Source organism: Lissotriton vulgaris, chromosome 1_1, assembly GCF_964263255.1.
Source record: "Lissotriton vulgaris chromosome 1_1, aLisVul1.2, whole genome shotgun sequence".
Taxonomy (NCBI): domain Eukaryota; kingdom Metazoa; phylum Chordata; class Amphibia; order Caudata; family Salamandridae; genus Lissotriton; species Lissotriton vulgaris.
Genome location: NC_141685.1, coordinates 1,551,693,500 through 1,551,765,588, shown reverse-complemented (window position 1 = coordinate 1,551,765,588; position 72,089 = coordinate 1,551,693,500).

Here is a 72,089-nt window from a genome sequence, read left to right as displayed (position 1 = left end):
GGTCCGCATTTTTACACTGCTGCTGCGTCGCAAAAAGTGATGCAACAGCGGCTAGAAAATGACACAAGGGGCTTGTAAATCTGCCCCTACGTGATTGTCGTCCTGGGGCCCTGGGCGTCTAGGGAGCTGGCTCTGTGTGTCAACCCATGGAGGCGTGCTTGCGATCAGAATGCAGTAGGAACCAAGGAGCAGATTTACAAGCCCCTTGCACCAACTTTACACCACAGTTGACGCAGCGGTGTCATAAACAATGCACTACGATGCAACATATTTAAACGTGACGCATCTAGGAAGATGTGTCACATTGTAAAGCCCTGCGCTACATTACACCTGCGTCAGGTATAATGTATAAAGGGTGGGCATTCAATCGCAAGAGAGCCTTGTAAAAGTGACTCAGTGAAATCTACAAGATTTTAATGAGTGACTTTTACAACGCCACTGAGTCAAAACCTTGCACCTGCTTGAAGCAGGCTGAAGGAGTGGCGCAGCATGGTCGGAATAGGCATTCCTGACCATTGCTGGAGTTGCGTTGTGCTTACGACACAACTCTAGAAAAGGGTTGCCTTTCCGACAAAAGATGCGTCATTTATCTGTCTGTCCTTGCACCATGGTGCACCGCATTCTAAACGCGGCACATCCATAGTGGTGCAGGGCTATCTTCCTGTCACGCAAATGAACTGACCCATCTCTGCAAATATGCAGAGATGCACCAGTTCTTGTAAATCTGATTTGTCTCGGTATTTGTGAATGGCGGCAATCTAGCAACAAGGAAATGATGCGCTTTAACACAATGCGCTGGATCAAGCTGAAATTAGAACACGTTCAGTAAGTAAGTAGACATGTGAAACTGATGCAGAAGTAGGCAATGGAGCAAGTCCACAGCACATAGAGGTTTCTGCACACTCCACTCAGAACAAACCTCTGATTCTGGCTGAGGTCACAGTCAGCACAGCTAAGTTTGATGAAGACGACCCTGTCTATTCCAAGGAGGCTTTGCCAGTTCTGCCTCTTGGGCAATGAAATTCAATAAAAATCTAGTTGGACAGCTTTTCAGCCCTTTTATCACTCTACCCGGATTCGACAAAGGGGCGAAACCTGATCACAAAGTAACTACATAGGGAAGGTACTGAGAGAGTAGACTGCCACAGTGCCACCCCCCACTTGTGCTATCTGGGTACTGATCTTTGCTTTAATGTTTTTAGATGAAGCATGGTGTGAAACAGTCTGTTTCGTGAGCTTCCCTGCATCTAACATGCCTGTATTCAAAGCTTCCATCAGAGAAGGGTGCTCTTGGTATGATCAGAAGGTGGTCTGAGCAGATTCCCCACTTCATTAATCACTGCTGCTTGAGTCTTTTTTTTTGTTTTTTTCTATCGTTTAATGAAATATACAGCCAAAGTTAAATTGTCCAGAACTCCCAGCATGAAGCTTTGATGAGCGAGCCGCCTGGCCTGTCCTGGCTGAGCCAAGAAGAGAATGAAGATTCATGAATGAATCTCAATCGTTTGTTGATGGCGTGGCGGCCGCGGCCCTTAGTTCAATCACAGTGTTGACGGCCTGGTGGGCGGGACACTGGTTTTGGGCTGGATTTTAGTTCTACGGGGTTGGTGCTGTGCGGAAGAAGGCAGCATGTGCAGATCTGTTCAGATTCCGCGCATTTGCCATGCGGCCATGCCCTAGCATACCCGCGCAGCCGCACCCCACCACGGAGTCCCCAATGGCTTTTCAAGCCATCCAGCGTGACCTCATCCGACCATCCAATGGCGACGTGAGGACTGGCAGCACTGGCAACAGCACCAGGTGAGGCAGGCGGCAGGCTGACAGGCCAGGCCTAATCAGTCATTGTTAATAGACTGAGCAAGGCAGGGTAAATGCAGTCAGTGTGTGTCCCGGCCACCCACTGGGTCCACCATGAACGAACCAGAACCAACGTTTAGCAAGCATAGCTGCAGTACAGTACTGAGGATGTTAAGTAACTGGTAGTAGCGACGTAGCATAGCCGCCATGCCAAGATGCCAAAATTCCCAATAATATGCCGCGGGTGGGTGGCAGTGGCCCATGCCAAAGCAACACTGCTTTTTTATTTTGGGAGCATGGTTGTGGCATGAGTCGACGGTCGTTATTAGGTCATGTCAGAGACTAGTAAGTATCTCTGGCCCAGCGGATCTGCTAAACAAGATTTATTCAAATGATCATGATTGAAAGAATGATCATCATGATGAGAGATGGACTGCCTGGCCGGCGGCCACCTAGTACTAGCTGCCGCTGGTGGTACACTGGCATAGCACACAAATTTTACTGAAAAGTGTGCTGGAGGTGGAACCACAGCTTGCAATGTGCCAAGAGTGATGCTAGTGCTACTGATGATCAGAAATGATAGCTCGCCTGAGTAGCCTCAGTCTATACCAGCTGCGAAGATTGCCTGCATGCTGCATCGCACTTACAATAAATGTAGACATGTAATGGATGGATCTAGTTGCCGTTGATGACCATGTAATGGTTGACGTATATCATTTCTGGTGCCTTATTTAGGAGTAGACCAAAAACCCTGCTTCCGATATCATATCCACTCCTGGGCTCAAACACACAGTGAGCGTAGCTGTGCTCTTTTCAATAACCAATATATAGCTTACTAAATTGTATTTAAAGACTGGCAGACAAGTGCAAACCCTCAGTAGACTATTGTACTGTGTTGGACAGGTCTAATTCTTGTGATCCATAGTTCAAGCAGATAAACACATGCTGGCTGCAGGCCAGGGTTGTTTACTAGAGACACTGGCAGCCTCCCCCCATAGAAGTGACAAGGTACAGACTGACAATAGTCAGTGAAAGCATGGCAAGAATTTGGCAGGCTACAGTAGATGGTGAGGTAATAAGATACAGACTTTCTGTGATTGGTCTCTCTGTAATGGAGCTAGGTAGGTACCAAGACAGTGTCTGGAGTCTCATCATTGCTGCAAGATCTACGGGTCATTGGTTCAGGTCCATGCTGAGAGGACTGCAAGACTGAAACTCCAACATTATATCTAGCACTACGGCTGTAGTGAAGTGTCCCTTTTCAATGCATTAGTGATTGTAGCTAATTTATTCCAAAATTGTGCATTAAATGCACTTTTTTAAAAATATGCGTTTTAAATTTTCGCAGGGGAACTTCCTATCAAAACCTTACAATTAGTAAGGTTTCTTTGCTAAAATTCAGATCAGGTATTACATCAGATTTTTAGCAGTGGCAGTTGAATGTGTGGGTGGAGCTAATAGAATAAGTGGGTGGAGCCAGTGAGGAAAGTGGGTGGGCCAGAGAAAAGCAGGTGTGGCCCCCGACAAAAGCTTGAGCATCTGCACTTCATATTTTACAAATTAAGCACTGCCTGTACCACTACTCCCACCATGCCCCCTGCTCTACAGCCTAGCAAGATGGAGCCCTCCCCCACCCCACTCAGAAGCACTTGGAAGCCATTGCAGTACACCAAACAACCTAACAGGTAAGGAGCCATCTTCCCTGGGAAGGCTGTGTGGGGGTGGGAGGCCTGTACTACTACTCCCACCATGCCCTCTTGCCCAAATCCTAGAAAAATTGAGCCCTCCCCCACCCCACCCAGTAGCACTTGTAAGCTATTGCAGTACCCCCAACAAACTAACAGGTATGTAGCCATCTTCACAGTGAGGGTGTCTGTGGGTGGGAGGACTGCACTACTACTTCCACCATGCCCCCTGGTCCACAGCCCAGCAGGATGGAGCCCTCCCCCACCCCACCCAGAATCACTTGGGAGCCATCGCAGTACACAAAACAACCTAACAGGTAGGCAGCCATATTCCCTGGGAGGGCTGTTTGGGGTGGGAGGCCTGTACCACTATGTCTAACATGTCCGCTGGCCCACAGACTAGCAAGATGGTGCCCTCCCCCCCCCCTCCCTGAAGCACTTGGACGCCATTGCAGTACACCCAACAAACTAACAGGTATGTAGCCATCTTCACAGTGAGGGTGTCTGTGGGTGGGATGCCTGCACTACCACTCCCACCATACCACCAGGCCCACAGCCGAACAGGATGGAGCCCTCCCCAAACCACACCCAGAAGCATTTGGAAGCCATTGCAGTACAGCAAATAACCAAACAGGTAGGTAGCCATCTTGCCATGGAGGGCTGTATGTGGGAGGAGGCCTGCATTACTACTCCCACCATGTACACTTGTCCCCCGAGTACAGCAACATGGAGCACTCCGTACCACATAGACACATGGAGAAGTGTGGCTCACTGGTTAGAGCAGGCAGACCCTGAAGCAGAGGTCAGACCCGGGACCAGGGTTCAATTCCCGACGCGGCAGTGTCTTGAGCTCAAATGTCCATGGACTCAATAATTCTCGCTTCGGTGCCTGACCTAATCATGGGTTCACACTCTGCAACTCTGGGCATTAAGCTTGCTTAATCTCCACAACGGCCCCCCGTGGCGGGAGGCCTGGCTTTCACCTTGGGGACGCCCTGTAGGGGCTATCTCACAGGGAAAAGCCAGGACGGGTTCCCAAGGCAAGCGCGGAGATACCCCTTCGGGGGTCGATTCTGGCGCTATATAAGAAACATAATAATAATAATAATAATAGATGCTTGTGGCATATAATGGACCACTTCAAGCAAATTCCTAGGTAGGTAGACATATTATTCTGTCTCATGACACCACTGAGCTGAATTTAATCCTCGTCCAGACACACACAGATGTGCCACGTTAAAAAGCCAAATGTGAGCACGTAACAAGGAAAGTAGCCAGTACGTGCACCCACACATATGTCACAAAAGAAATGGTATATCATATGGCAACACCAGCCCTCTCATTGCACAAATATGCACACCAGCCCCCCTTGCTGTGCACAGTGTGCGCACAGGTAAGCAAAGGGAACTGTCACAGCTACCAAAGTGTGACACAACAATGCACATGTACAAGAAAAACTGGGCACAATCATGCACAGCACTCACTGATTAGTGCATTGCCATGGGGCCCAGCCAACAAGGGCCATTTCAAAAATGAGAAAGCATGTGTGGGGGTATAAATCAAAATATGCACATGACAGGCCAAAGGTAAGCAGAAGAATACAATGGTCAGTACATGGCCAGATGTGACGTCTGCCAGGTCAGACAAATCAACAAGGAGTCAGCAATGAAAACATGTTGTGCTGGTCCCTACATGGCAACAAGTTCCTGTGAACACGATTTTTGCACGAGTCATATGGTATGCATTGATACCTCGCACCATGGACAAGTAATGCATGTACCACTGCATCATGTCAGGAGGCACAGTAGTGCAAATAGACAAACAATGTAGTGGTAAGTCAATTGTGTACTGTACAATCAGTGGATGACACACAGCTAGCACAAAGCTTGCGGAGTGCACTACAATGACCATTTCCCATCTAATCCACAGGTGACCAAGAACTTACTGCAGATGACCACACCAGCAACCTGCAGAGCCAGTCTCCCCCCTGGTACAAGGACTCTCGGATGAACACTCCCTGGATTCACATGATGATGAGCTTGAGGCGGGCCCATCTGGTGTGCCAGGGAGCAACAGGTCCCAAGACCCCATCTTCCCCACCACCACATCTGCTGCAACATCAACTGCACAGCAGACCCCTGCTGTTTCCGCCTGTGCGCCCACCACCACCACCACTACTACCAGTGCCACCTGCAACACCCTCCCTGTCCCAAAGGATGACCACACCACCAATTGCAGATGGCATGGAAAGTGTGCAGGGACCTACAGTGCCAAAGCGACAGGTCCATGGCAACAGGGTAGGTGGGAGGGCGAGGGTCACCCCCAGGCACCAGGAGGCTGGGACCCCATACCTGGAACACATCACCAGAGTCCTTGGGGCATACGAACAGGCCCAGGGACAAAGTGGCCTGTCGGACTACCTGTTACGCAAGCTCATCCTGCTGATGAGGTCTATCGACACCCGCATTGGTCAAATGGTGGTCCTCATGGGCCAGCAAGTGGGGTTACTGAGGGACAGGCCTGCGCAACAACCAACACCTCTACCTCCCTCTGGTGGGCCGCAGGATGACAGCTCACCATCATTCCCTGCGGCCAGAGAGAGGGATGAGTCCTCAGACGCAAATGGCACCACAGCAGGGCCCACTCCTGCCTAGCGACAAAGGGGCCTCCCTAAGAAGAGCCTGAGAGTATCTGGAGGCAAAGCACCTGTCGAATTCCAGTCACAGAGTCAGCCCTGATATCAACCCTCTTCACCACTTCATTGACTGTTTGGACTGTCCTTCTCCACACTGCCTTGTGAATGGCATCTGTCTGTTGGACTGGGTCACCACATCAATGTGGTAACTACTCTTTCATCACATTTGGCATGACTGCCAACTCACCGCTCCAACACCAACTCACTGTAAATGTACACCCCCTCACATGTCAACATTGTAAATAAAATACCGTACACACATTTTTTTTTATGTCAGCTCTGTCTTTAGTGCAGGATGTACAGTCTCCAACATGTCTATAATGTATCAGAAGTATGTACTGTATGTAGGCAAGGATACGTTTAAGGCACCTATGGAAACACAACAGAACAACAATCAGTGGTGTGAGTGTAGCATCACAGGCATTACACATCTACCATATACATAAGCCAACATGCATACATCACAATGGGTAACAAGTGTCAACATACACATGCCGTATACGTTCACAAATGACATGTCCCAATAACATAGCCACCCACTGCTGAGTTTACAACTGGCTGTTGTTACAATTTGCACGTACCCCTTCATGACAAAAGCAATATCACCAGACAATGGGTATGTTGTACATTGTCACCCACCTTCAAGTGAAGTAGTGGGTGATGAGCTGTTGACGCATGTCACCATCTTCTTCCTCTCCACTGTCCTCATCACTGGACTCAGGTTGGTGTGCAGGCGGGGGCCTTGGGTCATCATCATCATCCAGGATCAGGGGAATCTCCTTGCAAATGGCCAGGTGGTGGAGCATGCAGCATGCCACTACGATCTAACACACCTTCCTGGGCGAGTATGGCGGTACACCTCCGGTTTTGTCCAGGCAGCGGAAACATGACTTCAGCAGACCACAAGTATGCTCTACCACACGACGTGTTCTCCCATGGGCCTCATTGTAGCAGACTTCAGCCGGGGCCCCCGGATTCCGCAGTAGGCTCAGCAGCCGTGGACAGTTGGGATATGCAGAGTCACCTAGGTATGACAAATAGACATTGCAAAGTTGCCCAGGCAGAGGGCAGCAGGTCACACACCCAGCACTCTATACGACTAGGCATACTCACCCACAATCCATGCATGCTCAGGAAGCAGATTAGCCATCAGCCGGGGCACAATGCTGTTCCTCAGGATGTAGGAGTCATGTGCTGAGCTGGGGAATCTGGCACACACATGCAAGATGATCATATCTGCCAGGCACACCACTTGCACATTAATTGTGTGGTAATGTTTGCGATTCCTGAATATGTGCTCACTTGCCTGTGGTGGCACAAGACCGACATGTGTGCAATCAATGGCACCAACAACGTGGGGGATTTGCCCAAGGGGATACAAGTCTTCCTTCATAGCTGGCAATCCAGCACCCTGGGGAAATGGATATATCTGTCCATGTATATCAGCATGACAGACAGAACATCACGCAGCACCATGCTGAACATCGGTTGAGACATCCCACCAGCGCTAGCCACTGCCTCCTGGAATGATCCAGTTGCAAAAAAAATGGAGGGCTACCATCACTTTAAAAGTTGGGGTGAAAGCTGTTGGATATGAGGCAGCATAACATTGCGTATGGCTGGTCAAGTCAAGCGCCAGGATACCCTTTGGGTGACAGTTTTGCGCTATATTAATATGCCATACAATACAATACAATACAATACAATATGTCCAGCGAGGCTGCAGGTGGGGCTCCAACATATCACAAAGTGTTTTCAGGGTGGCTCTAGCAAGACGGAATTTGCGGATGATCGCCACATCCTCCATGTCTTTCAGCACTGTCAAGTGACGAAGCAGATTTGGCCTCCTCCTAGTTGAGATGAAAGTGGACATATGTCAATGCAATCCATCATGAGATGTGCACAGCATATCACGTTCTGGATGACAGAGAAAAAACAAATACTGACTCAATAATTGAGTGACACACCAACTTACATGTGTGTACGTTTGAGCTACATAAAGGGCACACTTCTCTAATTACAATACACAAGTACCTCAAACACCACATTGGTCAATGTGAATGCACATTGTGATGTGGCAACATTTTACATGTGCACGCCTGGGAGCATGGCATCCAGCCAATGTGTAACAAATCCACAACACTGGCTCATACTTAGCTGCTGTACCTGTCACACCTCAATGCATCATTTCAACCTGGCACACATCCACAACACAATGACCACAGTTGGCACTGAAATGACAATTGCATGTACGAGCAGACAGAAGAGGCCATGCAAGTAATCACATTATGCAGTGAAACGAGCATTGCCGTGATTATCACTGCACCTCAACACATTGACATGTGTACACATTGTAGAGTCCACTACAACACTGTCCTGCCTCATCGACCATCTAATTCATAAGTGGCATGTGAGGGAGTACAGACCAATCTACGACACACATACACAGACATGGCATGTGTAGTCACCAGTGGAGTAAATAGGACATTGGCATTGTTTGCACAATGATGTGGTCATGACCATGCGGGCACTGTGCACTGTAGAAGTATGCCAGATGGCCATTGCCATTATATTGCCTCCAAATTGCAGTAGCTACCGCCGGGTCCCGGCGGTGTGTCACCGGCACCCCCAATCACACAGGTGTGGTAGTCATTGGCATGGAGACATGCCCAAATGGCAGTTGGCATGCTCTGCCACACAAATCGCGGTGCCTCATGTCATTGTATGGCCCCCAAATCACGGTAGCTACCGCTGAGCCCCGGCAGTGTGTCACTGGCACCCCCCAATCACACTGGTGCAATAGTCATTGGCAAGGAGACATGCCCAAAATGGAGGTTGGCATGCTCTGCCACACATATCGCGGTGCCTCAAGTCATTGTATGATGACCAAATCGCGGAACTTACCGCTGGGCCATGGCGGTTTGCCCCCAATCACACAGGTGCGATAGGCATTGGCATGAAGACATGCCCAAATGGCGGTTGGCATGCTCCACCACACATGTCACGGGGATATATGATGTTACAATGCGTACTTTTAGCACGCATACCATTACAACAGATTTTTTACAACGCAGGTCATTTTACAACGGATACCATTACAACGCAAAACACTACAACGCACATACTTTTACAACGCATACCATTACAACGTAAGTATAGGTAAGTATAGGTTAATAATATATCATTTTAAAATATGTTGTAAATATTTATTGATGTATTATTTAATTTAATTATTTGTTATATATTATTTTAATAAAATTATTAATTAAATTAATTTTAATTTTTAAATTTGTAAAAATAGGTTAAAAATACCCCTGTACCCCAAAACCCAAACCCAGCCCTAAAACCTAAAAATACCCCTGTACCCCAAAACCCACACCCAGCCCTAAAACCTAAAAATACCCCTGTACCCCAAAACCCAAACCCAACCCTAAAACCTAAAAATACCCCTGTACCCCAAAACCCAAACCCAGCCCTAAAACCTAAAAATACCCCTGTACCCCAAAACCCAAACCCAGCCCTAAAACCTAAAAAATACCCCTGTACCCAAAAACCCAAACCCAGCCCTAAAACCTAAAAATACCCCAAAACCCAAACCCAGCCCTAAAACCTAAAAATACCCCTGTACCCCAAAACCCAAACCCAGCCCTAAAACCTAAAAATACCCCTGTACCCCAAAACCCAAACCCAGCCCTAAAACCTAAAAATACCCCTGTACCCCAAAACCCAAACCCAGCCCTAATACCTCAAAATACCTCTGTACCCCAAAACCCAAACCCAGCCCTAAAACCTAAAAATACCCCTGTACCCCAAAACCCAAACCCAGCCCTAAAACCTAAAAATACCCCTGTACCCCAAAACCCAAACCCAGCCCTAAAAACTAAAAATACCCCTGTACCCCAAAACCCAAACCCAGCCCTAAAACCTAAAAATACCCCTGTACCCCAAAACCAAATGTTTATAAAAAAAGATAAACTTACCTATAATTATACTTACGATGTAATGGTATGCGTTGTAATAGTATGTGCGTTGTAGTGTAATGCGATGTAAAAGTATCCGTTGTAAAATGACCTGCGTTGTAATAGTATCCGTTGTAATGGCATGCGTTGTAAAAAATCTGTGGTAACAGCTGCATACCATGTCACGGTACCTTATGTCATTGTAATGGCCCCCAAATTGCAGTGCTAGAGCCGGGCCCCGGCTGTGTGTCACTGGCACCCCCCCCCCGCAATCACACAGGTGCGGTAGTCATTGGCATGGAGACATGCCCAAATGGCGGTTGGCATGCTCTGCCAAACATATTGCGGTGCCTCATGTCATTGTATGGCCCCCAAATCGCGGTAGCTACTGCCGGGCCCCTGCGGTGTGTCACTGGCACCACCCAATCACACAGATGCGGTAGTCATTGGCATGGAGGCATGTCCAAATGGCGGTTGGCATGCTTCGCCACATATATCGCGGTGCCTCATGTCATTGTATGGTCCCCAAATCATGGTAGCTACTGCTTGGCCCCGGGGTTGTATCACCACCATGGAGCATGTCCTAGAGCCAATGTAAGCATGGGCGGAAAATCCGTTCCGCTCGCGGATTTTGCGGATTTTCGGGAAATCCGCAATCCGCGAGATTTGCGAATTTCCCGCAAAATCCGCAAATCCGCGAGCAGCGGATTTTGCTCGCACTGCTCGCACTGTTCGCGTGAGTTCGCGCCCCGCGAATAAGTGCAAAATTGCAGAAAGACGATCTTAGCAAAACTGAAAGTAACTACTTACCAGGTTCAAAAGTTCAGGCTCATCATTAGTAGCCATTTCCTGTAGTGCTTCCTGAGGGGCCCCTCCAGAGTTCAGTTGCCAGTTGAAACTATTATGTGACCCTGCTCTGAACCTCAGAATAGTTACACATATGCCACAAAGGTCCTGAATTACAGCTAAGGGAGACAAGCAGGAGCCAGGCTGGAAGTTAAAATCCATTAATCAGCCCCTAATTCATTATTGTCAGTTGGGGCAGGGCAGGTGTTGTAACTAATTTTGCAACAATGAAAGCACTTAGCAAGTGCAAAAGATCACTAATCAGGGCGCACTAAGGAAGCAGGTGCCAGCTAAAAAAATATTCTGTGACACATTAATCAGCCCCAAATTAATTCAGGTCACTTGAGGCAGGGAAGGTGTGCTTTGCTTTGCCGAAAATAATGTACACTGGACAACCAGAGGGTGTGGTGATGAAACAGAGGGTGGCATGGGTGGGCCAGAGGGTGGCATGAGTAGTCAGAGAGTGGCAGTGGTGACAGAGAGTGGCAGTGATGAAGAAGAGTGTCCCAAACAGGCTGGACACGTAGAAACAACAAGTTCGCGAAACTTGCGACCCGACAGGTAAGTTCGCAATTTGCGAAAGTGTACAAAACCCTCGCGAACTGGCAGAAACACGGGCGAACACAAAAAAAAAAAAATCCGCAAATTCGCGGGAATTCGCGGATTTTGCAGATTGCGAATCCGCAAATCCGCAAAATTCGCGAACGCGAGATCCGCAAAATTCGCTCATGCTTAAGCCAATGGGAACAACGATTGCGGTGGCATGATGCAATTTTGAAAATCGCAGTAAGCGTGCTCCGACACCGTGGAGGCGGTCATTGGATGCTTTTGAAAGATGCACCATCGTAGTAGCATACACCAGGCCCCTGCGGTGTATCACTGCCATGGAGCATACCCTAGAGCCAATGGGAACAATGATTGCGGTGGCATGATGCAATTTTGAAAATCACGGTAGGCATGCTCCGCCACCGCGGAGGCGGTCATTGGATGATTTTGAATGAGGCAGACCTGGACCACTAATTGCTGCAGCTCTTGGAACCTTTGAGATATCCCCAGGGGGCTATATATGTGTGGGAGAGGGCCTCACATTTCCACTGCTCACAGACCCTGCTGCTAGAGACCTCTGACCTGCTGCTGATGCCTCCAAGGACTGCTGCCTGAGACCCCTCATCTGCTGCGGCCTCCAAGGACTGCTGCCTAAGACCCCATATCTGCTACTGCCTCCAGGGACTGCTGCCTGAGACCCCTCATCTTATGCTGCCTCCAGGGACTGCTGCCTGGGACCCCTCATCTTATGCTGCCTCCAGGTACTGCTGCCTGAGACCCCTGACTACCCAATCCCACTACAGTTGTTCCATACCCACAGTGATGGCAAGGACTGAGAAGATCCGTGCCAGTCCATTCACAAGCGAGGAGCTGGAGGTGCTGGTGGACGAGTTGCTCACACAGCACCTAAGGCTGTAGGGTACCCCAAATGTCGTGGTAAGTCATGAAAAGTGGAGGTATAGGGCAGGGTGGGCACACATGTACTGATGCAGTATATGCCTGAGGGTGTGGGGTTGTGTCGTGCACTGCATAACATGCAGTCTCCAGGGGAACGTAAGTGTCCTAATGTGACAGTTTGGCCTGACTGCTGTTGTAGGAATAAGTGTACTGAGTTGCGATGTCAGCCATACAGTGAAGCAGCATGTTGGTCATGCAGTAGCCAGGACAGTGATTGTTTGGCAAAATGGCTGTGTGTGCCCCTGTTGTCCATCTCAGCGTGAGCCCAGATGGTCTACACAGTGCCTGCCCACCAAGACAGGGAGACATCACTTCGATTACTGTGTTATTCCCCAGTCTTTTTGCATTGCACTCTAGCTATGCACCATCTCAGCCCATTAGATTGCACACAACCGGACTTGTGTTGAGGTAGTGCTATTTGTGAGCCCATGTCCCTCAGTGCCACACACATGACATACTCATCGGATTGTAGTGAGGGCTGACCCTGGTTGCGCACATTGCTATGTTAGCATAGACTTGTTAGACGTTTAAACACCATTTTACCTTTTGCTGCTTTTGCACATGACACTGCATATAACTGTTGTTATAGGTTAGGCTGCTTGAATTACTTCACATGAGAATGGCTTGTTTTCAGCATCCCTAGACTTACAACGCGACCCTAGTCTGCACAGTGAAGGCTAAAGCCTCCAAGGTTATCATAACAAAGTAGCTGTTGTTCGGGCTGATCGGCTCACATTTTAGCCATAACATACATGCAGCTGTAGCCAACGTGATTCTGGCGCCTTTAATATTGCACTGTAAGCATGATTTCAGGCACTAGGAAGAATTCCATTTCCAGAGAGAAAGAGCTTTTGCAGATCCTGATGTGACACATTCCTGCTGATCATAGAGGTATGGGGTATAAGGTATAAGCCTAAGAGACCTTCTATATTTTATAAAACATAGTTCCTAGCAAGGGAGGGTGTTATACTAGGCCCTATAATACCTGTATTCACCATCATTGCAATATGATTTCTCCTTTTGTGTTTTATGGAGTTGTAACAATGCTGATCATAATATTTCTAATCATATGTCTGCTTATGTTAGCAAAAATACTGCATCTTAGAGCACGTCGTTAAAATAAGTATTTTAATCTTTCCCATGTCTCCTTTTTACTCCTGTTGTGGACTGGTATGAGAGTATAATGAAAGAGTGTTCTTGCTTTCCACCATTCCTGAGTATAACCTAAGTCGCATGTTCTGCGTTGTCTAATCATTGGTTCCTTTGCTATAGGACGAAGAGCTACTGTGACACTGATGCTAGCTGGTTAGGGTTTCTAGGTACTGAGGTTAGTTTTTGGGTCCACCACAATTCACTGAGGTCCTGGGTCTCTGTGCACAGTTCTGCAAAGGAGCAGAATCCCTGCAACATGGCGCACACAACGTAGTTGTCTTATTTTGAGACTCTGAAGTAGTGCTTATATCAGACCACGACCCCCTCACTATTGTTTCCTGTTGACAGCGGTGACGGATGAACCTGCCTATAATTAAATAGGTCTTTTCAAGCTTGATATTTTACAAACTGTTCTTATTGAATTATTACCCAGTTGTGCTACATTAATTTGCATTTTTCTTGTTCTTTACCGTGTCCTTATGGCTGAGGTTGATATCCCACAGCATAGTAGGATGGCAGTCCGCAATCATTTGCAGACTTATAATGTCCCGTTGGAAGGCATGGCAGTTGTTTTTGTGGTGTGTGTGGACGCGGCATACCCATTTGAGCTATTCTACTCATGGGTTACGTTTCCTGCAGTGAATGCAGATACCAATTTATTTCATGTATACACTCCCACTGTCGTGCCTTTGGAATACACTCCATATAGGACAGTGGAGATTCCGATTATAGCTTGGCATCACTGCATTTGGTTTAATGGCGCCCACCCCACTCGTTAACGGCGGTGAGATTAGGTGATTTGTCCATTCCAGGCGCTTCTTGGCCTGTTTTGGCTGGATTTTCCACGCACCCCTGTGCTAACGGTTCCCGTTGGTGAATTGAGGCCGCTATATACCTCTGCTGTAGGGGTATTATGGGCCTTGGTTCAGTATATATCTCGCAACATACAGGGCGGGGCCCCTAATGTTGTGGGGCATCCAGTTGGACCGGGAAGGATGAAGCTTAGTCCCGTCAGGGTTAATGTGGTTATGGGAAAGCGCCTCTAGGATAAGGATGATATGCCTTATTGGCTTGCTGAAAAATTTGACCAACTGGAGGCAGTGTTTCCTAATACGACTCCTGTAGAGAAACACACGATTCTTACTATTAGTTTGCCTAAAGACTTAGTGCCGGAAGTGACTGATTGTGCTACATGGGGTATGATTTTTGCGGCAGTCTATGCTAAGTGCTTCGGCACTCTATCCATGGCTATCCTACCCTCGGTCATTAAGCGTGTTCAGGATGAGCACGGGCCGGAGGCTGCGGTTGAATTGGGAATGAGACTCATTGGAGTGTTAGACGTTGTTTCCGATCTCGTCCTTGCTAATGTTAAGGGAGATGTGGTAAGCTTCCAGGTGTCTAACGCTTAGCGCGATGTCCCGATGCCGAGAAACCCCGTCAGTTACCGAAAATTATTACAGCGGCTTATAAGACCATTGGCCGTAATAGTTTAGATGTTAAGCCTTTTGCTAAAACAGCGCAGAAGCAAACTCAGGTGGGGAAGTCTGACAAAGATGATCGCCCCTTTGTTCCAAAGCAGAATTGGAATAAGAATAAAAAACAGGGGAAACAGCAACAGAAACAGGGTTCCCGTCCCGCTTCACCAAAACCTGCGTCTACAGAGCGCACCTATGAATTGCGCGACAGTGCTACTATCAAGTCACCTGATCGTTTTCAGGTTCCTGATCAACGTTCTCCTCGCTCTTTGCAGGAAACATCAGTCTCACCCACCGGTGGAGGAGACAGCGGCAGAGGACGGGTTGCAAAACAAGAGCAACCCCGCAAGACAGACGGTAAAGGCAAGCCGGACGACTCTATGCGTCCAAGACCCCAGTTTCAGAAAAAGAAAGTTGCTGAGGTAAAATTAACAGCGAGATATGCCACGAAAAGTGAGAACACAGCTTCGGAACCTGACATGTGCGCTGATGCTACTAGACAGCGCTGCAGAAATTTCTGTGAGAAGTTAGCCTGGCTTATGATGTCCACTATTCTAGTGGGCACCTTGCACCAGTCTAATAAACCCTTATTGATAGTGGTTGTAAAGTCAACCTTATAGACAAGCTATCCTATTGGTAGCATGGACCAGCAGTCTTAGGCTAAGACTTCAGAGAGCATGTGAAGCAAGCTGTTTTACCAATTATAATCCCTTGAATACCAAATGAAAGGACACCACACAAGGTATATATCAAATATATATGTATTTATTTCTAACACAACCCCTCTGCACTCTTTATGAGGTCAGAGGTCGAAGTACACCACAAGTTACTCAATTAGCATACAATAAGTAGCACAAATACAGTTATGCCCTAGGGGCCTCACTAACCATATACTAAGTAAGTGGTATAAGAACCACTACAGAAATAGTGAGTAGGCCTAGGGTCTACGTAATCGCTGGAGCTACACTAAACATTAGGAAGTAAGAGGCCCACGAGAGACGCGTGCAGTGTCTAAACACAGTGTGCGAGTTACCTTTGACTTATAATGGCGAACAAAGAAGTTACAAAGATACTGTTTAAGGACACTTCCGGATGGGCTAGGATGGAACCCTTTTAAACTAGGACACTTTGAGAGTCAAGACCCATGGGAGCACCGGAGTACTCGTATTACCTCAGCCAGGGAGGCCGGGTGCATAGTTGTCTTTTGTTGTCGGGTTCGTTGTCGTTTGCTATGGAGATCTGTAAAGCAGTGCTGCAGGCGACCAGAGGAAAAGTGTCCAGGTGGATCCAAATGTGGATCCAAGATGTGAAGAACCTGAAAGCAGAGGGGACAGAGTCTGGGTCACTAGCCAGTGACCAGGAAGGATCCAGGAAGGAACTAGGCGATGTCGCGATGATCTCAGGTGAAGAAGGGGAGTTTGTCTCTTCAACCACGAAGTCCAGGAGGCATCGACGATGACCAGGGGCTGGATACGAGCTGTCCCACAATGAATCTATTTTACTTCAGAGTTGGTATCCGGATTGGACCCAACAAGCCTTGGCAACCACAATCCATGCAGGATGGCAAGATTGGCTCTGTTGCAGACGAGCAAAGCCTGGGGCGCTTCTCCTTTGAAGGGAAACTGGAGCAAGCCTTGCGCAACCAGGAAAGCAGTTTAGTTCAGAAAGAAAGTCTTCAGGGGGCTCACTAGCCAACAGGCAAGGAGCCAGGAAGACGCATCAAGCTGAAATGCAAGAGCAGGCCCCACGCAGCACTCGTTGAGTGTGGAGGGCTAAGCTTCAGTGCAAATGGCACTCGGGTCTGGGGCTTCTCGTACCCTAATGCACCACTGCAAGGGTAGCTCGATCGTTGAACAGTTAGCAAAATGCAGGGTGTCCAGTTTCACCTCTCTCGTGTCCGCCACGGGTCTCAGCTTTGCTGTGGTTATGGGTCGGAGTTGAATAAGTTTGAGATTCCAGTTCCTGTGTCGCTGAGTCTTCGGGTTCTGGCAGGATCGTCGACAAAGCAGACCAGCAAGTTACTGGTGGGGCCTGTTTGCACAGGGTGGTCACTCCTTGACCACAAGGGCGATGTCTTCTGTCATCTAGTCAGAATAGAATGTCAAAGGTCCAAGAGTTCTGTACCAAAGTTTCATTCCAGGATAATCTAAAGTCCTGGGGACACAGCTCCTGTACTTATACTAAGAAAAGGGGCTGGATTATCTGCTCGGTCCCTCCTATGGGTGGGCCTGCGAAGGGGGTGGTTACACCCCTTTCACTTTGTCCAGTTTCATGCCAGAGCAAGGCTGGAGTGCCCCATCAACTGGTTTGAACCGGGCTATGCATGGAGCACCTTGTGTGCCCCAGGCAGTGTCTGAAAAAGCATCTGCTGATGCAGCCCTCCCTGTCCCAATACACATCTGCCTGTCTGGGGATGTGCTGGCACCTCCCTCTACAGGAAACCTATTGTCCAGGCCTCCCCTGCCGGATTTTCATCCAGCAGCAGGAGGTCAGACTTGTGTCTGTGGCAGCAGCATATATTTTGTGATGCTGGGACTCTGTTTAACTTTAACCGGGTAAAGCAGTAACCTACATGTCTTTTCCCTCTAGACACCTTACACAACATGTTTTGATAAATCCAAACCAAAGTTAGCATTAACCACGAGGATTATAATGCACTTAAGGGTATATGGTATGGCTGTATCATAGAACAGCTATAAGGAGATGGTTCCACAAGCTGCAGAGGGGCTCAGCTCATGCTAGGGCACCCTCTCACATAAAACCAAGCACTCTGCCTCCAGGATTGTCGAGGCCTACCATAGGAGTGACTTATAGGTGCATATGTGTCTATATATAAGGTAGATATAGGTATACTATATCTAAGTAAGTGGTGATTACACCACCTTACCAAAGCTGAGTAATCAGCTTGTGGTGTCAGTTTGGAGGGCCAGCCAGGGGTGGCATAATACATGCTGCAGCCCCTGGTAGGCCTTGGATGCACCTATGCACTTGGTACCTATGGTTCACTATACAGGGGCTCACAGAGGTGACCCAATACCCAATCTGGTATGTAACTAAAGTACATGGTATCAATTTAGAGAGTGAACAGCTGGGCTGTGGGTCTGATTAGCAGGTCCACAGTCACATTAAAGTAAAAAAAAACAGAGAATCACAGCAAAAAGTGGGGGTGACCATAGGAAGCAGACCCTACTCTCCTACAATTACCATAGTGCGGGAAGCAGTGCGTCCACTTCTGAAGGTGACAGCAACTGAAAGGTTCGTTGTTGTTGAGACAGCTAACACTAGAGTGACTCCCCCTGAAAGACTTTATGAAATAGCCCTTTTAAATGAAGGGGACATACAACGTACTGTAAAAGGGCTATTTTGGGAAAATTTAAATACTACCTATGACATTTTGTTAGCGGAGGCTGGTTGGCCCCCACCCTTCGTCCTGTCCACTCCACAAGGAGAGGAGGTAATCCTCCCTGCTTTCGCACACACAGTGCCGAAGGACCAGGCACTGCAGTTTGCAGAAGAGTGGGCTAAGGTGCTTGCGCCGGCATTGTACCATACTGACTGTGGCTGGGACAAATTTCCCCCCCGACATGCTATACCATTGCGGTCTATGCCACAGCCTCAACCCCAATACCCATGCGGCGTGAAGCAAAAGCTACAATGGTAGAAATCCTTGAACAATTGGAATATCAAGGTGTGATTTAAACATGTGTGTCTCCAATGAATAACCCTCTTTTTACTGTGACCAAGCCTGATGGATCATACTGTTTGGTGTTGGATTACCAGCACTTAAAGTCCCATTTTTGTTCGTGCGCTGTACAAAATACTCACAGTTCTGCCCTTGTGGATAGTCTGATGGCAAAAACGTTTAAGACCGTGCTTGACATATCAAATGACTTTTTCGCGCACAATCTGTAGTCTATTAGTAGTCAATGGACAGCTTTTACAAGTGGTGGCAAATAACGCCAGTTCAGACGTTTGGCTATGGGCTATTAGAACAGTCCAGGTGTCTTTGCCGCCCGCATTGTCTCTCTTTTGGAGGGACTGGACACAGATGCATGTTCGTATGTGGATGACATTTATCTCACAGACGACGAATTAGGGCCGCATCAGTGTCGCGTTGACCGCATAATATGCCGTTTTGCGGACTTTGACTATAAATTTTACTTTGCAAAATCTCACATTGCAGAGTACACAGTGTTGTTCCTGGGCTATGAGCTCAACAATGAAGGTCGAGGTTTAGCACCTCACTTCCTGGAGAAATGTGCACAATTGCGCGGTCCGACAATTCTGAAGAAACTACAATCTTTGCTGGGATTTTTGAATTTCGGGCATGCTTACATTTCCGACTATGCCCAGCGTATCAAGCCTCTTTACTCTTTGGTACAACCAACTTTTTCCAAATCTTCCTGGCTGCCGGCTCATTCAGCCATTTTGCAATCGTTGCAGGCTGATCTTCTAGAATCTAAATTCTTATTGACCCATGATAATCACACCAGCCGGGTGATAAGGATCATACCGGGAGTGGTGGGTTTCACGTCCCTGACGTTTAATGAGGGTGACACAGTCCCTAACGCTTACAAGTTGCACTTGTACACTTCGGCTGGGTTGCAGTTTTCCACTGTGGAAAAAGTTTTGACAGCAGTGCAAATGGCGATTCTAAAAGAACGTGCACTGTCGCAGGAAAAACACATTTTCGTTGTTACTCCGTATCCTGCCCTGGAGGCAGTGACGAAAGCCAGTGTATCAAATTCAAAAGCTTTGCACCCAAGGTGGATGCAATAGGCTACGTCCTTGACATCTCCTGATGTCACGTTCATTTTTTTTACAACATGAATTTCTTCATCCGGCTCCCCTAACCATGCCCCCGCTTGAGGATTTCCATTGTATCATTTACACAGACGGTTCGGTGCAACTGGCGACGGTTTCAAAACACGCTTATTCTTCGGCCTGCGCAATAGTGGTTGGTACTATGGTGAATGGAGAGTTCAAGTCCGATGTTGTGCATACCAAGACATTAGGAGACTGTACCGTCCAATTGGCAGAGCTTCGTCCTTTGATGCATGCATTGGAGTACGCTGATACTAGTGTGATTACTCTTATCATAAGTGACTCTTATTACTGTGTAGAGTTTGTTCTTTTGAACTCAAAATGATTATCGTGATTCCAAAGATAGCATAAAAAACACAAAATGATCTGGGTTTGAGTGGTTGAGCTTAAAGAACGGCTTCCACTTGTGTGTGTGATTCATACTCTTGGTCACCAGCGTGTTGGAGTTCATGTGTTGGCAATAGTCTCGCTAATGATGCAGCGAAGGCAGCAGTAGTGACATATGTGGTTGCAGCAGTTACACGCTCCAAAAGTAAGATTGATGATGACATCTTGGCAGCTATTGCCACAACAGAGAAGGGAAGTAATTACCCTAGAGGTTTCCCTTCTAGATACTCTTATCATTTAAGCCCTGATAAAGTTCTTTATGTGAGAATTAACAACGTTGGTGACAGATTGATTGCCAACTTGGACCGCAGGTCCACACTGATTACTGCCGCTCACGAGGGTATGGTGTCTGCTCATGCCGGCGTTTGTGCGACTGTATCTCTTTTACAACAGCGTTATTGGTGGTGTGGATTGTGCAAACAAACGTGTGATTATATCCTTCATTGTGGTATTTGCCATAGAAAACTCTTCCATCAATTTAGAGCAGGAACGTTACCCTTGAGGTCGTTTACACACAAATGGAGGGAGGGGTGTAGGGGATTCATGCCCATGGTGTCAAGACCTGAAGGAAACTTTAGGTCATTTCTTTTTTGTATGCCCTGCATATGTTGCCCCACGGAAAAAATGGCTAAAACCAATTTGTCAGAAGTTCAAGACGAGAGGGGCAGTCGAGGCCCTAAGGTTGTTCGAGATGGTAACTTCTCTCCCGGTGGCCATATCGGTAGCCAAATTTCTAGGCTGGTCTTGGCTAATTAGAGTTAAAGATATACACAGCATTAGCTAGTCTGATAGTCTAATGTTATTATTATTATCATTATTACTTTTATTATTGAACAGCCAGTGATGCACCGTGTATTATGTAATTCCTGTATTATGTTGGTTTTATTGTTATACTGTGTGTTTTATTTTGTGATGTCTTTTATGGTTAATTTTACCGAAATAAAGACTTATGAAACTGCTATTTGCCAGCAGATTAAACTGCTGCACGCCCGCTCCAGACGCAGTTGTATAAATCTAATAAACCACTTGGCTGTGTTTACTTAGATCACTGCAGTCCTTTCTCCTCTGATACTGCGTATAAGTACATCTTAGTTGCACTTGATTCTTGCACGTGCTTTGTGTGGGTATGGCTCCAAAGGAGTGCTGATTCTTGAACTGTCATAAGGGATTTGCTTGTCTTTGTGGGTACCTTCCAATCGGACTAGGGCCCAGTGTTCGCCTTAAGGGCGTAGAAGAATGCCATGCGCTCATTGGGGGTCCAAGTCAAATTTTCATCTCCATACAGGCCTGAGGGCAATAGTGTTTTGGAGCGAATGAACCATGACTTAAAGCAATCCTTGATAGCTAGGGTTTTAGGTACCGGCTGGAACTGGCTATCCCACCTCAATAGTGTTCAGCGTGCACTAAATAATCTCCCTACAAGGTCTCTGGGTGGGCGGACCCCTTACGAAATGGTCTTTGGCATCAAAATGCTTGTTCCTGACCTTGAGGGTCTAGACCAGGCAGCGTCTGCCGCGCCCTTTGACGTAGATGAACATTGTGCTGTTTTCCAGAATCTACAAAAGACACGAGACAGTCTTTCAAAGGAACATTTGCCCTACACATCTGCTGCTGCATTGCAGATTCCGGTAGTTGGCTGGCTACCCCAAGTTTGTGAACTGGTCCGAGAGAAGATCGAGAAAAAGAAGGAATTCAGCCCCTCGAATCCTGCTCCAGTTCCTGTACTTGGCGTGCAGGATACAAGGACAGTCATTTTACCTCCACTTCCTGGTCGTAAGGAAAACAGGTATATTTCTATTGACAATGTCAAACTACACAGAGTGGCCGATTCTTTTTAGTATGACACGTGCGGCCTCTTGTCCAGCTATGCTGTGAAACTCTGTTTTGGCTCCGGCACCTACCACCAGGCCTGACGTTGCCATCGAGATGCCTACAGTTACAAATCCTTTATTGGATCCACCGGCTGGTAACCCCCTTGATGAAACTGAGTGCACTTACGCCACAGACTTATCGATGCTCGATTTGCAGACCTGTGTTGCTAATCAGTCACGTTTTTCATTTGACATTGACTCTAACACATCAAAGCCACCCTCAAAAGTTTTAATTTTTGCTATTTGTTTTAAGAAACATTTTTGATTCCCCCCTGGACTTACATTTGGCTGGTACTATTTTCTATTTTTTTATTCATTTCAATTGGATTAGTGGTATATTTTTTTCATCTTGTGAATGGACACTTTGTTAAAGAAAGATCTCCAATTAGAAAGATTGAGGGAACTTTAGCACCCCACTCCACATCACACATCATGAAGAGGGACCAGACTTTTGTGAATTTCACTGCTTGGCCTGTCTTAGATGGGATTGTATGGGATGCTGTCAAATTTCAGATTCATTTGCGCACAGAGGTTATTAATGTACCTAATGCACTTTGTGTGTCAATGGGGGATGTGGTTAAACAAAATATACTCTCTGATGATTGGGACGTCCAAGCTGTAAAGGCTCTGTTTTCTGATTTAAAATATTATGCTGCCTTTGATGCTGAAGATTTGTATTTAGACTCTGCAAATTATGCTGATTTGTTTTGTTACCAACACTATGGCAATCATTTTCTGCACAAAGCAAACACAATTTGGAATGTGGTTAATTACACACAATCAGAACATTTTCCCGCTCCTGTGGAAGGCTGCTCCAAAACTCTTTTGAAAAAGTTTTCTTACTTTACTGATTTTAATCAATCAAACCCTAAAGCATTTTATTTTAAGATGACTGAGTAGTCCTCTTCCAAAGTTAGACTTATCCACACAAAATTGTTATGTACCAAGTCCTTTATTGACCAATTGGCTGTTGGGGGCTATGAGCTGTGGAAAGATACTATTGATCTTAAATCTGTTTGGGGTTCTAAAAATTGGCAAGTGCAAGGCACTGAGGCATTGCATCGTGCATGTCTCATTGCGAACCATATGTTGTTTTTGAATTTGATTATTTTACAAACCACCTACTTTGGATTGGCTATGTCTAAAAAAGTTAACTGCTCCATCTATCCCTCATTTGAGCGAATGCCCCGAATGGAACAATCACACCAATAGTTCACTCAGTGATTTACAGACTCTGTTGCTAAATTCGTCTTTTAACATTTCCAGTTTGGATCCCAAAGGCTGGTTGTTATGGCAAAAAAGTGCAGATTCATGCCAACATCGTTTTCAACATTGTTTCGTTCGGCCCCTGGACATGCACAGGTTAGGGTGGATCCCCGTTTTGAGAGTGACCATTCTGTCACTACCTATTCTGTAGGCAAGCTATGTCAGAACTGGCTCAAACACTCCACTTTAATGTCAGTTAAGCTTCATTTGTAGAAATTGACTGACAATGTTGATTTGAATGATTTTGTGAAAGGTACTGCAGCAGGCAGGTGCAAAAGATGTATTTATGCTGTTTACAACGAAGTTTGGTAAAAGTCCCAAATTGAAGCTGCTTCTAGGTTAAGAGCTATTGATCAAGTTAATTTAGAAAAAAGTGCTTATAGTTGTACATAATAGCATTAACACACTTTCTTCCCAAATTTACACATTAGATAATATTGTGTCTTCTGTTGTTGATATTGTGCAAGATGAAGTCTCAGTTTTGTACCATGGTCAAAATCAATTACGTTCTATTATGCAGTTTGCGTGGAATTTACAAAAGTTGAAGCCTGGAAAAGTGCCTTGGGACTACATGAACACCTCTTCGCTATTTTTGCCCTTTACTTTGACTGTTAAACAACACTTTATGTCAATGAAAGATGCTACATTTTCACTATTGCATATTGAAAAGTTAGAACTTTTACCATTTTCTGTGGCCGAAACCAATTCAGCAGTTTGGCTTATTCATGGGTTAATCACATTACCTTTTCCCCTGTTTAAATTTGAAGCTTGCATGAAACATTATGCCATTGGTAGATATGAACCATTAGGTAGCGCATATCTCCATGAAGTTTGGTCTCTACCATTTACCTATAGGTGCCTGAGGGAAGGTAAAAAGATTTATTTTGAAAGGTGAAGAGTGCACTTCAACTGCCGATCACTCATTGGTCTGTAGTAATATAAAATTGCACGGCTCGTGTAATCAAGAAGCACCAAATTTGGCCTGTTTTTTAAAAGGTACACCCGCCCCGGCAATTACACCTAATTTCACGTTGTTAGCAAACAGTAGTTTTTTGTTATTAATAATGAAGATTGCTGTGGTGTGCTGGCAGGGATTCCGTACAGAGTGACTGTCTCCCAATGTGTAGTCTGTTGTAAGAATGTGCTGTTTCCTCCTCCACATGGGAAGCTGGATATATCCATCTGGCCTTCCATTCCGACCTTGAAAACAGAGTTCAAGAAGATGAGTCGAATAAGGGCTCTTTTGTCTCAAAAAGAAGTCGTCCTTACATCTGCGTGTGAAACATTCATCCTTCATGTGGCTAATACTCATACTGAGGTACATGCCTTACTCAATACAGATCTCCCCCTGCATTTTGGGGTGTTGATTCACACTATATTCAATGCCTCTTCGACCACAGGCTTGGCACACATTTTTAAAGTAGTAAGTTCTGGCCTTGTGACTTCATTCCAAACTATATTTGGTGTTGTTAGATTTGGGGGTCTCTAGCTGGCACAGGTAGGTACTTGTGACAAATAGGGACCCTTGCCTCTAGTCAGGGTAAGGGGGTACACTCCTAAAATAACCCCTGCTCACCCCCTTGGTAGCTTGGCATGAGCAGACAGGCTTATCTCAGATGCAGTGTGAAAAGCATTTGTGACCACATATAGTAATCAAGTGACAATACTACAGATGAACACCACACAGGTTTTATATCAAAACTAAGGGGTCCATTAGGAAGACGGGCGGACTTTTTCCGCCCGTCATCCTGTCGTGTCTAGGGACCGCCCGCCATTGCCCATGACTTGGACTGGCCCTGCCTTCTGCATTGTGCGCATGTATTCCCTTGTGTTCTCCGCTGGGGTGATGTGACCGGGATATTTCTGCAAGATCATTATAGATGTGTGTCCAGGATGCAGAGGGGTGACTTTGTAGCAGTTGGGTCGTGTGTGGGTGCCCTTGTGGATGTGTTCCCGTCCCCAGCAGGGTGTCTGACGTGGATTTGGACCCTGTGTCAGACCATGTGTTGTGTATGTGTAATCGCGTACCTGCAGCGGCATCCGCGGCGGTCCATGAGTTGCTGGTGATGCAGCAGGCACAGCACCGGAAAAACATGTAGAGCTGGGTCCATGGTGGTGTTGACCGGGTGGTGTAGACCGGGACTCTGGTTTCGCGCTCCGCTGTTGAGCTTCCGCCATCTCTGGTTGGGCGGTGTCTCCGCTGTGGTGCGTCTGCATGTTTGGGGCATCCTAATTTGTGGAGCAGGGCAGAAGTCATTCTGCACGGCGGTGTGTCTCCATTGGCTCCCACCGCCGCGTCAATGGGCGACTTTGATGGCGGTCCGCATTGCACCCGGCGGACGGAAAATGGGCTATATTTGGCAATACTAATATGGTGGACGTGAGTACCACTGCTCGCGGGCGGAAAATAGCATTTTTCCACACAGCCACCGCTCGACATCCTAATGGACCCCATAGTTTGAAGAACGAGTTGGAAAAACAATGCAAAGATGATGTGATTGAACCAATAGAATCATCTCTTTGGCTTTCACCTATTGTGGTTGCTCGGAAAAGAACAATTAAATCAGAATGTGCATTGGTCTGAGGAGTTTAAACCAGGCAATTTGGGTGGATAGATATCTCTTACCTAAAATTGAGGAAATTATATGTACGTTGGCTGGAGCTAATGTGTTTTTAAAGCTGGCTCTGCAGTCAATGCATCATCAGGTTCTCTTGATAAAAAACAATCTTGGTATCTTACTGCCTTTGTCACACCTAAGAGCATGTATCAATTCTTCAGGATGCCTTTCGGACTTGCTCCAGCAGTTTTTTAGAGTCATGTGTGAGAGTGTGAAGGGACTAGATGGCATGCTCGTTTTTCAAGATGATGTCTTGGTTTTTGTTTTTTATGCTGTTTTGATTGCTATCAGCGAGAGACGAGAAACAGAGGAGCGACAAGTGTGAGTTTGGTGTGCTTCAAGTTGAGTATCTGGGCCACGTTTTCTCTGGGAAGGATATTGGTCCTCGCCCAGGATTATTGAAAGCAATAGAAGACGTACTAGTTCCTGTCAACAAGGAACAGTTAACAGCGTTCCTGGGAATGTGAGAATATTACGCAAAAAAATAACAAGGACATTTTCCACCATTGCTGAATCGCACCTTACTTTGTTAAGAAAGAATACCAGGTTTGTGTGGGTTGAGTCACAAATGGTTGCTTTTGAAACGATCAAAGAAGGGTTGACCATTGCTCCTTTACTAAGTCTGTTTAATCCTGGTGAGAATATAACTATTACAGTGGATGCTAATGCTTTTGGTGTTGTGGCTGTTCCGTCCCAGGACAGAGGGTAGGATTTGCGCACTATTGCATTTGCATCTCGCATGCTCAGACCATTTGAAAGACAGTATTTGGTCATGAAACACGAAATGTGCGCATGTGTCTGGGCGTTAGAGCGGTTTAGGGCTTCCGTATGGCGCACTAGATTTAGGTTAAGGTCAGATCACAAACTATTTATACCCATTCAGAATGGTACAAATTGATTTTTTTGTTGAATTCATTCTGGGCAGTAAAAAAAAGAAAGTTGACTACTTATCTAGATTGCTATGTGTACAGAGGCAACACTTCATGCTTTCTCTAATATGATCAATATTTTTAAACAGTGAAACCGCCTCTTTACAACATATCTCGGTTATATCACTGCACTATCTTCGAATCACAGACGGGGCGTTTTTCTTCATTACTTGGCTCTGCCATATCGACAACCCAAAAAAATATATTGGTAAGTATTACCTATAGCCTAGTATAACTCTCCGTCTAATCAGTTCTGTATCGACAGTTTAGAACAGCATTTAGAATCCGTAGTAAACGTTATTTTCACTGTCCATTGCTACTTTTAGGAATAAACATCAAACAGAATTGATGTAATCGATAGCAGTCTTTTTAATCGGGCCGTTTTACTCCTTTATCTGGCATTGGTATGTTGACAAAATTAGAAGATATTAGTAAGTATCAACTATAGCCTGGTATAATTTTTCAGTTTAACTTGTCTGATATCGACAGTTTAGAATAACAATTAGATCTTGCACTAAACATTATTTTTGCTGTCATTTGCTACTCTCAGGAATGTACATGGAAATTGATGTAATCGAAAGAAGTTTTTTTCAAATCGCCAGAAGCTTCATATATACTACATGGGTATTAACCCATAAGTAAGTGGCTCTTACTACAAAAATCAATACAGACTCAATTAATGAGATATAAAGGTAGATACGTACATGAATAATGACGAATTTGCAGCCATGTTAAAATGGCATATCCACTATCTGTTGTACATTAGGTAACTGGTCTATTGCATATTATTAAGAAATGAGTGGACCTAGAAGCTATATCATATAATAGCCGTATACCTAAACTAATAGAGATAGATAAGATCATTAGATGCTAGAATTACCTTTCTGGAACGTGGGTCAGGGTATATCTACCTAAACATGATTTTCACCTCTACAGCAAGGGTGACAGCTTCCCGTATGAGACTTCCCTCTTCTATCCGGCCAATAGAAACTAGATATTATAAAAACATCAGTACAACATCAAGTACAACCATCAGAAATCTATATGGTAAGAGAACAATTAACAATAAAGCATATTATGTTGATACTTTGGGTGTACTACAAGTGTGGTGATGTCCGTCTTCTAGGTGGAGCAAGAAATGGTTGCCTTGATTGTTTCATTATCTTTCTGCTATGACAAGGTTGTCCGATATACTAGGCAGAAAATGATAAATTGTTTCCTTGTGTTAATTGAAGTGTGTTATACTACAGCTATGTAAATATTTGTATATATAAATGTATGGTTGCTATGATTACATCCATGTTGAATTTTAAATAGGAATATCTTTTTTTTTTGAAGCATGCAACAAATCACGGACTATTGAGTCTAGGTATAGGATATGTAATTATGCAGTATGTGGTCTGGCGACCCTATATGTGTAAATATAAATTTAAGTGCAATACCTACACAATTTTTGTAAATATGTTCTTTATGTAAATCTCTCAAGCACTGATCATGTTAAAGTTAACCATCTTAAAAAATCAATGTTTGATTATTTGTTCATTTTAGTGCAATAGATGGCTACCTGATGAAGGCACGTATGCCGAAACATGCGTAGTTGATACCTGCTGCACTGCCTCCATCGACTTCACGTCTATCGTATTTTTTGTATACAATTCTGTCGTTATGATGAAATAACTTTTATGAAATGATTGTTATCAAATAGACACTATTAATGGATATATGATCTTAAAAGCTGATTATGAGCTATATACAAAATAAGAAAATAAATGTTGTTTGATTTATAATTTTGTGTGTATACATTTATTAGAATAGGATGGTTTCCTTTTGCTTCTGAGATATAAAATAGGTTTATGCTTTCTATCAGCACCTAGCTTAACTTTTTTCTTAAAATACTTATCTAGATTGCCCATTTCAGGAGAAGAGAAATTACAAGACAATCAGGAAAACATAGAATATTAGGTCGCCAAGATGTTTTAGTTAGATACCAAGTGTGTGAGTGAAAGAGAATGGCAATCTGTCCTAGAGCAAGATCTGGTGTTAAACAAATTAGTGGAATACACAAGAAAGGAAAGGCAGACTCTCTGCTGGACTTCAACCTTATAGCAAGGTGCAATCCAAACTTTTATTGGAGGATTACTTTTTAGAACAGGTAAACTACGTCCCCCTGTAGAAAAAGGTAGGGCTAGGACCTTTCTCAAGTTTTGCCCGGCGCTAACCGCCCTTGTACCATTCAAAATTACCAAGCAATGAGGCAGGCGCCGGAGACCAGAAGGCAGGAAACAGAAGTTTATTCCGACGGAGCAGAACACATCAGATCAGACAACAAGGTATCGTCTCGAGGTGCTCTAACAAGTGAGCTGAGACTCTGTCTTTTATACTTTGCAGAACACTTGGCACTACAATCATGATATTGTGTAACAAGGAAAATACATCCCCATGATCCTTGTGTCAATCCTACCCCACATGTGTTCACAATAGGGACCCTTGACCTGCTGATAAGAGGGGAGGGTAATCACGCAGCTAAGTGTTCCGTCAACAGTTTAGGATGTGTGCGCCTGATCATAGCCCAGGGGGTGGGGTGGCCAGGATCAATAGTGGATCTTTTGAAGAGGAGTGACTTCATACAATAAGGGCAGTTAATGGTATTTCCCGGCTCAGGCGATGGCCTCGGACATGTGTGGTCAGCCGGACTCGGGGGAAGAGGTCATCAAAGGAGTGGTATTCATGCCGCGTGGACAATCGAGCGCGGAGGGAAGGCTTGTCAACAGAGGGGCATTCATGGAAGGAAAGGAGGTGTTTGGTCAGGCGCGGCCGTGACTCCCAAGGACAGGGTCTTGCAGAGGAGGAAGGTTTATGACTTGTCCATGTGAGGGAGAAGGAGGGGGTCAGGGTGCGCGCAGGGTCAGAGTCGCACAGAGAGAGAGAGGTCTTATGACCCGTACATGAGAGAACAGGGGCAGTCAGATACAGCTGGGGGGCTATGTCAGCTGAGGCGAAGGATGCTTCTTCAAGAGGGAAATGGGGGGGGTGCCTGGGTCAAGCAGGAGGGTTGCCTTTCATAGCAGGGTCGCGCAGAGTGCTGGGTTTCATGGTCTATGCATGTGAGAGTGGGAGGGGGGTGCTCAAATGCACGCAGGAGGGAAGCCGGGGATTTTATAAAAACGGACAGAGAGGCCATGGCCTAAAATGGCTGTCATGTACATATGGGCACGGGCTTTTACTGGGGGAGTGATACGGTCAATATTTTATGGTATTCATGGTGCATACAGGGAGAGGAGTGGGAAAAAGGGAAATGAACGCTGCTTATGTACATCAATTTGTCTATTTTCCACAGTCGCCCCTTTTTACATAACAGAGTTCATTTTTGTAGTTGATGGGGGTACATATAAACAATGAAGTTCATTTTCCTATCCTTCCTAGTTAAGGGGCGTACATATAAACATGTGGTTGATGAAATAGCATTTGTCAATACTAACATATTGCATAAAAATCATGAACAGTTGGTGCGATTGGCAAAATGCAGTACATAGGAAATTGCATTTGTAAACGTACTACATAGCATAAATGCTTCTGACTTTCAAAAACGAATGTGACCAATGAACATTTTGACCAAGTAGTTGAGGGAGGAATTCAGTCCAATAAGATCTCTTCGTCACAGTGTCTTTTTAGTAGTGAGCCATCACTGGTAGGCTCTAGTCCGTGTCCTTTCGTTGGCACTGTTGAGCACCGGCGGTGGAGCTATAGGTCCAGCTCGGTTCTATCCTTACGCGTTGCAGGGTGCGGTCAGTCCTCTGCTGTTAGACCACAGTCCTGTTCCCTAACCAATCCTTTTAGTGGCGCCTTAAGTTTGGCACCTATATTTCCGTGGCGTAACCCCATTTCCATCTAGATGCTGTTCTTCCTTTCAGCAGAGAGTCGCATGGAAAAGAGGGTGTGTTGTTTCGATAGTCGATGGGAGTGAGAGGGCGGAGTGGGGGCAGATTTCCTGGGACACACCAAAGGGACCAAGGGAGCAATGGATAACAAGCAAGCGGGCCCATCAATCGGGCTTGAAAAGAGGGACGGAGGCTCCAGGCACACGTGGGTTGGCGGACAGAGAGCTTCAGGACAGCCCTTCATCCTTTCTTTTACCGCCTTTGAGAGTGCTGCCTCGTCCCGTTTCTTGTTGTGCTGCGGCTCCACCTTTGGTCGAGGTCGCATGTGTCTCATGATCTGCAGCCACGCTGTGCGTCACGTCCGGCCCTTCTCCTCCGGTGATTGAGTATCTTTAAATGGGTAAAAACAAGTTTTAGAGAACTGGCAGGAGAAGAGATTTTTTTACATTTGAATTCCACTCGCAATCCTAGCACCTGGCGTTATGCTCATTGGTCATAGTCAGAAGTCTATTAGCATGAAGTAAGTAGGTGGGTATTTCTACTGCGTTCGCACCAAGCCTAATCGGCGTTCGTTCATGACATATATGGACAGAGGTCAGACTCTTATCACCTGCGTATTTCAACAAAAACCCCAAGATTGACAACATTCAGGGGAGACTCGTCCTTCTAACCCGAGCCTTAACAGTCTTACATTTTTCCTTTAGAGCTGGCTAACTCTTTCAAACAGAGCGGGGGTGCAATCATTGAAAGACAGGGTCAAACAGGTTTTTCTCGAGGGGCGGCAGTTACTCATGGTCATCAGATATATATATCGGGGACAGTAGCTGGGGTCAATCAAGTGGGGCGGGGACGCTTCGGGCATTCGCGCTTGGGTGCAAAGGGGGTGGGGCAATCTGGGCACTGGGGGTCAATCTGGACCTTGGCGCTTGTCTCTAACAATAAAAATTAGGATGCCATTGACATATAGTCCCCTTTTTAAGAGGGCCAGATTAGGGGACCTTAGTCGTCTCACCTGTCCTTTCCTTCTCAGCCAATTCGAGTTCATTCATTTTGTAGAAAGGAGAGGTAGTAATATGGCGAGATACAATCATTTTAGTTTCGGTCAATTTCGCTGAACACCTTAGCGTTCAATAAGTATCCAATCAGACTGGTGCCGACGGGGCACAATATTACCATACAAAAAGGATGGGACAGGGGGACTCTCGTAGGGAGTGAGAGTCGTCCGCAACCTAAACGAGCCATTCGGTACACGTATGACATGTAGAGAGAGGGAGAGAGAGAGAGAGAGAGAGAGAGAGAGAGACGTGTACGAAAATAGGTCATTTAGTGTGCTCACAACACAGAACGGCAGAGGTCAGGTAACACGCAAACGCAGACAGAGGGAAGACATAAACCCGTACATTACATACACACAAACTCAGACAAGGGAAGACAGTACATGTGTTACATACAAAAGAGTTCACGACAAAACATAAAACAGTTATTGGCCAAACAGAACTTCTGCATGCTGCGCATCTTTAGTATTCTATTTATCTATGTGCTTAGCTCTTTTTACCTTTTTCCTCCTTTTTCTCTCAATTACTATCTTCGTGAGTGTTCTCAGTCGCTAATACTTACACCGTGGTCAGTCGATCTGAAATTAACCTGGTCGCGCTATTTACCCATGGTTTGATCTTAAACCATTTTTCAGTTCCTTCCTTTGGTGGGAAGTTCTCCAGGCTGAGGCAACGGCAAGTATTGATCGGGAGAACAGTCGGACAGCTTGGCTAGATCTATAATGTGAGAAGGGGGGGGGGAGCAGTATTTTTGAACATCAGCAACATTTCTAACTTCCCAGACGGCAGCAGCCTTGGTAACCCTAACTCTTGCATTTTTCTTCTGTCCTTTCCCTACCTAGTCAAACGTCTAGTTACATTCTTTAACGTGTTATCTCAAGTCAATTTTCGTCATACAGTACCCGTCAAGTCTCTATGTCAGTCCATCCTCCCAGCCGTTCTAACGTGCTAATTTCCAGTCAATTTCCGTCATACAGTACCCGTCGAGTTTCTATGTCAGCCCATTTCCTCAGTCGCTATGCTCTAATGGAGGAACAGTCATATTTAAGTCTATGTCTCTAAAAACTTATCGTCATAAGGACTATGCTCATATTCCCTCCTTCCCTTTTTCGTCGGTTGTTCGATCATCGTTCTCCCATACTTCAGCCGATGTTCCAACGCGACCTGCAGAAGGGAGGAGAAAGAAGGGGTGGGGGGCAGCATTCAAACCTCATCAGCATGCAGTAATCCGGAAATGTTTTTACCTACCACATACTCGACCTATCTCCACGTAGTGCATTTCTTTGCCATCTCGGCGTTTAAGCCCAGAGGGACCAGTAGCGTCAGATAGATAATCATTGATGATTTGCGTATCTACATGAGTTGCTTGGTCGCGACCCCTTTAGGTTGCGTGCAAGGGTGGCGATCAGGTGGCATTTCTGTGGTGTCGTTTAAAAGCGTCTAAAACACTTTTCCGGCTGTCTGTCGCACATAATGTAGCTGCTAAATATCGGGTCCTTTTTAACCTTCAGCCTTCATCATATTTTCTCGTTGCTCACAGTAGTAATACATTCAAAACTCATTAATGCAACCACTACAACTATGCTTTCTTTTTCAAAATACTTTTAATAAAAAGTGCTGGTGTATAAAATACAGGCCTACAACCCAGTGGACCAGCCACGGAGCAGATTGGAACTGTACATAGGAAGAAAGAAGTTGATGGCAGTTCATTGCATAAAGTGCGGCAGTGCAATAAAATCGTATCGAACTTTTACTATAGAGCAGGCATGATGCATATCAAGAGTTCAGTTTTTAATTAGTTCATTAATTCATTATCCAGATGCTCGTTCACTGTCTAAATTACACCAATTCATTGTTCCCATTCATAATTAGTACCCACCCTAAATCAGTTCATTGTCCAAACACATGATCAATATCGGTATTGCTTTTCTTCTCTAAGCACATAATCACTATCCATCTTATCGACTTTCATTGTCCAAAAATGCATACATATCTCAGAGCATCAATATTCGAGCAATCCGGGTGAACAGGGAGTTCGAAAGTTTCGTTTCGTGTATCGGCGCCATTTTGGGCAAGGTCAGGCAGGTTCCGGTATAGTCAGAACGTCTTCAATGACTCATGGTTGGACCAGAACCTTCCGTTGGCAGTTCAAAAAGTTTTTTTTTTCGCAATGTGGTAACAGTCTAACAATATGGACCATCAGTTTAAAGAGTGGGGAGGGCGGCAACAATTTTCCTACCGGGTCATTCTGGTGTTCCACCGGAACTGAACAAGTCTGTACCTTGGCTGTGCTTTAGCCATTTCCAAACTGAGGCTGGCACCGGCAGGAGTGCGTCGATGTCGCGGTTCCCAGTGAGGGGGCGGGGGCGCCCATGAGGAGGGATCGGGGTGCCCCCCCGGCTCTCATAGAATCTTCAAGATCGAGGAGAGAAGGCATGGAGCGTGTGCCCGTCCTGGGCAGAAGACCGCTTTTTGATGTTGACCCTCTTTAAGTAAGAGCATTGGGGTGTCGCTGGAAGCCTCCACCTGGAGGGAGGTGGGGGAGGCTCGTTCGCGCCGCCTCCTCCTTCCAGCGACCCCGCGCCGTTCCTCGGCTCCGCCGCTTCGGTATTGGCCGTGCCGGCTATTGAAGATGGGGGGGGTGGTCTGCGGCTGAGGCAAGACAGCCCCCCCCCTTCCTCTTTGACAGGTGGCGGGACTACCTCCAACTCTCCAGAGGTGGACATGTGGCGGGACTACCTGTAACTATCCAGGAATTTGACATGTGGCGGGACTACTTGCAAGCGCCGCCGTTCTCGCTTTTGGCTTCGGCCTTCTTCGCGGGTCGGACCAGGCGAGAGACAGAGGGGGGGGGTGGTCGGTGGCTGAGGCAAGACAGCCCCCCCCCCCCGTGGCCTGCAGGGCAGCAGAGGAGGAGAGAAGGAGAGGCCATCACGGTTTTCTGGGCCGTCCGCCCCACAGCCTCCCCTTCCGACTGCGTCCAGGCGAGCCCCGCATGCCTCGAGGCCTTGCCTACCGGATGGGCGTAACCGCGGACCTGTGGCACTTCGGGAGTTTCCGGGATGGGGGTAGGTACCTATTGATTTGTATCTATTTCACGTGACCGTTATTTGGGCGTGGTGGGCAATGAGGCAGACATGTTTAGGGCAGGAATAGGCAACGGAACCTAGCTACCTCGTGGCTTGCCTGCTGTCAAACTTGTCTTCCCTCGCCATTTGTATGTTTCTTATTACGGGTTGTTTCTAGCGTTTCTTATTTTATTTTTAGCGAAGTTGATAACTCCTCAGTGGCCTACTGATTTCGCTCAACTCCTTTTCTTGTATTTTTATGCCATAACCTATTATAAGCTATAGCGACTAGTCCATGCTTAGTGAACATGTCCTTATTAGGGGTGCCCTCCAGTGGAGCTGGATGGTTCATCTCTAATAAGCGGTCCGGGCTAAACAGGCTACCAACCAGTGGGGAGAAGATAGGCATGACGGTTTACACCGGGGACAAAAGTCTGCACTCCCTATCTTATCACAGCGGGCAAAGACTAGGCAGAATATTTCTATTCTCCGTTGTTTGGCGGCGGTGAATACCTCAAACGAACCAATACCGAATAATCGGCCAATCAAACAATTCAGTGGGGAGAATAAGTGGGCACGAAAAGTTATCGCTACCCACTCTTTCTCTACCTGCAAAGAGAGACCTTGTTCTTCCGTGTTTGCAGACAAAGAATCTCCAGACAATAATCCACGAACGACAGTTCGGGAAACAGTGGGGGAGGAAGATAGGCACGACGGATTACAATGGGGACAAAAGTCTGCGTTACCTATCCTTCACTGTTTGCAAAGAGAGAGCCTGTTTGTTTTTCCCCGTTTGCAGACAGCGAATCTCCAGAGGTTTCAACAAAGCGTAATACTAGTATTATCCAAACAAAACAATCTTTTCTCAATTTGTCGTATTTACACGACCTTACCCGGACCGCATGGACGGTTTCCTGTCTCCTGGATCCAGCGCCCGATCGTCCTCTCTTCTTCGTGATGCCCGTGGCACTCCTGATGGTTCCCAGTCAGGACCGTGGATCACTCGAGAGAGGTCTGTTCAGAACTAGTGAAGGTCGGATGATCGGCTGTCAGACGAGGGTCTATCGGACACGAGCTCTCCCGATCGTTGCAGTCGTTCACTCTGTCGTCGGGACCTCTCCCACTGGATCCACGTGTCGCTGATGGGCCCCACGCTTTGGGACGCCAATTGTAGAAAAAGGTAGGGCTAGGACCTTTCTCAAGTTTTGCCCGGCGCTAACCGCCCTTGTACCATTCAAAATTACCAAGCAATGAGGCAGGCGCCGGAGACCAGAAGGCAGGAAACAGAAGTTTATTCCGACGGAGCAGAACACATCAGATCAGACAACAAGGTATCGTCTCGAGGTGCTCTAACAAGTGAGCTGAGACTCTGTCTTTTATACTTTGCAGAACACTTGGCACTACAATCATGATATTGTGTAACAAGGAAAATACATCCCCATGATCCTTGTGTCAATCCTACCCCACATGTGTTCACAATAGGGACCCTTGACCTGCTGATAAGAGGGGAGGGTAATCACGCAGCTAAGTGTTCCGTCAACAGTTTAGGATGTGTGCGCCTGATCATAGCCCAGGGGGTGGGGTGGCCAGGATCAATAGTGGATCTTTTGAAGAGGAGTGACTTCATACAATAAGGGCAGTTAATGGTATTTCCCGGCTCAGGCGATGGCCTCGGACATGTGTGGTCAGCCGGACTCGGGGGAAGAGGTCATCAAAGGAGTGGTATTCATGCCGCGTGGACAATCGAGCGCGGAGGGAAGGCTTGTCAACAGAGGGGCATTCATGGAAGGAAAGGAGGTGTTTGGTCAGGCGCGGCCGTGACTCCCAAGGACAGGGTCTTGCAGAGGAGGAAGGTTTATGACTTGTCCATGTGAGGGAGAAGGAGGGGGTCAGGGTGCGCGCAGGGTCAGAGTCGCACAGAGAGAGAGAGGTCTTATGACCCGTACATGAGAGAACAGGGGCAGTCAGATACAGCTGGGGGGCTATGTCAGCTGAGGCGAAGGATGCTTCTTCAAGAGGGAAATGGGGGGGGTGCCTGGGTCAAGCAGGAGGGTTGCCTTTCATAGCAGGGTCGCGCAGAGTGCTGGGTTTCATGGTCTATGCATGTGAGAGTGGGAGGGGGGTGCTCAAATGCACGCAGGAGGGAAGCCGGGGATTTTATAAAAACGGACAGAGAGGCCATGGCCTAAAATGGCTGTCATGTACATATGGGCACGGGCTTTTACTGGGGGAGTGATACGGTCAATATTTTATGGTATTCATGGTGCATACAGGGAGAGGAGTGGGAAAAAGGGAAATGAACGCTGCTTATGTACATCAATTTGTCTATTTTCCACACCCCATGTGCTGGGAGAAACCTATGGATATAAGTCATGAGGGTCATCTAGTTATGACAATGACTACAAAGAGATTGTGGGAAACCCTCTGGTTGCCCAGGATGGACAGGTATGTGGAAGACAGGATTGGAAATTACACAACTTATATGTCAAATGACAAGGGTATGAAATGTGTCAAACGCTGATGATTATTCCTGAAACTCCTCAGAAAGTGTTGGAAAGAGTGAGTATAGATTTTCTTGCACTTTTTGATATTCTACCTCATACTCAGAGATTTGCAATGGTTGGACTTGGCCCTTTTGGCAGGTTCATCCTGAAACTTTTTGCATTTGCCTAGCCTGTTTTTGTAACCTGGTGTTGGTGATTTTAGGCCTTTGCGCACTTTTTCCTTGTGGTCCAGTGTAAAGTCTGTGCGCTCTCTGTGTATGTGTGGTAAGAGTGGCCTGCCCTCCCATAGGAATGCATGGGGAATAAGTGTGACCATGGTAGTTCCTGATGTGTGGGGAGTGCAGGGTCGAGTTTGGTATGTGCGAACTCGTATGATTAAATGCTGCGCGATGATGTTCATGAATTTATTGTGTCTAGTGTAGAAGTGCCACTTCTAGAAGTTGGCATGTCTGTGCAGTAAATGTGAATTGACTGTCTGACTTGTGATTGGCTGGAGCTGGCTGGTGTGCCTGGCTCCAGGAGTCAGGATGGGTCTGCCCTGGTGGTGAATGGAGAGATCTGCATGTTGATGGCAGGGAGGAGTGCACCTGGAACCTGAATAGGGCTGAGCCTTCCCTCCACAATGCTGTCTCCACCCCCTGTGGTGTGTCTGATGTCCCTGACCCACCCTTTGAATAGGCAGAGGGGCTGAGCAAAACAAAGTGCTCAAGAACCAGTTGCATCTGGTTCGCCCCTTGTCTGCACCTTTGGAAACAAAGGGATTTTGTGTATAAAAGAGGGGCTGTGACCCCGCGATCTTTTCTTGTCCTGATACTTGAATCTACCAGGGGCTTGCTGATGCTGGGGCCCAGGAGAAGGCTTGCCTCCCTGGGCCCTGCCCATCCCCTGGATGCCCTGCCCATCCCCTGGAGGCCACTGGATTCAAGAGAGCCTGGCTGATGAGGATTATGAATCCGAAACCGGTCCCAAGATGCTTGTATCCGGTCCAGGGAAGACATGGCTTGGCAGTTCGGGCTGGACTGTTCAACTGAGACATAGGGTCAGACTTTGATTTGCATATGGCCATGTCTGAACTGGGGTGGCTGAGTAGGCTAAAGAATGGTGATGGATTAAACCCAGATCAGTTGACTGGGGGTGAGTGTTTGATTTGCTCAAACTCTGCGTCCATCATCCTCTTTTGTATCGCTTTGTTCGCCCTAAGTTGGCAGGGTATGCTCAGACGTGAGTCCCTTGCTCACTTGGCCACTGGATTCAAGATAGCCTGGCTGATGAGGATTATGAAACCAAAACCGGTCCCAGGATGCTTGTTTCCGGTCCAGGGAAGACATGGCTTGGCAGTTCTGGCTGGACTGTTCCCATGAGGCACAGGGTCAGACTGATTTGCAAATGGCCATGTCTGAACTGGGGTGGCTGAGTGAGCTAAAGAATGGTGATGTATTAAACCCAGATCAGTTGACTGGGGGTGAGTGTTTGATTTGCTCAAACGCTACGTCCATCATCCCCTTTTGTATCACTTTGTTCGCCCTAAGTTGGCAGAGTATGCTCCGACGTGAGTGCCTTGCTCACTTGGCCACTGGATTCAAGATAGCCTGGCTGATGAGGATTATAAATCCGAAACCGGTCCCAGGATGCTTGTTTCCGGTCCAGGGAAGACATGGCTTGGCAGTTTTGGCAGGACTGTTCTCATGAGGCACAGGGTCAGACTGATTTGCATATGGCCATGTCTGAACTGGGGTGGCTGAGTGAGCTAAAGAATGGTGATGGATTAAACCCAGATCAGTTGACTGGGGGTGAGTGTTTAATTTGTTCAAACGCTCCGTCCATCATCCCCTTTTGTATCACTTCTATAAGTTGGCATGTCTGTGCAGTAAATGTGAATTGACTGTCTGGCTTGTGAATGGCTGGAGCTGGCTGGTGTGCCTGGCTCCAGGAGTCAGGATGGGTCTGCTCTGGTGGTGAATGGAGAGATCTGCATGTTGATGGCAGGGAGGAGTGCACCTGGGACCTGAATAGGGTTGAGCCTTTCCTCCACAAGGCTGGCTCCACCCCCTGTGGTGTGCCGGATGTCGCTGACCCACCCTGTGAATATTTATATTTATATTTATTTTGCGTCAGGTATTTGACAATAATTAATGTTTTGAAAAAATTGTCTTTTTGGCAATATTGATTGATTCAACGGAGCAATTTGATTTAAGAAGCTCATTTAAGTAACTAACTTAGTACAGATTTTGTTTTCTGAAAGGAATTATTTGGTTGGGACCATTGTTTTTCTGTATAACGGTTTTACCCAGATCCTTGAACCTCATTGGGTTACCCCATTCCAGTAATGGCCACCCTGTGAATAGGCAGAGGGGCTGAGCAAAACAAAGTGCTCAAGAACCAGTTTCTTCTGGTTCGCCCCTTGTCTGCACCTTTGGAAACAAAGGGATTTTGTGTATAAAAGTGGGGCTGTGACCCCATGATCTTGTTCTTGTCCTGATACTTGAATCTACCAGGGGCTTGCTGCTGCTGGGGCCCAGGAGAAGGCTTGCCTCCGTCGGCCCTGGCCAGCCCCTGGATGCCCTGCCCAGCCCCTGGATGCCCTGGATGCTTGAGGACTTTTCTTTGCTGTGAGCTGTTTTGCTCCACCTTTGTTCCTCCAGGACTGCTGGGACTGTTTTCATTGCTGATGATTTTGCCAGGACCTTCAGCAGCCTCCCTGCGCCTTGTTTTGGGACTGGGCGCGCTTTAGTTTGGTTTCCCTAGAGAAGGGCAAGCCTGGGGCGGAGCAGTTTGGCGCTGCAGCCCTTGTCGAGAGAGTCCCCCTCCTCCTTGTGGGCTTTTGCCGGTACCCACCTCGCTTATTTCTGCCTACTTTTGCCTTGATTTCGCAGGAGTCTACCTTGCTTTGTGTATTTGAATCTCGGGTGCCTACCCCACTTATTTACTTGTTTATCTGCGCGGGTGCCCACCCCGTGACTTTGCCAAAGATTGCCGCTGCCGCCCACCGCCCGCCTGGTTGAGGGCGGGCCGCCGGACGGAAGTGGAAGTGACGCCGCGGCAAGAGGGGAAGCTACGCTGCGTCATGAGGAGGACGGGAGCCCACCTGCCTCCTCAAGTGCCGGTGGTAAGCCCCGGGTCCCAGGAGGGGGCCCCGGTGAAGAAGATGAGGCTGGTCTACGGGGCTCTCGTGATGGAGAGAGCCCCCCCATTGTGAAGAGGAGGGAGGAGTGTTGCGGCCTGCAGCAGGGCTTCCTGGCACTGAGGGAGCCCTGTGGAGTCTGGAGAAGTCCCGGGCCCCAGGGGGGGGGGCGGTTAAATCCCTGCATGCCGCTGCGCCGACAGAAGCGCTGCTGCCGCCTGGAGAGAAGTCCCCCTGCGCCAGAGCCCGGTGAGTAAGGGCTGGGCAGGGGGCATGGCAGCATTCTAATCTGAGCGGCCCCCGCCTGATAGGGGGCCACATCCACGATGCCGCTAGTTGGTTTAGAGGGCCCTGAGGGGCCCGAGCACCCCTATCTGTGCAAGCACGAAGGCAGTGCTGTTTGCCAGAGCGGCCCTGGATGGCAGCGGGACGCTCCCACACTACGGAGGCATGTTCAGTTTTAGAGCAAGTGTGCTCCAACATTTGGGGGGCATATTTGATTATTTAAGGAGCCAGTGTGCTCCTGGGGCACAGTTAATTTCAGAGCCAGAGGGCTCCAACACTCCACAGTTTGGCCCGCTATTTTTTTTAGAGCCAGATGGCTCCACTGTGAGGCGCAATTCAGGAGAGAGCCCCTGAGAGGGCCAGAGGTGGCACAGAGGTGGCAGGCCTTTCACAGCTGTGCAGCACTTAGTGTCAGCTGCTGCATGTAGGCCCCAGTTCATTGTTCTCAGCTTCCCAGCAAGTAATGGGCAGCTGCAACGTTTAGGTTTGCACCGATGGCGCACCCCTGACTGGCGCTGCGTTGGCAGCGCGCCCTGACATTCTCACATAGGGTATTTGAGCCCCTTCTTAGATGGCCCATTGGCAGAGGGGCTGGTATATGGTTAGGGCGCAAGGCCCTAATGGGATTGATGTGCTCTAAATGTGGTGCTAGGAAACGTAATGCATATAGTATGATTTGTGCACCCTGTATCTGATACCTCTAAAACTGTGGATTATGATTCTGAGGTTGTTTTACCTATGAAGGTTTGTGTTAATGAGATTATACTTCACTGTTATTTACACCCCAAATGTGAGTTATACTTAGGAGGTAGGGTCTAATGTGTTTAGACTAGTGAGGAGAATGCATAACGTGTTTATGCAGGTGAGGTTGGAGCGGGATGTAATTCATGCCTGATGTGACTGTACATAATGTAGTTTATGTTACAGGTTGAGGTGGAGTACAGTGATTACCAGTAGTTACTGATTGTAGGTTTATGATCTATTTTCACTTGTACCAATTTCTGCTAAGTGTTGATTCTGACAGGGGCCCACATGGCTCTGTCCTGTGTAAATAATCCCTTGTGAATATTTCCTGTGCCAGTTGACACAATATATATTGTGGGATTACTATCTGATGTGTTTTGACAATACAAAAGTTATTTTTATATAACCTTGTGTGGAGTTTCTTTTGAAGTGTTGCTGAGATGTTGTTGCTGTGTGCGTGCGCAAATGCTTTACACATTGCCTCCGGGATAAGCCTGACTGCTCATGCCATGCTACCAAGGGGGTGAGCAGGGGTTATCTTTGGCGTGTAACTCCCTTGCCCTGACTAGAGTCGTGGTTTCTGCCTGGCTTTGGTGCAAGCCTCAGCCAACCAGAAATCCCAGTTCTAACAGCAATTGTTTTGATTGACCATTTATCTAAATGACTTGAAGTTAAGTTCATTATCACTTTCCTCACTGATGTTTTTGCAAGCAATGGTTTACCTTCAGAACTGTTATCAGACAATAGAGTGCAGTTTGTTTCCTCAGATATGGAAGAATTGTTTAAAAGGAGCAAGGATCAAACACAAGAAGGGCAGTCTTTATCATATCCAAGGAAATGTTCAACGTGAAAGGGCCAATAGTATGGCTTCTGACTGTGTGAGAGGAGCTGTACTTGAAGGTGTTGACATGGAGCATGCTGCATGTGCCATGCTCTGGTCGTATCACAGTGTGACTACTATTGCACCTCTTGCAGTGTTGGGGGGCAGGAGTAATCAGGATTTGATGAGGCCAGGCCAGCTTGGTTGAACAATTTACCCAAAATAAAATTCAGTGGTGTCAATGCACATGATATTGAGCTGGCAAAGAGCAGAATTAAGGATAGTGAAACAAGAAGTAAAGAAAGGTATGACATCATTGAAGGAACTAAAAATGTGGTTTTGAAAAAGGGTAATTATGTGCATGTAAAATTACTTAATGCCAAATGTGTCAAGGGTAAATTGAGGTTTGGTCCTGCTTGTTGTGTGGATGAAGTAAGCAAAGACTGTTGTGCTATAAAATTGCAAAATGAACAATGGTGGAATTTCTTGAGATTAGTCAAGCTGAAGGGCCCAATGCAGTTTTGCAATTAATCTGTGGGGTACAATATGATGAATGGTACTTCTTTATCTACACTGGAGAAGCATGTCTACAAAGATCCTGGAAGATTTAGAGACTGCGATGACTTGAAATGTTTCATTTTAGCATTCATGTTGAACTAGTCTATATTGGTTATAAGCCTTTCTCAGATATTTGTAGCATTTTAATATTGTTTTGAATTTTTGAAATATCTTTTCGCTTTACTTTTGTATAGTATAAACATTTTTTTTATTCACAATTTTCTTTGTGTATTAGGAAAAGCAGACAGTGTGTTATGTTCAATGTATAGTAAGCATTAATGCTAGGGGAGTTGGGAGATGGTCTGTCCTGCTCGTGACACCTTTAGCTCTTCATCACCACTCGGACATTCATTTGGAATGTTGAGGGGTGAGGTGACAGTTGAAGGTGTCTGTGAGCTAAAGGTGTCGGTGAGTGGCTGCTTGCAAGGAGCTGGGATTTATCTCAAAATAAACCTCGGTTCATGTTGATTTGTGTGGAAAGTTCTGTCTCCCTTAAACAGAATTCCAGCCGGGGAAAGGATGAAGCCCAAAATATCAACACAGGTTGTGTGAAAATGCATTTGTCCATGTTAGGGATCAAATGATGAGCCCATAAGTGTTGTCAAACCCTTTTGACATGTGTGATGTGTTCTTCTTCAGTCTGGGAATAAATCAATATGTCATCAATGTACACGATGACGAAGAGGACATAGGACCTCATAGATAAAAAACTGGAATATCGCTGGGGCATTACATAACCTGATAAGCATCACACAATACGCATACAACCCATACTTTGCACAAAAGGTTGTTTTCTACCTGTCCCTTTCTCTAACCAATTGAAGTAGTAAGCGCCACAAAGTTCAAGTTCGAGGTAAATACTGGGTGCTTTTGACATGGTCCAAGAGTAAAGGAATGAATGGTTGGGTGTTTTTGTTCTCAATAGTTGTTGTATACAGGGTCCTGTGATCATTGCAGGCAGGGAATGTTCCATTCTTTTTGGGAACAAAGAATAGTAAAGATGGCATTGAGGAAGATGAATGTCGAAAGAAGCCATAGGATAACAACTTGTCCAAATATTGCTCCAGGTGTATTCTTTCTGGTTCTATTAGAACATAAATCCAACCGCTGGGCAACTCAGCACCCGGAATGAGGTAAATCATGTATTCAAAACTGTGATGCAGAAGTAAAGTTGTAGCTTTCACTTTCTCGAAGACGTTGTGGAATTCGACATATTGTTTGGGCAAACTAGTACTATTCAAGGTTGAGATTGCAACACATGAGATGGGAGTTACTCATTCAGTGGCTTCCTGTTAGCAGTGCAATAAACAAAACAGTGAGTCTAAGGTTTCTTTGCGAGAAGACCAATCAATATGGGAATGATCAAATTGCAACCAAGGAACCCCAAGAATAGCTCCAAATATGGGTGTGTCAAATTAACCAAAATGGATTGTTTCAAAATGTCCATTATTGCAAATCATCACCAATTCCTTAGAATGGTATGTGATGAGTCTGGAAGAAAGTATGGACCCATCAACTGTTCTAACAGGTTTGTGGCATCCTTTGTGCGAGAAAGGAATACCCAAGGCATTTTATAGAGTGATAGCCAAGAAATTATCAGTGGTCCCAGAGTCTAATAAGCTTGGATGATAAACAGTAAAGTAACTGCATTGGTAAAATGCTTGGGGGCATGGGATACAGCATTTGGAAAATATTGAGGGATATCAAAGAAAATTATATTTGTAGGGTCGATCTTGTTTCCCTTCAGGTGCATCAGTTTTCTGATTCAGAGTCTATGTTGTCATAAAAATTGGGAAGGGCCATCTTTTTTGTGTGAATTTTGGTCTACCAGGACACTCTTTGACAAAGCGTCCCCCCATTCCACAATAAAGGCACAAGTTTAACTTGCGTTTTCTGTCTTTCTCTTCATTGGATAGAGACCCCTGAATTCCCCCAATTTGCACTGACTCGCATCGGCCTCCTTCCACTCGCTACCATGAACAAGAATGCAGACTTGTTCTCCTTTCCCTTTTTTGCCCTTTCTTTCACTTGATCTGTGATTCCGTCTTAACATAAGACCGATAAACTCTGAACATTCTTCAGGGGAGTCCACGAATTGGGAAAGAATATCTTTAAGTTTGTCTCGCAATCCACGGTAGAAGAGGGACACACTCCTCTCTTTGGGCCGGGAAGTCTCGGATACTAATCTATTAAAGTTAGTCACATACGACAACAGATCTCTAGAGCACTGTTTACATTTATAACTCGCGATCATAGGCTTACATGAAATGTGTTTAGTAAAAAAAAAATCTAATTTAAATGTTGCTGAGTTATACAATACCAGGTTATCTTCCTCAACCAGGGGAACTGCCCAATAAATACTAGGAAACTAAAAAGGCTACCTTAGCTGTGTCATCTAGGAAAGAGGCAGGCCTGGAGAGAAGCTGAAGATGATATTGCTCATAAAAACACTTTATTTAGTGCTGTCTCCGTTACATGACATGGGTAGAGGTGGGAAAAGGCCTAGGTGGTCACTTTGTCACAGATTGGGGCCAAATTTCCTGTGGATCATACACTACGCTGGGTGCAGCTGGAGCGGGGCTTAACAATAAGTCACCCCTAAGTACACCTTGTTACCCACATGGTAGGGTGAACATTTTAAGTTGATATATTCCTCCTTTGACTAGCCCCAAAAGCTATTTTTAATGTCAGGACTGTAGCTGAATCCCAGAAAATTATTGATTATAAACTTTAATCTGTAAAGTTTGAAAGGAAACAGTTACAAGAGCCATTTAAATACTAGTGTTTACTATTTATTAAAACATCAAGCTCAATGGTAAAGTTGGAATTTTATGGATGAAAAGTAACTTCTGAAAAGTTACTTTTTACCTACCTGAACCTTCGTAGACTAATTAGAATTAGCCCACTGACAGATGATCTACCGGTGTTTGATCTTAATGAGGTGGGAAAATAACTCCCGGAGTAGAAACAATGGCCTGGGTGGGAAGGAATGTTTTTTCTACACAGTGACTGGGGTTTCAATATATGAGTTAATTTGTGTTACTCCCAGAAACCTATACTTCTCTATGTATCTATATAAGTAAATCAATGTTTGAGAAGACCTGTAGTGCAGACACAATTATGACATCATCAATTTAATTATTATCAAGAAAATGGAAGACCAGTTAGGTTTGATCCAGGAACTTCATTAACTTATAAAGTGCCTACTCTGTCAGAAGTAAACGTAAACTGAGACCTTTATTCCCCCAGCCAGGCTGATTGGAAACCCAGTAGGAGGGAAGCTACCCGTAGAACCAGTTTTGAGGCATCACAAAGGAAGCCCTACTCAGTTCCCTGGGGATATCTCTGAGCAGGAACACAGGCTCTGCACAGAACAGAAGAACAGAATGTGTTTTCCCATCTTGGATTTTAGGAGTAAGGTGAACTGTTGGATTGTTTGTTGTAGGACAAACAGGAATTATTGAAATTATGGTTAGGGTTGCCCAAGGAAACTTTTACCTACCTTTACCCAGTTAGGGAGGAGCCAGGAGTCACTCCCACCCATTAACTACTGCCAATTTACCAACTATAAATGTGACACCCCAAGGTACTCTCCTCAGAACACTTACTGGACTTGCAGAAGATCAGAAGAAGACTTCACCCTGCTTGCTCTACCCTGAGAGAAGCACTAAAGTACAGTACCTGCTCCCTCCTGTACCCACCACAAAGAAGTGAACTCCACAGGTCAGTGGGCTGACCTCCTGTGTGGCTACAGAGACACAACAAGCTGAAGAACCACTTTCTCCTTGGTAACCTACTGACACGTTACAACTGGACCTGGACTGGAATCTGCACAAGGTCTTTTCTGAGTCAAGCCCTGAAGTCCTGAGAGATATCCTGAAGCCTGTGAGCATAAGGCAAAGTTTTGGAACTTTGGAAAAAATGCTGACTTCAAGGCACCAGAAGCCCGGGACCCCCTGGTGGTTTTAGGGACACCATCAATCACTAAAAAGCGTTGCATATTACAGTTGCTTTGTGTTGCTCCTCAAAATGACATGCCATTGGGTAGACCTTGTCTTTATTTTGAATGGCACGCATATGTTTCAGGATCCGTTTCTCCACTGGGAACATTGTGCTACTACTGTATTCTTACTAAAACCACCATGTGGGGTGATCGGATCTGTAAACTTAGACAAATGGAAGCTAAGTATATGCTCGAACTAGATACCAGGGTCCCTCGGGCCTGAATTCAGAACAGGAATTATGATGGTTTCTGGGGGAGTGATTTGACTTCTTTTTGGAGACAGAGTTTCACTCATGTAATTATGTTCCTAAGCATGGGTATACTGCACACTGGAAAATGCTGGAATTTGTGTTTTGCATAATTGTCCATGTTTATATTCGTAGCTGTGTATAGAAGTCTTCTGCTGATCTGAAAGTTTTAAATAACTAACATTGGTTGTTAGTTATTCACACTGCACAATGTTTTGGTGTTAGGGGATCGATAGTCATGCACGTTTTTATGTCTCTTTTATGTTCTCTTCTCTTAAGGGTCGACTTATGCAGCCATGTGAATGCATCAGTGTGTGACTGAGATTTTGGGGCCTGACCATTATAAAAAAAGAAAAAGATATCATGGTGTGAACTAACAACGATGTTGGAAATATCCTCCATATATATTCTTTATGTATTTGACATACAAATATGTAGTTACTATTCTGGCACTGGCCAGAAGGTATCTTTTTGATGATTTAGCTACTTGGACAGTAATTGAAGCCAGACTCGTTCCTGGAAAACCGGAGATGTGAAGCCATGTGATCATAAGGCCTATTGTTGACATAGAGAACTATCAGCTATTGATAACAGATACACGTGACACTAGCGAAGTTACTGTAACCATATATGTGGATGAGCATTACCTTTATATCAGTTAATACTTTGATGTTTATAGCTATACTAGTATCACAGAAGTATTAGGACTTGACCAAAACCCAATTGGAAGTGATTGAGTTAGTTTTCCCCCGACTTACACAAATATTCAAATTGAGTGATTTACTGTTGACAGAGAGATAGAGGTGTTTTTGACAACATGAATACATGATATTTGTGATTTTATTACGAACTGTATACTTTATTTGCACTGTATAGAATTTTGGGTATGTTTCCGCTATATTTTGACGACTAAGGGCCCCATTAGGATGGCGGGCGGATCGCCAGGCCGGCGGTATCCACTGCGGCCTGGCGGGGGCGATAAGCCTGCCATCTGTGCCGGAATTACCCCCCACCATATTATTATGGCTGGGGGGTCCGCTGCGTTTCCGTCCGGTTGACTTGCTGACCGGGTGGTAAAGGGTTCTATATGGTAGCGGTGTCTGAAAGACACCCCCACCATATAGCCACTCATCCACTCATCCACATTTTAGTATGTGCTAATGTGAATGCCTTTCCGTGGTGGCATTGCCGCCACTGAAAGTCATGCGGAGTCTGATTTGGGAGCCCCCTGCGGGCCCCCATGGACTCCGGGGGGATGGGGGTGCTCATGGAGGGTACCTATGGTACTCCCCTGCCTTTCAAAGGACAACGTGGCAGGCACCGCACGGTGCCTGTCACGTTGTGCTTTGAAATATACAACATGTAAAAATACGGGATGCGCCCGCCACTGTGGCAGGTGCATCCTAATTGCCCCCACGAGACCCTCACCATTATGGCGGGTGGTCCCTTTCACCGTGAGGATGGCGGGCGGACAAAGTCCGCCCGCCATCTAAAAGGGAACCTAAGTCTTGTTTTATGATACATTTGGATCACAGCACCATCATTATAAGTGAAATGCATAAAGTATTATTTACTATAGGCAATATATTGGAATGACTGTGATATTGCAGAAAGTCTATGATCTACTTGTGATACTAGTATCTGTTACCATTCTAAGATGGTCGACCTGTGTTAACTTTATGCATATGTCTTGCACTAGTCGGTTGTTAATTATGAATGTTGAGCACTTTCTTTTACATCACACGTAACATTTGTTTATCAATGCCGGTATGTTTGAATTTCCATTCCTGTGATCAAGTTGGTTTACGCCGAAACGCATTTGATTTTTCGGCCCAAGGAACCTTAATGGAATAAAGTCTTCATGCAAGATATGCATTGAGCCTTTTATTGTGAACAGGAGTTGCGGCGTTGCTGCATGGTGGATTGGGAAGTATTCAGGGCATCCTCGTACCCTGTGCACGCACCGGAGCTGTTGTGTACTGGCCTTCACAGGAGTGTGGTTGTGGATATAAATATATATATGTATATGGATATATATATCCAGTCCAAGTTCCTCTCCAAAGGAAAAGAACGAGCCACACACGTTCTGCGGGTCAAACAACTTTTTAATTAGCTTTTCAGGCATGGCATTGGCATGACGCGTTTCGTCTACCGACTTTCTCAAATGCCATAATATTGAACACATGCTTGTCAAAAGTCCACCTTTTATCACAGCAAGCCTCGCTACGATTGGGGGAAGCCTGCCGACAGGTACTAGGGAGCATCTCCAAAAATCGGCACTCTGAGTTCTCGCTCCTCTGTTGGTTCTTTCTGCACATGTCTTGCTTCTTCCTGTACTTCTTTACGACTTTGTGGACTTCTGATGCTTCTTTCTGCATTGCTTTTGCTTCTTTCTCTGCATTTTTTGTTCTTTTTTTCACTTGTGCTACCTCTGTAGGCATAGTTAGAAACTAGCATTTAAAAAACCTTAGAAAAGCACTTAAAAAACCATAAGTTTCAAGCACGTTATAGTTAGAAATTAGCATTTAATAAACCTTTGAAATTCACTGAAAAACCATAGGTTTCAGAGGCGTTATAGTTAGCTGGACATTTCACTCGTACAAAACCATAGAAATTTCACTGTTATAGTTAGTTCAGCTAACTATAACTCGCGCCCTGCAATGCACTGCTGATGACGTCACATATTACATCACTCATGACATGGTCAGTGACATCACTCATGACATTACTGATGACATCTCAAATGACATCATCCATGTGATAATTTGATGCATCTTCTCACATCCTAATATAACCTTTGATACACCCACTCTAAATTACAGACTGCCATTCTCAAAACCATAGACACTCCAACACCATTAACTACATACCCACTCATTGAATCTTAGGTTTACACACACATCGACTAACATACCCGTACAGTCACTCATACTTATGGTCACTCAGTACAGGACTATCATATGCACTCATACACTTATATAGACACGCCACTCATCCATAGAGGTACTCACATACTTAGTTAGTCATGCAAATATTTAATCAAACTGCCATTTACTCAGCTATACAGTTATACACACACCAGCTCACTTACTCATACAAATAATAGCACATTCTTACGCTCTTATCCAATCACTGATACAAACACACACTCAGCCAGCCACTCTCACAATCATATGTACATAAGAATGAAATTGTGAGTTGATTTTCAATTTTGGCTCCCCTTTTGTATATATCCCTATAGATTGTCGATTACTTATTAGGTAATGAACTACACTGTAAAATGGCCGACATGTTTACACCTGTCAACAAGCTACCTATGAAATAGTCCTATGTTTATTTTTAGGACAATGGATTTAAATTCTTTGTGTGCGTGGAGATCTACAAGCGTGATCAAGGCTTAATTGCTGAAACGCGTTGTTTTTGCCAAATAAATGTATATTTTTCACTTGCAAAAAGAAGGTGTCTGAGCAATCTTTTGGAGCGAGGAGATTGTGGAGAATATATATATATAAATAAATATATATATATATATATATATATATATATATATATATATATATATATATATATATATATATATATATATATATATATATATATATATATATATATATATATATATATATATATATATATATATATATATATATAGATATGTATATATATATATATATATATCACTACACAAAGTGATCCTTAAGCCAGTCGAGAGCGCTCCGCAGTGTGTGCTCTGCCCAGGGGTCGGATCCTGACCCAGTTATTTTTGTATACAAAGGAGGGCGCACAGCCAGGATACTTTTCAAGCCTTATTTATTCCACTTCACCCCACCAACGCGTTTCAGCCACAACTGGCCTTGCTCACGGTCGGTTAGTCCCTCCACAGTTTGCTTTTTGTATTATCCCATGTTAGCCAATTACGAAGAATTATGGGAATATATATATATATATATATATATATATGTATATATTACCTACTGGCGGTCGCCAGTAGGTATATATAGTTAGGATTTTTTCTCTATGGGATTTTTGAAAATTCTATGTCTAATAACTTTGGCGTTTGTGGACGGAATTGGCTGACATTTTCAGGAAAATGGAACATTTTGTTTCTGAGCAGCCCCTGACAATTTGGGGGGGTTTCATCAAGGGGGGGCCGAGAAAAAAGGGGGGTCCCAAAACGCGTTTTTCCCATGTTAATTTCCATAGGGCGGTTGGCCTCACTTTTAGCTCGAACGGCTGAATGGATTTGCATGAAACTTGGCAAAATTGTAGGGACTGTTAGCCCGATGTGCCTTTGCTAGGTCTCAATATATGTGCTCCAGTGGATTTTGAGTAATTTAGGTTCAAAAAAAGATATATATCTGGGCGGAGCCTAACCACACATCTGATCTGATTGGCTGTCAGCACTTCATCCAAGAAGTGTTGGCAGCCATCTTGGGACCAATATACATGATAGCACCTCATTAAAAAGCATTGTAGTTAATAGAGGGTTTTAGGACTTTAGTTACATTATAAATCATTTGTTGATGGTACCATACTTGTTTTAGGAATTGTGGTGGGTTCTAAGGTGATTTTACCATGTGAAAAAACCTTCTGCTGTGATATCATGAATATTGTTTGAAAGAAAACTAATATCTCAAGATTTTCCCACAGTGGTTTGGAAGGGGATCTATAAGCTAAACTGAAAGCATATTTTCTGTAAATTCACATTATCTTTCTCAGTCATGTGAAAATGAAGTCTGACATTCTCAGTAAAACATGTACATCCAACAAGGACAGAGACTGTCAGTTGATTCCTTTGTGTTCTACTGCAGCCTCCTAGAGTGTTCTAAAGAACAACTAGAGCGCTAACAGTCCTACTTATTACAAAGGTATGGCACACCTGAAGCCATCTTGATTGGAATAAAGTGGTAACTCTTAAAACATTTCATTTAAAAAGAAACAACATGAGGGGGTATATTTTGCCATAGAAAGTATGATTAGTGCTGCAGAATGAAAAATTAGGGCACATTTTGAGTGACTTCTCAAATCCTTTTCTATTTCATTAAAACATTCTGACATGCAGTCTCCCAAAATGGCCACCAGAGACAAAAGAGCCCAAATGTAGCCCAAATATCACCCAGATGTAGCCCAAGTATAGCCCAATGACAGAATGTCCCAGAGTGTTCTAAAGAACAACTAGAGCGCTAACAGTCCTACTTATTACAAAGGTATGGCACACCTGAAGCCATCTTGATTGGAATAAAGTGGTAACTCAAAATATTTAATTTAAAAAGAAACAACATGAGGGGGTATATTTTGCCATAGAAAGTATGATTAGTGCTGCAGAATGAAAAGTTAGGGCACATTTTGAGTGACTTCTCAAATCCTTTTCTATTTCATTAAAACATTCTGACATGCAGTCTCCCAAAATGGCCACCAGAGACAAAAGAGCCCAAATGTAGCCCAAATATCACCCAGATGTAGCCCAAGTATAGCCCAATGACAGAATGTCCCAGAGTGTTCTAAAGAACAACTAGAGCGCTAACAGTCCTACTTATTACAAAGGTATAGCACACCTGGAGCCATCGTGATGGGAATAAAGTGGTAACTCTTAAAACATTTAATTTAAAAAGGAACAAAATGAGGGGGTATATTATGCAATAGAAGGTATTATTAGTGCTGCAGAAAGAAAAATTAGGGCACATTTTGAGTGACTTTTCAAATCCTCTTCTATTTCATTAAAAAAAAATTTTACATGCAGTCTCCCAAAATGGCCACCAGAGACAAAAGAGCCCAAATGTAGCCCAAATATCACCCAGATGTAGCCCAAGTATAGCCCAATGACAGAATATCCCAGAGTGTTCTAAAGAACAACTAGAGCGCTAACAGTCCTACTTATTACAAAGGTATGGCACACCTGAAGCCATCTTGATTGGAATAAAGTGGTAACTCTTAAAACATTTAATTTAAAAAGGAAAAAAATGAGGGGGTATATTTTGCCATATGAATTATGATTAGTGCTGCAGAAAGAAAAATTAGGGCACATTTTGAGTGACTTCGCAAACCCTCTTCAATTTCAATAAAAAGTTCTGACATACAGTCTCCCAAGATGGCCACCAGAGACAAAAGAGCCTAAATGTAGCCCAAATATCACCCAGATGTACCTCAAGTATAGCCGAATGACAGAATGTCCCAGAGTGTTCTAAAGAACAACTAGAGCGCTAACAGTCTTACTTATGACAAAAGTATGGCACACCAGAAGCCATCTTGATTGGAATGAAGTGGTAAGTCTGAAAACACTCAATTTAAAAAGGAACAACATGAGGGGGTTAATTTTGCCATAGAAAGTATGATTAGTGCTTCAGAAAGAAAAATTAGGGATCATTTTGAGTGACTTCTCAAATCCTCTTCTATTTCATTAAAAAAATTCTGACATGCAGACTGAAACATGCACTTTGAATACCAGCAGCAGACGTCCCTGGTGAGCAGTAGCTTTACTACAGTGATCTAATGTGCAACTAGAGTGCTAACATTCAGAATTTATGGCAAATGTGTGACACATTTGAATGCCTTCTTGATGGAACCAAAGTAAACAAGCATTGAAAATGCAATAGATCTCGCCCTCGTTTAAGTTAAAGCCATTCTGTTTGTAATGAGGTGGCTTTTTAGCTTTGCTTTTATTAGTGTTTTTTCAACTTTCATGTAAATAACATGCATCTGTATGCATATAAGTATATGTATGCATGCATTTATGTTTGTATTTATATAGATATACAGATGATATATGTTTATATATGTATGCATATATATATATTCACTGAAAAAACCATAGGCTATAGACATATATAGTTAGGAATTAGCATTTACAAAACCTTGAAAATTCACTGAAAAAACCGTAGGTTATAGACCATATATAGTTAGGAATTAGCATTTACAAAACCTCGAAAATGCACTGAAAAAACCATAGGTTATAGACCATATATAGTTAGGAATTCGCATTTACAAAACCTTATTTTACTCACACAAAACCATTGAAATTCCATATATAGTTAGTTGCACTAACTATATATCGCGCACCCGCAATCCACTGCTGATGATGTCACATAGTACATCATTCATGACATGGTCAGTGACATCACTGATGACATCACTGATGACATCTCAAATGACATCACTGATGACATCACTGATGACAACATCCAGTGACTGTATGTTTCTGTCTTACATATTGAAGAATGAGTGGATGTATAAGTGTCTGGATGAAGGATTTAGTAGGTGCATGACTGAGTGATTAAATGTGTCTCACTGAGTGCATGGGCTAGTGACTAAACTGTCTTAATTTGTGCATCATTATGTCTGTTGTTCTGTAAACTGTTGCATGTGTTGATAAGTAGCTATATGAGTAACTATATGGGTTATTGATTGGTTGCCCAAGTATTTGTATGGGAGACTGAGTGTGTGTGTGGGTGGCTGGGAGGTGTATGACTCTGTGCATAGATGTGTGAGCAGTTGATTCACTAGATGTATGGTTTCAAAAGTGCATGTGGAAACAGCTGTATGGGCGGTTGACTGTGTGCATGAGTGTATTGGTGAGTGAATGGATATCTCAGTGCTACATGTCAAAGTAAGTACATATGTAAAACACAGTACATGTGAGAGTTGACATATATAAATAACTGTGCATAAGAGCCAGTGAATGTGTGAGTGGCTGTATGGATTATTGTGAACTTGTATCAGGGATTGTATAAGAGAGTAAATATGTGTTAGTATATGTTTGAATAAGTAAAGTTTGTATAACTGTATAGTTGAGGAAATGGAGGTGTGATTGATTCTTTGCATGACTGACTAGGTGTGTGAGTAACTCCATGGATGAGTGACAGTCTGTGAGTGTCTGTTTACACTGATTGTATCTAAGGTTATATTAGAGTCTGAAGAGGTTCATCGTATTATCACATGAATGATATCATCAGTGATGTGATCAGTAATGTCAAATGAGATGTCATCAGTGATGTCATCAGTGATGTCATTTGAGATGTCATCAGTGATGTCATTTGAGATGTCATCAGTGATGTCATCAGTGATGTCACTGACCATGTCATGGAATTTCAATGGTTTTGTGTGAGTAAAATAAGGTTTTGTAAATGCGAATTCCTAACTATATATTGTCTATAGCCTATGGTTTTTTCAGTGAATATATATATATATATATCCAACAACAAGTTAGCCCAATAAGAGACGCCACTGACAGGGAGTTGAAACACCTTTAATAAAGGATGTCAGAGGGGCAGTAAAACGATTCCACCCTTCTTCATTTCTCCGCCCAATGCATTTCAAACAGCTTGTGTCCTTGTTCACGGGCAATTAGAATATGAGCACTACGGCCGTACTGAGGAACACCTGATAATGCGTCCAAGTCCCGCCTCAGTGGGCCGATGCCTACAGGCATGCTAGTACTCGTGGTTCCCCAGATATATTCACATCCTAGTGGGTGCCGTCTTGCCCCTTCTGAGTATTAAAAATGTCGTCCCCAGTTGGGTCAGGAAGGTTCTGAACATCACCTCCGCGCTGATAGTGACAACTCCTTCAAATTGTATTGATATTTGCATAATTTGTTGTAAAATGGGAAAACATGCAGGTTTGCAGAGAGTTTGCCTTTAACTCAAAGCTCAGACATTCGTTCCTTACCTCTCTGTGGCAGTCACAGGCATGTTTTGCTTGGAGCATTGTCTCATTAAGACCCTTAGAGAAGAGACATATTTGCTTCAAGAGAGGAGGACCTGGAAACCAAAAAGCATATTGAGTGTTGCAGCACTGAAGAAACACCCATACCCCTCGTATCTTTAACATTTCACTATTGAGCTACGTTTCCTTTGATCTTTGCCTCTAAATAAGATCTTAAAGTGAAAGCAGAGTAATAGCAACTGAAACTGTGAAATTATTTATTTTTCATTAATTTGCATTCCACAAAATTATAGTTTGTACCCACAAAGGCTGAGAAGTCTCAGTGGCTGTGGACCTACAGATAACATGTTCAAATAACAACTGGGCCAAGTGAGCCTTTCATACATCTGTGTTTGATAAAATGGATACTGTAGGATTTTCTGGTAATAACACTCAAAGCGCCTTACTTTAATTTGCTTTGTTGTGTAAGCTATGTAGTTTTTGCCATTATTATCACTACGTTATTTGATCCTGAAATCACATGATCACAAGTGATGAGAAGAGCAGATTACATGTTCCACAAAAGGAGACTGAAAAAGTAAATATAATTCCTTCTAATACTTTAAGTAGAGAATATAGGCTCAGAAGAGACATAGCTGTAAACTGAGGTGAATTTTCGGTACAGCATATTCTTGCACTACTTCTTTCATTTCACACTATGCTTGTTATGCAAAGTGTGTGAGATTATGCTATTACAATCTGTTGCAAAGCTAAAATGCCGTTCATGTAAATATCCTATTGTGGGAGCGAAGAAACTATGTGAACGAACGGAATTTGCCAGGTTCTTACTCATGTCGCACGCATGTTTGTGCTTTTTTTAAACACAAAGGGCCTCATTTTTGAGGCTGTGCGTCACTTTTACGACGCTTGTGCGTCTCTTTTTGTGACGCACTAGTGGCGTAAAAAAATGCGCCTTGTTGCGCCATATTTACAAAGTGACGCATCTAGAAAGATGCGTCACTTTGTAAACCCCTGCACCACATTATACCTGCGCCAGGAATAATGTATGCAAGGGGGGCGTTTTGATGCAAGAAAGGGTCATGGAAGTGACGCAGTGAAATCCATAAGATTTCACTGCGCCATTTCTTCGCCGCTAATGCGTCAAAATCTTACGCCTGCTTCATGGCAGGTGTAATACTGACGCAGGCACTAACAACATGGGACTTGCCCATGTGAAAGTACACATTGCTGGAGTTGCGTCACTTTTGTGACACACTCCAGCAATGCGTCACTTTTGCGCCTACAGATACGTCAGAAATACTGACGTATCTGTAAATCCTTGCGACATGATGCATCATATTATAAATATGACGCATCAATCATGACGCAAGGAGTGTGCACTGAGAAGTGACGCATCGCTGCTTTCACGAAGCGATGCATCATTTCTCATAAATGAGGCCCAAAATGTGTCCTGTCCAAAATGGATACAAGAATTCTATTTCCGCTATGATTTCTTTTAACATTTTGCCTAATTTCCAAAATGGAAATGACACAAATTTCACCCAATGTTATATATCTGCAAGACATTATAGTCTCCTTTGGAATAATTATAAACTAATTATATAATGCATTATTTAATATAATGCATCGAGCAATGAAAGTGATCCAAGTGTCCATGGTTCAATTTTAAATATGCAGTTGGAATGTAAATTATTTGCTGACAGTGCACAATGAGCGATAATGCTAGTGTTGGAAGAAATGGCATCCCCTGAGCCATACTCACTGATGCTGATGTGCAGGCTGGAGGCACTGTCGACGTGCAGCTTCTGCAGTAACACCCTCTACTGTCAAAGGCTTATCACAACTAAAAGACAGACAGTTGAACCCTGACTCTGGCTGTCATGCCAACATGTGACTGTACTTGTCCTTTTACTTCTGAAGACATTTCAAAGAGATACTTATCAAAACTAAATTGTGAAAGAGTTGAAAAGCCAAGCAGAAGAAAGCGTGATTTGACAGATCATCAGACACTAGAAAATCCCCTGTCTTTCATATTATCTCTAATAGCCGTCTTTTTATCTGGTTTTCGCTTCAAATTATCATCTTAGAAGTGCATTTACGTTACCAGGCTGACCCGATCTAGAATGTTAATAGAAAGCCAGAAATGATGAAATTCAACATTTTCCACCATACAAAATTTCGTTGGGATCTTTTGTATTTTTTTTAAAATCTGGTCACAGGGTAATATAATTTATTAGTGGATTAGTCCATTTTACTCTATGATACGGATGGATTCACAGAATTACAGGTGTGAATATAAATTAGGTCTTATTGTTGACGTCAATAAAATAGTTGCGATGGAGTTAGGTAATAGGAACACTCGCCTTTAAAAACACTATCAATAAGTAAAAATGGCCTCAGAATTGGAATTATAAATTGTTTTTCTGCTAGTGCGTGACTCTTGTTAGCTTTTATAATTTAGAATAACAAATATATTATTCAATGATGTGTTTGAAAAGTGTCTGCAAAGCAAACTGGCCAAATCTTGGCGCAGTTCAGACTGTTTCAGCACAATGCACTGCAGAGAGCCTGTTCACAACATTTCACAGAAATCCAGTATTGTCAAAATCAAGAAGTCGGATTCATGCTGTAAATGCTCAATGTGGCTTTAGAGATGGAAGCCTGCAAGTGGCTGCAAGTGACAATGGACCTCAATCTCTGCATTCGCTCAGTGCAGGCAATGCAGTCCATTTTACATGGAAGGGCAGTGGTTATACTTTGGAAAACAAAGTGGCACATTGTGGTAGAGACATTAGGGATTTCTGCTATTGGTCTATGGAGTTTTTTCTGTCTGTTTCCAAAAATGTCCATACCAGTCATTCTCTTAGTGAAAATTGTCCTCAGCTTCAACTGCGCAAATGGTTACAGCCTGAATGATGATGACCAAATGAACAGATTTCCATGTGAAAAGCAAGGAAGGGAAAACAGACCAATTTGTTTCCCGTTTTACTTGTGATTTGGAAAGAAGTGCAATGTTAACATTTTGAGCCACATCGTAATTTATGAGTTATTATAATACTCTTGTTAATTGCCTTATCGTTTTCTACCCTGGTAAAGCTTGACACAGAAAAGCGCTGGCTTAGCGAAGGTGAATATTTTTTCGGACATCGGGTTTATTTGAGAAGCTTCTGAAGCAAGTATTTTTCAGTGGAAATCAGTTTTCAGTTTTTAAATTCTATTTTATTGAGTTTAAGAACGCCTTCAGTAGTTGATTTATTTATTACTCTTGATAAAACAAATTTTCACGATAGTTACTAAATAGATGTTCCAAAAAGTTAAAGAAAAACAATGTTATAGCGACAAGATATGACAGCAGACACATGAGCTACATTCTGCCCTACAACTAATACCCTTTGATATTTCTGAGTCAAAAATAATGCACGGGTATTTTCTTTTCCCTCCGCAGATAAACACTACAACAAAATAGCACATTGACAAAAAGAGACATAAAAGACAAAAAGTAAACAAACGCCCCCTAAACTTAATTGAATAACTCATTAAATTGCACCATTACCATTTTTTCTCCATGTCTAACTTTTAAACATACTTTTAACATAACTTTTAAAGATATTTATCTCTTTATAAAACCTTTCCAAAATTTAACTTTGAACTCTAGGTATACACTTTAAATCAGTTCATTTTAAATGTGTTTTTAACCACAAGTAAGGCACAAACTACCCTTGCTATCTGACCGAGCATAAACTTGCTTCTGATGTTCTCATATCAGATGAGAGATAGTTGTGTCGTATTTCTTAAAATCAGGTGACGTGGCTCGCTCTTGTCTCATGCTCTCACTGTAATGGATTCCTTGCTCTTGAGGAATCCATATTAGAGCTTCTAGAGCAAGCATTCTGGGGTAGTTGGTTTGGCGCTGGCCAGCAGGGAAGCACCTGCTCTACGACGTTGTTGCTTAAATAAAGCGGCTTACCTTATTTCAGTGGTGTTTGTCTACGGTGTTTCATGACAGAGCTCTATCTAGCTTTTCCCAAGACACAGCCCCATAATATTTTATACTTCGTGTTAGACCTGGCACCATGGCGTGGGTCCCCCTTCCATTTTTGCAGTTGCCTCATGTGTTTTTGCTGTGTTAGATGCTTTGGGCACTGTGCCACTGCTATTCAGTGCCACAGTGCAAGTGCTCCCTATTGTAAATTGATGTATGGATTAGTGATTCTATGTTTCGATATTTTGGTTTACTTATCAGACCCTAGTCTAGTGCACTGAGTGTGCCAGGACGTGTAATCCAAATGCTGCTGGTGGGCCTGCAGCACTGGTTGTGCCACCCACAGAAGCAGCCCTGTAAAATGTGTCTAAGGTCTGCCATTGCAGAGCCTGAGTGCAGTCTGGTACTGTCATGCTGACTGGGCAAGTGCACCCACTTCCGAGTCCCTAAACCTTCCCTTTTCTTCACATCAGTCACCCCTATGGTAGGCCCAAGGGTAGGGTGCACTGTAAGTTTAGGTAGGACAAGCCCTGATGAGTGTGGCATGTCCTAATAGTGAATTACAGCCATTTTCGTTTTTCACTATTGCAAGGCTACCTGTTCTCCATAGGCCAGAATGGGCTGTTAGAATTGTTACAGTTTATAATCCTAACAGGCTAAAGAGAACAGGGTAGAAATTCGAGTTTAGTATGCCTGAACTCAGAATAATAAAATACATCTTTTAGTAAAGTTTATTTTAATATTCTGTGTTTGCAAATACCACTTTTAGAAAGTAGGTATTTGCTTGTCTAACCATTCAAACCTGCCTCTGCTAGGTTGTGTATTCCTATGTCTGGAAACCTACTGGGAGAATGGTCTCCTGTATTGTGAGCCTAAGGTTGCTGAACCTGGGTCATCCCGTGTGCTGGTGGTACCCCAGAAGTTCAGAGCCTTCCTACTGGGGCTGGCTCATGATGTGCCATTAGCAGGACATTTAGGGCAGGACAAGACCTTTGAGAGGCTTGTCACCCACTTTCATTGGCCCCAAATGCGCAAGAGTTCTGATACTCATTGCCGGACTTGTCAGACTTGCCAGGCAAGTGAAAAGAGTGGGAGGAAGCACAAGGCTCCTCTCCAGCCATTCCCTGTGGTCAGTACCCCCTTCAAGCGGGTGGGGATTGACATTGTGGGGCCACTGGACCCCAAGACAGCCATGGGTAACAGGTTCATCCTGGTCTTGGTGGACCATGCCACCCGGTACCCGGAAGCCATACCTCTGAGGACAGTGACGGCACCCGTGGTGGGACGAGCACTGATGGGAATTTTCTCCCGAGTGGGATTCCCTCGCGAGGTAGTGTCTGACCGGGGAACCAACTTCATTTCAAAGTATATGAAGTCCCTGTGGCAGGAGTGCGGTGTAACTTACAAGTTCACCACTCCTTACCACCCCCAAGGAAATTGGCTGGTTGAAAGGTTCACATCATCAAACAACAACTACTCTGTCTATCACACTCCAATCACCCCCCACCCAACACTCCCCCTAGTTACTCGGCACCCATAAGAGCCTCTCTAAACGCCGCAGCGAGACTTATCACTGGATCAAAAAAACACTCACACATTTCCCCTGACTTCAAATCACTGAACTGGCTACCGTTTGAAGCCAGAATACACCTGAAAATAGCCTGTTTGACCCACAAGGCTGTCCACCTGAGCTCACCTAGATACCTCGCTCAGAAGCTGACGATTTCTGGAGGCTCTAGAAACACTAGAGGCACAAACAATCTTTTGCTAAAGCCTAAAAGATTCCGCAAGGAAAAAACCTATAAACGCTCTTTCTCAGGAATGGCTCCCAGGATTTGGAACTCGCTCCCCCCTGAAACAAGGCTCATCACCTCTACCATACTTTTCAAGAGAGAAGTAAAAGCCATCCTCATGGCTAAATACACTTGAACCACAAAGACCCGATACTCATCTGTACTACTTGTTCGATCCCTTGTACTTTTACTTTGACGTTGAAATTGACTTACTTGATTGTTTTATGATATCACTTCAATGTACGGTTAACATGTGTGATGTATCTGCGTATACATGCTCCCCTCCTCTGTAAAGCGCTCTGATATCTGCGAAGATCTTGTTCGCGCTATATAAAACTTTCAAAATAAAATAAATAAATAAATAACCGGACCCTGAAGGGCATGATTATGGGTCTTGAGGAACCCATTAGCCTTAAGTGGGACGTCCTCTTACCATATCTGTTGTCTGCATACCAGGAGGTACCACAGAAATCTCTAGGGTTCAGTCCCTTTGAGCTTCTCTATGGACACCGGTCAGAGGACCTCTGAGTCTAGTTAAAGAAGGCTGGGAGCAATCTCCCAGGACACCTCCCCAGGATGTATATAGCTACATGCTGGCCTTCAGGAACCAGACCAGGTGCTTTAGTGAACTCGCTCAGGTGAACCTGGAGGCCAGCCAGGAGGAGATAAAGCGCTGGTATGACCAGAATGCCACTCTGGTAGAGCTTCAGCCTAGACCGAAGGTGTGGGTCATGGCCCCAGTGGAGCCCTGTGCACTCCAAGATAAGTGGACCGGACCTTTTGAGGTTGTGGATCGCAAGAATCCAGTTACCTATTTGGTGGACTTGCAGTCTCATAGCAACCCCTTGAGGGTCCTACATGTCAACCATCTTAAACCCCACTTAGAGAGGTCTGAAGTGGGCATGCTCTTGGCAACAGATGCTGGGATGGAGGAGGAGACTGAGCCTCTTCCTGACCTCCTGTCAGCCTCAGAGCAAGATGGGTCAGTGGATGGTTTTAACCTCTCTTCCACCCTGACCCCTGAGCAACAGAATGACTGCCGCCAGTTGCTGGGACAGTTTCCTGATCTGTTCTCCCTGGTTCCTGGTGTCACAGATTGGTGCGTCCATGATGTGGACACAGGAGACAGCTTACCTGTGAAGCACAAGTCTTACAGGGTAACTGACAGAGTGAGGGCTTGCATTAAAGAGGAGGTCTCAAAGATGCTTGCACTTGGGGTGACTGAGTCATCTAGCAGTCATTGGGCCAGCCCAGTGGTCTTGGTCCCGAAGGCTGCAGCACAGGGTGCCACACCTGAACTCCGGTTCTGTGTGGACTACCGAGGGCTCAATTCAGTCACAGAGACTGACGCACACCTCATCCCCAGAACTGATGAGCTCATCGATCGGCTAGGGGCTGCACGGTACCTCAGCACTTTTGATTTAACGTCTGGGTACTGGCAGATCGCCTTAACTGATGGGGCAAAGGAGAGATCAGCATTCTCCACACCAGATGGGCATTTCCAGTACCGTGTTATGCCTTTTGGGATGAAGAATGCCCCTGCCACCTTTCAGAGGTTGGTAAACCAGGTGTTGGTTGGACTGGAGGAATTCAGTGCCACCTACCTGGATGACATCGCAGTGTTCAGTGTCAGTTGGGAGGAACATCTGCCCCACCCCTGGGAACTGTTGTTGGCATTGCGGAAAGCAGGCCTCACGCTCAAGGTGAGTCAGTGCCAGATCGGGCAGGGTTCTGTGGTGTACTTGGGACACCAAGTTGGGAACGGCAAGGTGGCGCCCCCACCAACCCAAGATTGAAACCATTCTAGCTTGAGAACCGCCCAAAACCCAGACAGAGGTGAGAGCCTTCTCTCACAGTGTATTACAGGAAGTTTGTCAAGGGGTATGGCAACATTGTTGCACCCTTGACAGCAGCCCAAGAAAGTGATTTGGACTGACACCTGTCAGAAAGCCTTTGAGACGTGAAAGCCGCCACATGCTCCTGGCACCCAACTTCTCAAGAGATTTCATTGTCCAGACAGACGCTTCTGAGCATGGTGTGGGGGCTGTTTTGTCACAGATGAATGAGGAGGGCCTAGATCAACCTGTAGCCTTTATCAGTAGAATGTTACTTCCCCGGGAACAGATCTGGAGTGCTATTGAGCGTGAGGCATTTGCTGTGGTCTGGGCTCTGAAGAAGCTAAGGCCATACCTGTTTGGGACTCACTTCTGGGTTCAGACAGACCACAGGCCCCTCAGATGGTTGATGCAGATGAGGGGTGAGAATCCAAAGCTGTTGAGGTGGTCCATCTCCCTACAGGCTATGGACTGTGCGATGGAACACCGCCCTGGTACAGAACACGCCAATGCTGATGGTCTGTCCAGATTTCTCTGCCTTAGTGAAGAGAACTCCCAGGAGTTAGGGTAGTTCTCCCCACTTTTCAGCTGGAGGGGACATGTGTTAGACCTGGCACCATTGGCGTGGGTCTCCCTTCCATTTTTGCTGTTGCCTCATGTGTTTTTGCTGTGTTAGATGCTTTGGGCACTGTGCCACTGCTATTCAGTGCCACAGTGCAAGTGCTCCCTATTGTAAATTGATGCATGGATTAGTGATTCCATGTTTGGCTACTTTGGCTTACTTATCAGACCCTAGTATAGTGCACTGAGTGTGCCAGGGCGTGTAATCCAAATGCTGCTGGTGGACCTGCAGCACTGGTTGGCCGCCCACAGAAGCAGCCTTGTAAAATGTGTCTAAGGTCTGCCATTGCAGAGCCTGCAAACAGTCTGGTACTGTCATGCTGACTGGGCAAGTGCACCCACTTCCCAGTCCCTAAACCTTCCCTTTTCTTCATATCAGTCACCCCTATGGTAGGCCCAAGGGTAGGGTGCATTGCAAGTATAAGGTAGGACAAGCCTTGATGAGTGTGGCATGTCCTAATGGTGAATTACAGCCATTTTGGTTTTTCACTATTGCAAGGCTACCTGTTCTCCATAGGCCAGAATAGGCTGAAAGAATTATTACAGTTTATAATCCTAACAGGCTCAGAGAACATGGTAGAAATTCGAGTTTAGTATGCCTGAACTCAGAATAATAAAATACATCTTTTAGTAAAGTTTATTTTAATATTCTGTGTTTGCAAATACCACTTTTAGAAAGTAGGTATTTGCTTGTCTAACCATTCAAACCTGCCTCTGCTAGGATGTGTATTTTTATGTCTGGTTTCTGTGTGTGACAGGGCTGGGGAATTCCAGGAGACAGGCTGAGTCTCCCAGTGGTGAATAGAGAGATCTGCATCTTGATGGGAGGGAGGAGTGCACCTGAACTCTGAATAGGGCTGTGCCTGCCTTCCACAATGCCGGCTCCACTCCCTGAGGAGCGGCTGATGTCTCTGCCCTGCACACTAAAAGAAGAGAAGGAGTGCTCCAGGACTGTACTTGCCTTCCACAATGCTGGCTCCACCTCCTCTGGGGCGTCTGATGTGCATGCCCTGCACTGTGAAAGGAAAGGAGAAGTCTGGTAAACAGAGTGCTTCAGAACTGGTTTGGACTGGGCAAAGGCCCCTCTCCCCTCAGAGAACAAAGGATTTCTGGGTATAAGTATTGGGACCCTGATCCCATGAAATTAGATCACTTTTGGACTACAAGAAGAAACCTTTACTGAGGAGAGGAGCCTGAAGAAACTGAGGAGAGACTATTCCCAAGCTGAAGTGCTGCTTGAGGGATTGGCCTGCAGTGGTTGCCTTACTGCCAAAGGAAGGAGAAAGGAACCTTGTGTACTTTGCTTTCAACTTGAGAAGGATCTCCAAGTGCTTGGAAAAGAGCTTGCCTCCTGCTAAAGTCTCAGGGACAACAGACTTCACCCCCCCCAGCCCCCAGAGTTCTTTTGGAAGTGCCTGCTGCTGTTTTGGGCCTTCTGAGGTACTGTGTGTCGCTAGGAGCTGGAAGCGCGACTCAACGAGAAGAAGCGTGTCGCAACTCTGGAGAAAGGAGGGTGTCGCCGCTGGAACTGTCGCACTGCACTGCATCGGAGAGAAGCATGCCGCAACAAAGAGGAAGCGTGTTGCCGTCGCTGCTGCTGCTGTCGCAACTTTGAAGAAGGAGGGTGTCGCCGCTGGAGCTGTCGCACTGCACCGCATCAGGAGAAGAATCTTGCAACGAGGTCGGAGTGTGTCGCCATTGCTGTGCCTGCCGTCACAACTCCGAAGGAGAGTGTCGCCTCTGGAACTGTCGCATTGCACCCCATCGACCAAGAGCACCTTGCATCCTGGAGAAGCGTGACGCCGTCGGAGCTGCTGCCGTCGCATCTTGGATGTCACCGCTGTAGTTGTCGCATCGAGCGGAAGCTTCACGCATCGTGGAGAAGAGCGTCGCCGCTGGAGCTGTTGCTGTCGCATCGTAAGGGTGTCGCCGCTGCAGTCCACGCATCGAACCGAGAGCTTCTCGCATCCCCGAGAAGCGTGCCGCATCTGGAAGATCTTCACGTCTTTATTTCTTTGTATCTGAACTTTGCTGCATTTCCCATTGCTGCGACATTGCTTGTCGTCGAAGCGCAACGCAAATTAAGGTACATTGACACAGAGTGTCGCATCTAAGAACTGAACTGAACTAAGTTTAATCTACCATCTTAAAGTAATCATTGAGTGTATTTTTGTCGTTTATGGTCTTGTGGTAACTCTATATAAAGTCTACTTATTTTTTATATAAAAACTGTGTGGTGTCCATTTGTAGTGTTGTCACTGGATTACTGTATGTGGTCACAACTTCTTAACTTACAACGCCTCTGAAATAAGCCTTGACTGCTCGCGCCACGCAGCCTAGAGGGTGAGCAGGGGTTATTTTAGCAGTGTAATCCCCTTGTCCTGACTAGAGGAGAGGGTCCTTATTTGTCACAAGTACCTACCTGTGCCAACTAGAGACCCCCAAATCTAACATTTAAAAAAAGGAAATCCTTCTGAGAACTCCAGAATGGATGCTTCAATTAGTCAGCAGCCAATTTGTAATTTCAACAACAGTCAGGTAACTCCAACACCGCCATTTTAGTCAGCGACCAAACCAAACCTGGAATATGGGCCATATTTGTAAAGTAGTTGTGTTGCACGTGCACCTCACAATGGGGTGCAAGCATGACGCCACTACTAAGTGCAGCTTATCAAGCCATGCACAGGCACCTTGCGTGGCCCAGAGTGATTGTTAAGTCTGGAGTAAGGCAACACGGCACAAATAGCTGCATTGCATTACTCTTCCCCAGGGATCCTTTCCATCTGTGGTGTGTGGGTTTTCACCCAACACCCTTGGATTTTGAGGCATTTTCAGAATTACAATAAGTGCGTCAAAACTGTTATGTCTCCCCAGGTGAGGCGTAACTAGGAGATAAATGTTTCTTTCTCCTCGTTTTTTCCTCTTTCTTTGTGTGCTGCATTTTGCAGCATACATACATAGAGGAAAATGCCTCAGGGGATTGTTTTTGTGCAGGAAGGTGTACCTTGCTGTACAAAAATAACACTGCTTACAGACCATACTACAACGTATACTACTATAAAAATAATAATGCTTACAAGCTTGCACCCCTCCACAACCCGTCCAAACAACACCCTCTGAAGGCAGCCTGGTACACCACAGAACTCCAAGAAGCCAGGCTCTCCTGCAGACGCCTAGAGAAAACCTGGCAAAACCAGAAAACCACTGAAGCACAGAACAACCACAGGAGCACCCTGAAGGAATACCACCAGCTCATAAGAGACACCAAACAGACCTTCTTAAGAGACAAAGTCCAGACCAACACGACCAATGCCAAGGAACTGTGCAACATCATACAGCAGTTCACAAAACAACCCAGGGATGACCCGGAAATTCTCACCCTCCCAGGAACTCTGCGACAAGCTCAGCTCCTATTTCCATCTGAAGATCCAGGCCCTTTATGACAACTTCAGCGAACAGACGCCGGACACCACCCGCACTCCGCCACCGCAGACAAGCCAAGTATCATGACCTGGAATCCTGCCACCATCGAACACATCACCATGACCATGAAGAAAACCCTCTCAGGGGGCCCGACAGACCCCTGCCCACTGCACAGTTTCCACATGGCCGCCATTGTACCCGTACTAGGATGGACAATGAACACCTCCTTCAAATTCTGCACCTTCCCAGACGACTGGAAGCCGGCGGAGGTTAAACCGTTCCTCAAGATGCCAACAGCCGATACAACAGACCTGAAAAACTACTGACCCATATCTCTCCTCCCCTTCGCGGCCAAAGTCACCAAGAGACTCGTAAATGCCCAGCTGACCACCTCCATCAAAGAGAACGCCATCCTCGATACCTCACAATCTGGATTCAGCAGCAACTACAGCACCGAGACCACCCTCTTCGCCGCCACAGATGACATCCGCTTACTACTCGACCAGGGACACACCACGGCCCTCATCCTTCTAGACCTTGCCGTAGCTTTCCACACAGTCTCTCATCGCACGCTTGCAGCCAGACTTCATGACACAGGGATACAAGGAACCGCCCTCGACTGGATCCAATTCTTCCTCTCTGGCAGAACCCAGAGGATCAGACTCCCTCCTTTCCTCTCCAAACCTACTGACATCAACTGCTGATTACCCCGAAGATCATGTCTCAGCCTGACACTCTTTAACATCTATATGGCCCCCCTCGCCACCTTCATCGAACAGCAAGGGCTCAGCATAGTATCCTATGCCGACGATACCCAGCTCATCCTCTCACTCATGAAAAACCCAGAAGACCCCAGACTGCTACCACGAAGGAAAGAAGGACGTCACAGCTTGGATGAAAAACAGTTGCCCGAAGCTCAACTCAGAGAAAACCAAGGTCCGCATCCTCGGCCCCTACTTGTCCACATGGGGCAACACCTGGTGGCCTTCCACCCTCGGGAAGCCACCCACCACCACAGACCACGCACGAAACATTGGCATCATCCCCAACTCCTCCCTCTCCATGAACCGCCAGATCAACGCTGTTGCTTCCACCAGTGTCAATTTCATGAACATCCTTCGCAAGACCTTCAAATGGATACCCCCAATTGCAGAAGGACCGTCACCCACACTCTCATCACTAGCAGACTGGACTACGGCAAAGCCCTATACGCCAGAAACAACAGAACTCTTCTACACAAACTCCAAACCATCCAGAACGCCGTAACCAGACTCGTCCTCGGAACTCCACACTACAAGCACATGACCCAACACCTATGAGACCTCCACTGGCTCCCCGTCGAGAAGAGGGTCACCTTCAAGCTCCTCACCCACACCTACAAGTCCCTCAACAACTTCGGACCCAAATACCTCAATGAGAGAGCCTCCTTCCACGTACCCAAGAGGAACCTTTGCTCCGCTGACCTCCCCCTGGCAGAAGTCCCTTCGCATCCGCAGACGCAGAACAGGCAGTAGACCTATCCCATACATCACAGCCAAGACCTGGAATGAGCTCCCTGTGAACATCAGACGCTCCCTGACCCTGCACACGTTCAGGAAGGACCTCAAGACCTGGCTCTTTGACTGATCCTGAGCTGCTCCACCCCCACCAGAGCTTTGAGACCCTCACAGGTGAGTAGCGCACCTTATAAGCCCCCTGATTGATTGATTGATTGATTGAACGAAGGCACCATTGCATTATGGTGCAAGGGTTTCTGGATTGGCACTAGGCAGCACATTGTGCGCCAGCACAGTTGAAAGAAAGAAAGGCACAATATAATTTTAAATAGGGCGCATTCCTTCCCTTTACCGGTCACGCAGCTCAGCACATCAAGGTGGCTTGCTGCACTGTGCTGCATGACTATTTGATAAATCTGCCCCTAAATTTTGCAGGGCACATATGTACCCTAAACCAAGTTTTCGCTTGGTTAACCTTTTATATATTGTGTCCCACCTGAGTGCGGAGACTCGTAACTGAATGAGTCGTAAGTCCCTCTGTGTATCGAGCCCTAAAACATGTCTGGGAAATGTCAGCACTAATTGCTGAGGTAACCCTTTTATATCTACAATCAGTGGCTGTCACATTTTCAAGTGCAATCTACTTTGATTGTACCTAATGGAGGATTTTTTTACCCAAGCAGTAGTGGTGCACTTTTCACAACAAATCCTTATATGGTCAAAATGTCTTTCAACGAGAAGGAGGTATGCAGAGATGACTATGCTCCTTCATTTAAAATGTCTGCCACAGATTCTGTACAATTTGAGTGCCTAATTTGTGCCTTGGTTGTAGGCGGTGGGCACCAGAACTCGTTTTGGGAACTGGGACTTTTTTTTACTTTGGAGACTTTGACACCTGCCACCAACAGTGAAAAGGGAAAGAAATGGAAATGAAGGAGAAAGAAACAGCAAAACAGTGACAAAAGGAGAGAGCGGAAATAAAAAAGAACCTGCAGCAATTAGATAAAGAGCCAGGAATTGTAGGGTGGGGGAAGAAAGGGGTATAAAGTGGTACTAAGAGGAGGCAGCCTTGGCGTTTAGCAACACTGACATTGACATGGTCCATGATGGGCTCCTAAGAAACACTTTGGGCTTCACAAATATTTATTTATAAAGTAAACATTATCAGGCAACAAGGTAATTGCTTGTTCATGTTTCAACTAAAGGCTGTTGGCAATAAAGTTTATAATAAACATAACATGCTTACTCATTTGAATTCATCACTCGCTTGTTATGACAAAACGGTTGCATCTAATTTAAAGTCAGAAAAGATATTCAATATTGCAATGATCTTGTTTTAAAGCAGGACAATAGGTCATTCTGTTTGTTCAATTTTTCCTAATCTTAAATGATTAAAAAAAAAAAAAAATTAAAAGGAGTTGCAGTCATAGCTTTTACATTTTACAATGAATATTGTATTAAAACATTAGGAGGTCTATTTTAACGCGTCTTTGTGATGAAAGCAGAGATGCTTCATAGATATAACCAAGGTTGAAGTATTGCAGCTATGCATCACACAGAATTTACCAGTATAACAGTTCTGATTTTGTTTTGAATTCTCTGATAGCCCACCTGCATGACAGATATGGGTTAAATAATGTAGTAATCTTTAAACACATATCTTTGCATAGATTTTGTGAAGTTTCAGAATAATAGACAGGCAATGGCAAATGTGTTCAAGGAAAATAGCACAACGTGAAATGGAAATTGGAAATTAAAGGTATGTGCCAATTGAAGTTTATAACAGAGAACTCTCTCCACCTTGTCTTAAGCATTCTCTCCAAAACATGTAATCGCAAGTGACAGAACTTTGGATCTGATGTACAAATAAGTGATCGCAAATTACGAGCAGTATTGCAAGCGACCAGTAAAAAAACTAAAAGAACCAACCAGTTTACCAACCAGGATTGTTCTTATAATTGCAAATAGTAGCATGTTAAAATCTAGCTTACCTTATGCATATTAATGTTGTAGCTTGCCCATTTTGACTCACTGCAGTTGAAGGCTATCACAGGGATGGCATCTTGCTGGGGGCAGCTGAACACCGTGTTTGTGACTGCTTTTAAATAAAGTAAATGTAGCCTGTGTCTAAAAACATTTATTTATTTTTTCACAAAGTTTTTTTAAGCGTTGCTAGTAGTCCCATGCTCACTAAACACTCTTAAAGAAACTTTTCTTTGCCTTCACCAAGGAGAAGGGATCGCAAAGAAACTCTCTTTCTGTTGTGAATGCATTACCACCGTCTTGGAATTGTCAGTAAAGTTTCAATGTATTGCGACCAAATTTTTCGTTGCAAAACGTTAATGCATAAGATACCAATTTAGTTTTTGGAAGGGACAACTACAACATGTCCATTCCAGATACCAAATGTGTATTCATTTGGAATCTCATTTTTGAAATCGGAGAAACTTTTCCAACTTCTAAAATGGAATAGTGCATTGGAAAAAAGCATTTTAAAGGTTGAAAATAAAGAATTAAAGCATTTGTGTCCATCAAAATGCTTATTACAATTGGTCCTTAATGCCGAAATTATAAACAGCCCACCCTATTAAGTGAAATAATTTCTTGGAAACCCCAAATGACAAAACTCATGATATTTTATCACAATTAATATGTATCTTATTAATTGTTGTGGGCATTCAATAGAATTGTAACTAACTCGGGGAGCTTCTCTCCAAATCATATTGACAACATATCTTATTTAAAAGTTCTTTTAAAATAAAAAGTTCCAATTTAAAGGATTGTGAGCAAACCAAACGTTGCAAACAATCATGGGTCATATCTTGAAAGAAAGACCCACAAATTAAATAGTCTGTTGAAAATCATGCCATCTGGAAAGCAAACTGATAGTTTTGAGAAACCTGAAAGAAGTCCATGTTATAAGTACTTTCTGACAAGATATAATTTTTTATTATTTTGTAGAGTTAATGAAATGATGTTCAATGTTC